Raw genomic sequence first — 72089 nt, forward strand, 5'->3', positions numbered from 1 at the left:
TTGAGTAAACTATTACTACTATTTTATTTGATATTACTAAGAATTGTTTTTTCAAGTGTTTGTTAATTTGATTGTTACATAAATATCCCCTTTTTGTTCTGGTTGTTTTGAAAATAGCTAGTGACCCATGAGCTGTGAACTAATAACAATGTATTGAACACAATTAAGTTAAAAAGTTAGTGTCTTGTACAAAAGTTCCTTTCAATGATGTTAGGAATATATGTTTTTTTATGAATAACAGTTATTAATTGTTTTATAAGGGTTGATTGTGTTTGGGGAAAAATGCTCGTGTATCCTAGGGTATTCACTGTTCAGTTAACTTTGAATGTGGTTCAGCGGAACCTAAGCCTAAGTGTCTAACCTCATTTAGCAATTAGCTCTTATATTTCGGTAACCTTAATTTGAGGTTCAATGAGATTTAGTATGGGATTAACCTTTATACTCTAGTTAGTTAAGTTTTAAATGTAATACGTTCTTCTGCACCAGTTGACATGTGCCAGTTTTTCATAATACTCTATGATGCTATGCCTCACCAAATGTGTACTAAAATCTAGATGCTAAGCTAAGTTAGAAAGAAATATGATTCTGCCTTCTAAGATGTACGTTTCTTCGATAATAGCCACCTCAATAAGAACCACCGAGGCATTGCCTGAGTGGTACATGAGGGGACAGCCTGTTTGTCCTCAATGGGTAGGCGCATGTTCGATTCCAAGGACCACGATCTAATTGGTACTGCCAGCAATTAGCTTCTCGGAGGGGATGTTCCCAACCTTCAACCGTACTGTCAGGGTTGTTGCGATTTGGGTTTCCTCCTAACTCGTGAGTGGGTAACATATGATCGCGTTTCCTCCTAACGCGTGAGTGGGTAACATATGATCGCGAAGGTAGTTAAGCCCCTGTGAGTGATGCCGATACTGCGGTTAGAAAAAAGTGATATATAACCCATGTGGGTACCCTCGGGGCGTCAAAGTACATAATGTTCACAAGTTCTCATGTGATTTGAAGACATCTATACTATCTTTTACTTGATTTTATATCTTGATGTGATTCATAATGTTCACAAGTTCTCATTAGGTTAAAGGTCATTTATAAAACCTCATATTCGATTATATACATTGATGTAAAACAGGTCTTACAAAGTATATTATTTCAACCTACAGAATGATATCATTGTACACAACAAATGAAACACTCTTACCTAGTCCCCTCAGCACATTGGAGGTGGTAACTTCGACCCATCTACAAGAAGTTGGGATGACCCATTTTGTACGTTGAAAAGGCAAAGTATCACATAAGAGTCTAACATTTTTAATATTTAGATCACTTTACGTAATCATGGTAAAAGAAAAGTAAATCAAAATAGTAAGACATTAGTAAAAATATTTAGGTGTGTCCAGATCCTTTATCGTCGTGGCAAAATGTGGGGCAACTACCTTTTATGCCACCACGTGCCATTCCAGTTTGTTTTTTTCTTCAACAGACGTTAATAGGTGGCTTGCCAATTTAATTTGCCACCACTAGTAGCTTCGGTTCCTGTTCCAATCGCAAACCCCTGCTTTTGTTGAACCATTTGCTTGTTCAAGCCACTAAATCGACTTATGCATTTTCGTTGTCTCAGAATAATGTTGTAGAAACAATGACTAATAACTTGTCTGCTGCCACTACAAGTGAGAATGTTAATAATGCACTTGTTAAACACCTCCCTCAAGTTCAAATTCATTAGTCAGAGAGCCATTAGCAAGAATACAAACATATGCTGATTAGAGGCATGTCATTATCCATTTTTTCCATGTTAAGCCAATACATATAAATTCCATAATATCTAGCAAAATGATCTGGTTTACACTATTGAACGCCTTCTCAAAATCGACAATAAGTATGAAACTTTACTTCTCAAAATCGACAATAGTAAAATATGTGAGTGTCAAATATGCAAATATAACAAGTCATGTAAGTACAATAAGTATACGTAAACATGTTGGTAAGAAGCATGTAGGTATAATATGCAGTATAAAATAGATGGTATACTATGTAAGCATAGACAAATAAGTATACTATGTTAGCATAAAAACATGTGATATGTAAGTACGTATAATTTAATTGCTATATAATGTAATACAAACATGTAACCATATAGTGCAATAAAGCATGTGAATATGCTACAATAAGTATAGATATATTATATATCTATAAAACATGTACAGCCAATACGAAAAGTCCCACGAAAAAATAAATAAATAAATAAATAAATAATAATAGACATATATGAAGTGCACACAAGCAAGTAGGCAGGAAATATAATATAAGTATATAAAATAAATAAACAATATGTAGAACCTAGTCATCTATTCTAATTCTACTCCTCCACAAATTCCTATCAGAGGTCATGTCCTCGGTCAATAAGAGCTCCTTCATGTCAAGCTTCAATCTATCCTCCAACCTACGCCTGGGTCTACCCCTTCTCCTTACGCCCCCAACAACGAGGGTCTCGACTCTCCTAACCGGGACTAAAAGTGGACGCCTCAAAACATGTCCAAACCATCTAAGTCGTCCTTCCCTCAGCTTGTTGGCTATGTTCCCAACTTCCAAGTTCTCCCTAAAAACTCCATTTGGTATCATATCTAGCATTGTCTTACCACACGTCCACCTAAGCATCCTCATTTCTGCCAACTCCATCCTTCTCTCCTGGACTTTCGTCATTGGCCAACACTCCGATCCGTACAACATGGCCGGTCTGATTGCCACCTTGAAGAATTTCCCTTTCAATTTAAGGGGTACCTTCTTGTCGCACAACACCCCTTTCGCTGCCCTCCACTTCAACCATCCTACTCGTATACTATGTGTCACGTCCTCATCTATCCTTCCCGATTTGTGAAGCATCGAGCCTAAATATCTAAAGGACTCTTGTGGAGGTAAAATTTGATCCCCAATTCGGACATCCACTATATCCTCTTGTTCCTCTTTGCTCGTCTTGAAATCACATCTAAGGTACTCCGATTTAAGTCTGCTAATACGTAGGCCATTTGATTCTAGGGTGATCCTCCATTGTTCTAGCCTTCTGTTAAGCTCATCCTGGGAATCCGAAACTAATACAATATCGTCCGCAAATATTAGGCACCATGGGATGTTATCTTGTATTCTTTGAGTCAGTTCGTCTAGAATCAAAGCGAAAAGATATGGGCTAAGGGCCGATCCCTGATGTAAACCTACCTCTACTGGGAAAAACTCAGTATTTCCTACTGTCGTACGTACACGAGTCTTCGCCCCCTCATACATATCTTTAATAGTTCTTATATATCTACTTGGGACACCGCTAACATTAAGAGTCTTCCAAATCAGCTCACGCGTGACACAGTCATAAGCCTTTTCCAAGTCTAAGAACACCATGTGTAGGTTCTTTTGTTTTTCCCTATACTTCTCCATAAGGCTTCTAACGATGTGGATCGCCTCCATCGACGAGCGTCCTGGCATGAAACTGAACTGGTTCTCTGAAACCTTTGTCTCACGTCGGAGCCTCGTCTCAATCACTCTCTCCCAAAGCTTTATTGTATGATTAAGTAACTTTATGCCTCTATAATTACTACATATTTGCGCATCTCCCTTATTCTTGTAAATGTGAATAACCTCACTGAGTCTCCATATCATTCAATAAATAATCTTGTTTATTTATTGTTCACTGTAAATTACTATTTTACCCTTCAACTAAATAATTAAAGTATTTTTTTTTGTTGGATTGCAAACAAAAATGAAAAATATTACACAAATCTTGTAGTTATTCAACAAAGAGAGAAGTTACAATCTTGTTCCAATTGCAAAATAAAGCAAACGCGTCTTCGTTTTCATGAGAAGGCAAAATATTTTAAGGAGTACAAAGTACCAAGAAGACATCTTGAATCATCGTCATCATAATACCCTGTACTCCCATTTACATTTACAATGAATCCATTAACTCATCATCGAGTTATAAACCTACTTTTCCAGTTAAATAGCTTTCAAATTCGAACTACCAAAAGAGCATTCAAGGAGTAAGTACTCATGAACAAACCACAAGTTATGAACAAAGAATTTTTTTTATGACGAACAATGAATAATACGTAGATTTGTGGAAGAAAATGAAGAAAAAGTTTTGTTAATGATGAACAAGGAATAATAGATCTATAGAACAAAATGAAACAAAAAGAAAAGGGTAACTGTGGAATTGGGATGGCTGGATGGGAGCACATGGGTTTTGTGAATGTGCCATAGATCCCATGACTCGGTTGGAATTAATGATTGAAGTGTGAGTAAACACACCAAATTTCGACCGAATAATTTGCTGGGTCAACTTAGCCCAATAATTCAAATCTGTTGGGGCAACTCAATTAATAATTCAAAAAATAAACAACCCATAATAATTCTATTAGATAGAACTTTGGTCAATATCATGTAGTACCATACAATTAGGCTAATAGAACGTTAATCTCTAAGACTCGAGGGACTTAGATTGGGGAGTTAACGTTATGAATGAAGAATTGTAATAGAGGAAATTTCTTCCTCATTCCAAATCCAATTAATAGGTTAAAGTTACACACACAAAAATTAAAAAATAACCCCTATGGGCTGGGCCCTTCCCATAAGGCCCTACCGTTGGGGCATAAGCGCCTATTAAATCATTCACTAACATTTTTTAATTATGCTGCTGATTTGTGTGAGGGCGATGGCTTGACCAAGTATTACATATTTCTCTAAGTAAATTTAAAAATAAAAAAATAATAATTTAGTGTATGTGACCCACTGTTGTAAAAAAATCGAGTACTCACCGATTAATCTTCGATTACTCATTTTTAAGAGACTTCTGTTTCAATTACCCAAAATCCGTTTAATTAATCGATCAACGTTAATTGATGGGCTAAAATCAAATTTGGTAATCAAAGTCGATTAAAGGCAAAATGAGTCAACATTTTAACATGAATTTAAACTATAGTGTTTTAAAAACAATGAACAATTTCAGACAATTGTGTTGAACTTTTTTATTTATGTTTATGGTTTTCTTCTACATTTACACATATAATTTTTGAAATTTAGTATTTAAATGTATAAAGTACAATTCGATTAATCCCCGATTAATTCCTGAATTTCTGATTACTCATTTTAAAGTCCCGATCGATTAATAATGATACCGCAACCCGCAGGCGCACCACATATGTATGCGGGCAATCATTATTGTGCGTATGCGTGTTCTTGTGTGCGGTATGCGGCGTGCGACTGCCTTTGTTCCCGGTACGGCAGTTGCTTAGCTGTCAAGTAAATATCTTTTTCATAATTATATCCGTGATTCGGGGGAGTCAGTTATGGATGAGATTATCATGATCTGGGACGGTTCTAGAATTAGGGTTTGCCTATAAATACAAACCCTAATCATCATTCACCACACACGGCACATTACGTAACCATCACATATGATACACATTACGTAAAACAGCATCATTCAGCATCCTTTCAAGGTTAACAGGTTAGTCTTTTGTAAGCTAGTACCTACGACCTTATTTGGGGCCTCTTGATCGACGACCGTTATCGGAGGTGGACTTAATCACTTGGCCACCCCGCCGACATCATCATGTCGGCCAGGGTTATTCACGGTAGCCGGACCGGAGAGCCACGTTCTAAGATCCTTAAACCCCTCTTTATGTATTGAGCATGCATATTAAACCCTACGGTTAAAATATGCATGATCAAGTGGTGCTTTCATTGAGAGTCGAATTAATTCAAGACTGTTTAATTGCTTTTTCTTTTAAGGTTTTGAATTGTATGATTCGTTATTTACAAAATTTTTGAATTTTTTCTTTAACAGTATCATGACTTCCGAGGAATCATCGGAACATACCCAAACAGATGTTCAGAACGCACCGTCTGGTAGTCAACAGACACCGGTTATGACTACGGGGGCGGCTATTCAGGCGGGGTGCACGATGTACCCTCCACCTATATCCGGCGAACCCTTTCAGAGGTACAAGCCGATATATTCAGACGGGGTTACACCGCCAAGAGCAAACTCACCAGTCACAACCACGCGGTTGGACTTTTCGTCAGTGGATCCAAGGGTCATCTTGGCAGGCACTAGCGGTGGAATAACGGGGCCGCATGTGGTTTGCTGCGGACATGTACCTATTTACAGTACCACTGTTTCAATACCTCTGCATACGCAGAGCATTCAGCAGAATTCGTCATTTACACCGTTGCAACCTTGGCAACCACCGCGCCCAGTTTCGCAATTTTTAACTCCTGCGGATGCGCAGGCGTTACTTAATAGTTGGGGGTTTGGTGTCATCCCAGATGCAAACTCTCATTGGGCGCCGATAACAGCACAGCAGCAAAGTTTCGCAGATATCTGCGCCACAGGTTTCGCTTCCTTTACAACCACCTGTGTACTATGCGTCTTCAAGTTATCCCTCTTTTCCAACGCAGCAGCCTTGGTTATATCCGCAGATGCAGGGTCAACCTTGGCAAAATGTTCAAGGGCAGGCAAATCTTGCAAGTCAATTCATGCAGGCCGCACCTCCTGATATGGTTCATTTATTTTCATAACCTGACTTTGTTCAGGAAATGATGAAGCGTTTCTTTGCGAACTTGAAAGGGGATCTGTGACAACCCGGAAATTTCCAACCAAATTTAAACTTTATCTTTATATTATTCCGACAAGATAAGCAAAGTTTGTTAAGTTAAATCTCAAGAATTTTAAATTGTGTTCATACATTCATTATAACCTCGACCAAATTCCGACGATTCATGAACCGTTATATATAAATAAATATGTATATATATGTATATATATATATATATTATAACTTGAGAATATTAATAAAGTATTAAACGTATAATACTTTACATGAACGTATTTGTTTCAATATGTTTATCGATGGAATTAGAAGATAATATCAAATGATTGATTTATCAGATACATTATGATATGATTACGGGTCTATGTTATGAGGTCCACTGTGATTTAAGAAATCTATTCTTTTTGACAACATTCGGAAAATGGTAAAGTGATTTATAAGTAAGAACGTGAAGTGTAAATAATTTAGATGTTGGATATCGACAAGTTATGTAACTCGACATTTTTCATTAAGATGATTTCATACGTTTATTTAACCTTTGAACTTTATTCCATGCTTCACCAACAAACTGTAATTTAAAAACTTGAAACCTATTATGAATATATATGATTCTACTTTTCTAAAACATTTTATGATATAACGATTTCCATTATTTTAACCTTTAAACAAAATGATTCTTAAAAATATATTTGGTTTTGGAAAACAAAATTATTATATTTATTTGATTTAGTTTCAAACGTACAAAAACGCTTTCAGTTTAAAAAGAACTTTATTATTAAAACGTATATAACTTTTATAAATATCTAGAACCACTTTTGACAACTTATTACTTAACCAGTATGATAAAGATAACGATATTTATATTTTATTTTATTAAATATATATAACGATTTAAATTAATATTATATATATTTATACGCGTATTATACGTACATAGTTTTATACTTTTACTATACTTAAACTTTACCTTTACTTTATTTTTACTTTACTTTAACTTTAATAATTCACTTTAATAATTCATACTTTAATAATTCACTTTAATAATTCATACTTTAATAATTCAGTTTAATAATTCATACTTTAATAATTCACTTTAATAATTCATATTTTAATAATTCACTTTAATAATTCATATTTTAATAATTTAAAAATCTATTATAAATAGAATTCAATAGGTTTCATTATTTCATAAGAAACTTGAAAATATTTTTCTCTAAACTCTCTCAATCGATTTACATATATATATTTACTCCGTATTATTTCAAGATATTATTAGTATACATAAAATATTACGTCAGAGTGCTGTCCTAGTGATTTCGAAATTGTTTTTCGAGTGGGATTGGATTAAGGAAATTATGGGTTATAGCTATGGAGGTGATTGGGTATGGTTCATGGGTATGCTCGTGAGATCAATATAGTGTTTATCATCTCCGTTGCGTCTACGTACCTTTCCTGCAATATTGAATTCAATATTGATACGTTCGTGAATCCGAGGCCAACCTTGCACTTGTTCAATGACGTTATATGTATTTTTATTACGAAATACAGTATGGTGAGTTTCATTTACCTTTTTACCCTTTATATTTTTGGGACTGAGAATACATGCGCTTTTATAAATGTTTGACGAAATAGACACAAGTAATTGAAACTACATTCTATGGTTGAATTATCGAAATCGAATATGCCCCTTTTTATTAAAGTCTGATAATCTAAGAATTAGGGAACAGACACCCTAATTGACGCGAATCCTAAAGATAGATCTATTGGGCCTAACAAACCCCATCCAAAGTACCGGATGCTTTAGTACTTCGAAATTATATCATGTCCGAAGGAGGATCCCGGAATGATAGGGGATATTCTTATATGTATCTAGTTAATGTCGGTTACCAGGTGTTCACCATATGAATGATTATTTTTTGTCTCTATGCATGGGACGTATATTTATGAGAACTGGAAATGAAATTCTTGTGGTCTATTAAAATGATAGAAATAAATGATTATGATAAACTAATGAACTCACTAACCTTTTGGTTGACACTTTAAAGCATGTTTATTCTCAGGTGTTAAAGAAATCTTCCGCTGTGCATTTGCTCATTTTAAAGATATTACTTGGAGTCTTTCATAGCATATTTCGAAGAACGTTGCATTCGAGTCATTGAGTTCATCAAAGATTATTATTAAATCAATTTATAGTTGGATAGTGGATATTATGAAATGGTATGCATGCCTGTCAATTTTTGATGTAAAGAAAGATTGTCTTTTAAAAACGAATGCAATGTTTGTAAAATGTATCATATAGAGGTCAAATACCTCGCAATGTAATCAACTATTGTGAATCGTTTATAATGTATATGAACGGGTCCTTTCAGTTGGTATCAGAGCGGTGGTCTTAGCGAACCAGTTCTGCATTAGTGTGTCTAACTGATAAGTCGTTAGGATGCATTAGTGAGTCTGGACTTCGACCGTGTCTGCATGTCAAAAGTTTTGCTTATCATTTCTAGTCGGAAATCATCTGCTTATCATCCATAGGAAATTACCTGCTTATCATTATTAGTCTAGACACATCTTGCTACATTAATTGCATGAGTAGTGTATAGACAAAATTCATATCTTAGCGTATCTGCTAAATCATATCTTATCGTATCTGTTACTTAAACTTTGCCTGACATATCCCGCAAATTCCTCCGTAATCTATGAAATCTTTTGATCTCTATATATAGATATCCTATGTAAATAGAATACCACCCGATAGCCGAAAAATCATTTTATATCGAAAATCCTTTATCCAATCGTACGAAATGGAATTTGTCATCAGTTCAAGTCACTCGGATTCCGAAATGGAATCTCACTCAAGCTCCGAAAGCAGTGTGACCGAAATGGATCAACCAATCAGTCATCACCTATTCTGGATGAATTGGGGATGGGTTCGTAGCCTCCTCAATCATTGGAAACAAGAAGAAGGCGATCCTTTCCATCCACCACATTGCCCTCTTGGTGAAGAACCTGAAGCACTTACCGGCGAACCTGTTCGAGACACCATTTTCTCTCTCATTTCCAGGGTATCTCGTCATGATTATATACTACATCAAATTCTAGATTTTATTTATCCGCTCGTTCCGACCGACAATCATCCTGGAATAATAGAAGAAGTCAACGAACTTCGCGCTCGGGTAGTGGCTTTGGAGAATATGGTGCAGAGATTACAAACACCAGCAGCAGCACCAGCAGCATAACCAGTACCACCATCATCAATGCCAACAGTACCATTACCACCTCCAACCACAACCGCGTTGTAAACCTCAACTTCACAATCTGTCCCACGAGCATCAACGTCATACGCACCATAGATACCATGGAGTACCAACAACAATAACTGACGAAGTATTAATTCATAACTTCATTGGAGAAACATTCCGCAGCGATTATATAATTTCTAAAGTCTTAGAGATTATCTAATCTAGCCCTAACCATAAATCAGTTAAGCGAACCAAAATGATAGAAGGAAGAGTAGAAACCCTGACAAAAATGGTGTGTGATTAACAAGTTAAAATTGTTTTACCAACAGCATCAACAGTACCGTCAACGTCACCAGCATCGTCAGTACAGTCAACACCAGAATCAACAACACCTATAACATCACAAACTCCGTCAGTTCAAGAATCACTGTGGACATCATTACGAATCAATAACGTGTATATTGTATCAACAAGTTATGAAGAATTAACTCATTCCCTCTGAAGAAATTATATATATATATTTTATATATATATATATATATATATATATATATATATATATATATATATATATATATATATATATATATATATATATATATATATATATATATATTTTGAAATAAAAAATAAATCTTTCCGTGCTAAGCTATTGTGTGTGAATCTTAACTACTCGGTTAATTCATATTACAAATATGCAATAATGTACGTCCCTCGCCCGCAACTTAACCATCGTTAACTACAATCTCTGTCTCAATTCAACAAGTTCCAATTCCTAATAAATCAAGTATATATTTGATTTTACACTTCATCATTGATGTAACCGAAACTTTTCAGATAACATCATTCGTACTTTGCGAATTTCACAAGAATTTAACGAAAACCAACATCACATCTCAACAAATAACGAAGTATTGATTCATAATTTCAATATTATTGAAGAAATACTTATGTAACCTCTAAAGCCTTCAAGGAATTATTCAATTCTAGTTCCAACCGTAAATCGAATGAGTTTAATTTAGTATTAACTCATTAAAATCTATGTTACATCTGAGGAGAATATATACATATATATTTTCATAAAGACTGTAATAAAATTCTTATGTACAAAATATTAATTGTGAAAATTTTTTAACGGGTAGGTAATACCCGAGAGAGATATATAAATTCACAATTAATATGTTACATTCTTCGAATCAGATTAAGCAAATTATCAATTATACTTTCTACTTTCACAATAATATACATTCTTTCATAGAAATCAAAACAACCATACTCATTCAAACCCAATTACATATTCTGATTTTAAAATCTCAGAATTCAATTCGAGATATAACCGGTACCATCACTTTTAGATTCCTACATCTTTCAAAGCTATACTTTGACTTCAAAAGTGTTTTAGAACATCAAATGTATACAAACGATTACAATCTGTGTTCAAACCCTTCGAAAATCTCTGAAGACACTTCAAATAATGAGCAATCGAGATGATGATCCAACCACATATTACCCACAATTATGTACTTAAAAAACTCTCGAAAACAAAGTCATAATTCAACACATATCTGTGTCAGATCTTTTGGCATTTATTAGCCAAAATAACCTTGCAATTCCTTTGCAAAGTAGCAAATTATATCACAGCTCTAGCAAGACAACTTTGATTTTTTCATTCGGAGTAGCCTTATCATAATTTTGATATATGTGATTACCCTTTTGTTACCGGAGAACCTTTCATATTCCACCACATTAGCAATAAACTTACCAACAACTTCACTGATCTTGGGCATTCCGAAGAATCTTTATATTTATCGAAACCTCATCATTTACTCATCTGCCTCTTGTAACGAGAATTGCCATACGAATCATTGGGAATTAGCAATCAGTATTTTGAAATCTCACAGCATGTTGACGCCAACAGTTATACATAACGTCTATTTCCAAGGCTTACATACTTCGAATGTGAAGTTTCTGAAAAACACTCTGAACCGCGAACTAGTTCTCGAAATGCTGATGAAGCAATAAAAACTGTAAACAACCTTAGCAGTAAAAAGTTTGATGATAAAGATTAGTGTATTAACAAAGCTCAGAAATAGAGAAGTTTTGGAACTGGAAAACGGATTGAGCAAAGTATGAAGGAGGCTGTGGACAAATCACAAAGACTGAACCTGCCTTCAAAGAATCCAAATGATTCAGTGTCTGCTGAAGTCATTAACGAATACCTTGCTCCTGACACTAAACCCTTACAGACAATATTCTTCATCATCCTCTGATATTAGAAATTCTAAGATATCATCGTATCTTTCATTATAAATATCCTCCATATTTCTGAAGATATTTCCATAACTATTCTTATCTGGAATCATTTATCTCTTTGCGCTATCTGTATTACATCAAAAAGGAAACTGTTTAGTTCCTATACTCTGTAAACCTTTGAGTTTAAAATATGAATGTTTTTGAAGTAGTGTTGGAAACTGAAGCATGAGTTAGTATAATATAATGACACTTGATCAACGTAATTATATTACAATAATTCATGCTGAGTATCTAAATGGAACGTGATGATTCACAGATCATAACATCATCATGTGCCATGTTATACGACTATTGTATTCTATTTAACCTCTAAAATATCAAGAAAATATTTCTTGATGATTCGGCCTTTTACAAGGTATTCTAGTAATTTGACAAGTCAAGATCGTGCCATCACAATTTCCTTTCTAGAACATTAACAATGTTCATTCCGAAATTCATATCTGTGAATTCTGGACCATTACAAGCGGTGCTTAATCGCAAGAAGAAGAAACGAAAGGACAAAACTCCGAAATAGAAATTGGGGTATAAATTGCAGCAAATAAAAGAGAGCATTAACTGTGGATGACAATGATTATAAAAGATAGAAACAGAGACTTTGAAATATAAGGGAAGATAGAAAGCCCAACGACAAACCAAAAATTATAAACCATATATATATCGATGCATATAGCAATATAAAGACACGGGAGAACTAGAAACACTATAAACCCAAGAGTATAGTAGAAGTAAATAGATTCTTCCGGCGGTAGATGAAAAAGAAGAATGACCGATATGAAAGTTATAAGTATATCGAGAATCAGAACTGGATGGAGCATATTGATGAATACTTTAAAATATGAGTTGAGGGGGAAAGAATATAAGGTGATGAAACATGACTAGGAACTTAGAAATCAACAGATTTAACACACACAATGACGGAATAAGTAAATCAAACCCTCTAGTGAATAGGTTAAGCTTTTTGGGATTAATTTAGTCATACCACAACTAAATCAAGTGTGATTAGATCAACACCTAGAGCTATTATTCACCACCTGGGTGATTTGGGTTGAGAGAGAATCGGAGGAGCTCACCAGATCTGAGTGTGTGTAACAAATGAGAGGCTTAACCTAAAATGAAGAACATAAGACTTTATATACCCCTGCTGTTGACTCACCCGTACGATTCATCCATCACACATACGAGTTGGCTTCATCAGCCATACGGGTGATCACTCACTCGTGTCTTCTCATTTAGGTTGTAATTGTGACTTAGCTCAGCATCAACCGTGCGTATGAGCCTGTCAGCCGTATGAGTGAGGCTTCACGACGTCTGACTAAGTCTAACATAGTCAAACATCCAAATCTCGTTCCTGCAGTTGCTGTAACCACATACAAACACGGATAGGATAATAACGAACGATCATGGTAGCCTGTAAACTGATATACCTGCAATGGACGTGGGTAGATGTCTAGGGACTTGCGTAAAATGCATCAACAGAAGGTGTGAGTTGTAAGAAAATGAAGGAGGTGAATTTATAAGAAAATCTCCGACAGAAGAATTAAAATGGACGATTGCATTTAAAGCGGATCCTAATTCCTTTTGTTACCGGAGAATCAAATCTTATTACAAAGATTTTCTTCAAATCCCTTGAAATCTGGAAATCAATCATATCTACGTCAAATGATAAGATGAATCTACACTTACTCATTTCACTCTTCTATGTTAGCTTCATTCGTACTCTTCATATAAATGGATTGTTTATCCAAATTATTCGCTGATGATAAAACTCTAATTTTCAGCCCGTATGCATCATGAAAACATACTTATTATCATTCGCGACCTTTCCACTCAAATTTCGGGACGAAATTTCTTTAACGGGTAGGTACTGTGACAACCCGGAAATTTTCAACCAAATTTAAACTTTATCTTTATATTATTCCGACAAGATAAGCAAAGTTTGTTAAGTTAAATCTCAAGAATTTTAAATTGTGTTCATACATTCATTATAACCTCGACCAAATTCCGACGATTCATGAACCGTTATATATAAATAAATATGTATATATATGTATATATATATATATATTATAACTTGAGAATATTAATAAAGTATTAAACGTATAATACTTTACATGAACGTATTTGTTTCAATATGTTTATCGATGGAATTAGAAGATAATATCAAATGATTGATTTATCAGATACATTATGATATGATTACGGGTCTATGTTATGAGGTCCACTGTGATTTAAGAAATCTATTCTTTTTGACAACATTCGGAAAATGGTAAAGTGATTTATAAGTAAGAACGTGAAGTGTAAATAACTTAGATGTTGGATATCGACAAGTTATGTAACTCGACATTTTTCATTAAGATGATTTCATACGTTTATTTAACCTTTGAACTTTATTCCATGCTTCACCAACAAACTGTAATTTAAAAACTTGAAACCTATTATGAATATATATGATTCTACTTTTCTAAAACATTTTATGATATAACGATTTCCATTATTTTAACCTTTAAACAAAATGATTCTTAAAAATATATTTGGTTTTGGAAAACAAAATTATTATATTTATTTGATTTAGTTTCAAACGTACAAAAACGCTTTCAGTTTAAAAAGAACTTTATTATTAAAACGTATATAACTTTTATAAATATCTAGAACCACTTTTGACAACTCATTACTTAACCAGTATGATAAAGATAACGATATTTATATTTTATTTTATTAAATATATATAACGATTTAAATTAATATTATATATATTTATACGCGTATTATACGTACATAGTTTTATACTTTTACTATACTTAAACTTTACCTTTACTTTATTTTTACTTTACTTTAACTTTAATAATTCACTTTAATAATTCATACTTTAATAATTCACTTTAATAATTCATAATTTAATAATTCAGTTTAATAATTCATACTTTAATAATTCACTTTAATAATTCATATTTTAATAATTCACTTTAATAATTCATACTTTAATAATTTAAAAATCTATTATAAATAGAATTCAATAGGTTTCATTATTTCATAAGAAACTTGAAAATATTTTTCTCTAAACTCTCTCAATCGATTTATGTGATGACCCGAAAATTTTTGACTTATTTAAACCAATTCTCTATACGGTTTATTATTTTAACACGCTAAACAAAGTCTGTTAGATTGAGTCTCAAAATTTTAGAACTGTTACATATATACAATTACCTTTGACTACTCTCGACGATTCATGAACAATTATATGTATGTATATATATATATATGTACAAGTAAAAACGACTTTCCTACAGTAAAAATTACTTTGCTACAGTAAAACACAATTTGCTACAGTAAAACACTATTTGCTACAGTGAAACCGTATTTTGCTACAGTGCTACAGTGAAAACGAGTTTGCTACAGTGATTTGCTACAGTAAAACGCTATTTTGCTACAGTAAAACACTATTTGCTACAGTAAACACTATTTGCTACAGTAAACACTATTTGATGTCGACGAACTAGCAAACAGAAACAGAAAAGGCGGCCATGCGATCGCATGGCAAAAACACTGAAAACTCATGCGATCGCATGAGCTACAGTAAATCGAAAAGTAATATAAATACGCAGTTCGTTCGACGAATGTTTTTCACATTTCTCTTAATATTTATATTTATATTATAATTATAATTTTAAATTTAAGTTTAATAATAATAAGGTATATACGAGGGTGTTTTTAATTCGGGTTTCAAACCGCTTTAAGCCAAGGAAATATTAGGTATTATTCGGGGTATTGTTCTTGAATTCAAGGCCAACCATACAGTCATCTACCATCATTACGTCTACACAATTTGCCTACAATATTGAATCGCAATATTGAACTGTGAGTTATAGTCTCCCTTTTTAAATGCTTTAAATATTTTTGGGCTGAGAATACATGCAATTTATTTTAAACGCAATAAGACACAAGTACATACAAAATTCTACACTGAGTTAAACCGAAAATCCCTTAGCTTTGGTAACTAGTAGCTGCCAGTACATAGGATATGGACTGGTGGGCGCGAATAATTGTATATGGATCCATAGGGCTTGACATCCCCGTCCGAGCTAGAGCGCTAGCCTTTTAACGGACGTATGTTATTTGAGTTTAAGACACGTTGGTTTGCGTGTATTAAAACGAATGGGGTAATTATCACTATAGCGTTAAGTTTAGTTACCAGGGTGCTCTGTTACGTAGAATCTATTGATAAACTTTTGATGAAATCTTGTGGTCTATCTTTATACATGTTTATGACTCGAGCAATTAAACCTATAACTCACCAACATTCGTGTTGACTTTTTAGCATGTTTTATTCTCAGGTCCTTAGAATGCTTCCGCTGTGATGTGCTTGTTGCCTGCATGGAGTCTCTCATGCTTTGTACAAAGTTTATTGCATTCAAAATAAAACTGCGTTGTGTAATAAATAACTGGACTGTGATGTCAACCTGTAAATTAAAGACTTATGTATTTCGGGGTTTTGCTTATACCTAAGCACTCGCCCACATGTTTATAACTTTCTATGTTTAGAAAGTCACTTATTTTAATGAATGCAATATTTTATCAAAACGTATCATATAGAGGTCAAAACCTCACTGTGGAATCAATGATTAACGTGCCGCGTCAATAGCGATTTTGACGGGTCGTTATAGTTGGTATCCGAGCTTGAGGTCATAGGGAACCAGAAGTTACATTAGTGTGTTTAACTGGTAATTGTTAGGATGCATTAGTGAGTCTGGACTATGACCATATCTGTTTTTACTGATTTTTGCTTATTATTTGGTCAAAAACATTATATGTGATATATTTATATGCTAACGTAATTGTTGTTTCAATTATGTGATAGATGACTTCTTCTAATCCTATCATTTTGTACGACTCGGAATCGGACACTGAATCTATTCTATCCACAACTGAAAAGGGCGTTCCAATACCTATTAAAGAAGAAATTGTGTTAGCCGGGGAATCTCAACTCCCGGTAAACCCAGAGGAGGTTCCAGCTCCACCCAGCTTTAGTTTTCCGGAGCCACAGTATCGTTGGCATGGACCCATGATCCCTGGAGTAAACGAGGATCGTCCATTTCTAAACAAATTTGGACATTGGTCCAGATATACCGCCGACGGGCGGGTTGTGCCGATTACGCCTGGCAGATTTCGGTTCATGACCACCGGTACATATTCTTGCAGTTCGTCATCATATTCTCCTACACATGACTCAGACAGTTCGTCATCAGACGAGATCAGTAAGGAGGAGGATTTCGCTAATGAAATAAAAGAGATCACTAGGGAGAAATTCCAACTTGCTATAGATAATAAAAACAACCACAATAATAAAATGCCCTTAATTATTAAAAAAGAACAGGACCATTCGATCCGTAACCACCCTTATTGTATTAAACCCACTGAGGAAACGGGTACCTCAAAACCCCAACTAAAAATAAAATACACTGCCAGAATGTCTGTCGGACCATGTGCACACAAACAATTGGCAGAGAGAACCAAATGGGAAGAAGTTTCTGATAGTTCTGAATGAACGACCTCGCAACCATAAATCTTCCATGCGCTATTTTATTGCTTATGTGTGCTACTCTATCTTGTTATGTAAAATAAGCATATGTAAAATATCAGTATTGTATGGTATTGTATTATTTTGGTTTATTAATAATAAATGCATGGAATGATTATTTGTATTATTACTACTTCTTATTATTATTATTACATAATAATGTAGTAACTCGCTATAATTTTTCATAGTGGAATATTATTAGGATTTTAGTAGTTAATTCCTTGTACTAGCTATTATGTATGAACTTAACAGGTAGGTAATACCCTAGAAATAATTATAAAATGCTAATAAGAAGAAAAGGCTTTTATAATAATCGGTTCATATTATTAATATGCTACGATTAACTATTGACAACTCATTTTACCTATAATATTCTATATGATTAAATTATATCTGTTGTGTTTATTGAAGAAACATGTCTCAAATGTCGGATGCTGAGTTTGAGCAACTAGTCGAGAAACGTGTGAATGAAAGAATTGCTGCAGCCGAGGCAGCAAAAGCAACAGCCGAAGCAGCAGCCAAAGCAGCAGCCGTAAACACAAACTCACGAAACGGATGCTCATACAAAACTTTTCAAGGATGCAAACCACAGACGTTTAGTGGAACTGAGGGACCAGTCGGTCTAACCCGATGGTTTGAAAAGATGGAGTCCGTTTTCAAAATCAGTAATTGTGCGAATGGAGACAAGTCAAAGTATGCTTCGTGCACGTTGCAAGATGGTGCACTTACTTGGTGGAACAATTATGCTAAAGCAGAAGGAATAGATACGGCATATGATATCTCTTGGGAAGAACTGAAAAAGATGCTAATCGAGGAGTACTGTCCTCGAAACGAGATCAGAAAAATGGAATCTGAGTTACGTAATCTGAAGGTTATCGGCGCGAATCTCAATAATTATGAAAAGCGTTTCATGGAACTAGCCTTGTTGTGTCCCGAATTGGTGCCAAACGAGAAACGAAAGATAGAAATGTATATTGACGGTTTATCGATCAATATCAAAGGAAATGTTACATCGTCCAAACCAAATACGATGCAGGAAGCCATGACAATGGCACACCAACTCATGGACCAGATCACAGAGAGTTCGATTAAGGCACCAATTACCGAAGTCAAGACAACTGAAGGAAAGAGGAAATGGGAAGACTATAAGGGCAAAAGTACTCACCTGAAGAAACAAGAAACTTTTAAAGGTAAACAAGATGGGGCAACTGCAAGTCCAAACTATAAGGGACCCCATCCGTTCTGCAAAAGATGTTACACACATCATGCAGGTTATTGTCAAGTGGTCTGTGATAAGTGCAACAAGAAAGGACATGTGGCGAAAGATTGTTATGCCACCGTTTCTGAAGTAAAGACAAAACTGACCGATGTCAAGAAATGTTTTGGATGCGGGAAGTCTGGTCACTTTATAAATCAATGCCCTGATAAGGAGAAGAACAAAGAACCCGCACGTGGGAGGGCATTTAATGTTAGTACCAGTGAAGCACGTGAGGATCCTAATCTTGTCACGGGTACGTTTACCGTTAATAATCAACTAGCTTCTATTATGTTTGATACGGGTGCTGATAGAAGTTATATGTGTAAAGACTTTAGTTCTAAACTAAAATGTGCATCATTACCTCTAGACGATAAATATACTATAGAATTAGCTAATGGTAAACTGATAAAAGCCGATAAAATTTGCCATGGTTGCGAAATGAATCTCGCTGGTGAAACCTTCAAAATTGATTTGATACCCGTAGAATTAGGAAGTTTTGATGTAATCGTTGGCATGGACTGGATGTCCAAAACAAGAGCGGAAGTTGTTTGCGCTGAGAAAGCAATCCGCATCCCTCGTAAGGATGAAACGTCATTAATGATTTATGGGGAGAAGAACAACTCAAAACTGAACTTTATCAGCTGTATGAAGGCCCAGAAACTTATAAGAAAAGGTTGTTATGCTATTCTGGCACACGTAAAGAAGATCGATACTGAAGAAAGAAGCATTAATGACATGCCGGTTGTAAGAGAATATCCCGGAGTATTTCCAGAAGAATTACCGGGGCTACCTCCACATAGATGTGTAGAATTCCATATTGATCTCATACCAGGAGCTGCACCTGTAGCCCGATCTCCATATAGACTTGCACCTTCAGAAATGCAAGAATTACAAGACCAGTTGCAAGAATTATCTGACCGTGGATTTATTCGTCCCAGTTTTTCACCTTGGGGTGCTCCTATTCTGTTCGTCAAGAAGAAGGATGGATCTATGAGAATGTGCATAGATTACCGAGAATTAAACAAATTAACGATCAAGAATCGGTACCCATTACCGAGGATTGATGATTTGTTTGATCAATTGCAAGGATCAAGTGTTTATTCTAAGATTGATCTACGCTCCGGATATCATCAGCTGAGAGTAAAGGAAGAAGATATTCCTAAAACAGCGTTCAGAACCCGTTACGGTCACTATGAGTTTCTAGTCATGCCTTTTGGATTAACTAATGCTCCAGCAGTATTCATGGATCTAATGAATCGCATCTGTAGACCGTATTTAGACAAATTTGTCATTGTTTTTATCAACGACATATTGATTTACTCGAAGAACAAGGAAGAACATGAGCAACACTTAAGACTGGTACTAGAGATACTCAAGAAAGAAGAATTGTACGCAAAATTTTCGAAGTGTGATTTCTGGTTACAAGAAGTACAATTTTTGGGCCATGTTGTCAGTAAACATGGAATTAAAGTTGACCCCGCCAAGATCGAAGCCATTAGTAAATGGGAAATCCCGAAGACTCCAACACAAATTCGCCAATTCTTAGGTCTTGCTGGTTACTACCGAAGATTCATTCAAGATTTCTCTAGAATCGCCAAACCCTTAACTGCATTGACTCAAAAGGGAAAGAAGTATGATTGGTCCACAGAACAGGAATCCTCATTCCAGTTATTAAAGAAGAAGTTAACGTCTGCACCCATTTTGTCATTACCGGAAGGAAATGATGATTTCGTGATCTATTGTGATGCTTCACGCCAAGGTTTAGGATGTGTATTAATGCAACGCACAAAAGTCATCGCATATGCCTCACGACAACTAAAAATTCATGAAAAGAACTATACGACGCATGATTTAGAACTTGGAGCAGTAGTTTTTGCACTCAAAATATGGAGACACTATCTATATGGCACCAAGTGTATAGTGTACACTGACCATAAGAGTCTTCAGCATATTTTTGATCAAAAACAACTCAATATGAGGCAACGTCGCTGGGTAGAGTTGTTAAACGATTACGATTGTGAAATCCGTTACCACCCCGGAAAGGCTAATGTTGTAGCTGATGCCTTAAGTCGAAAAGAAAGAGTAAAACCTCTTAGGGTTCGAGCTTTGAATATTACAATTCGTACTGATCTCACAAAGCAAATTCAAGCAGCACAGTTAGAAGCTTTAAAAGAAGAAAACGAAAAAGGCGAAATGAGCAAAGGGTTAGAAAAACAACTTGAAGTAAAAGCCGATGGAACCCTGTATTTTGCTGGTAGGATATGGGTACCAAAACATGGTAACCTAAGGCAACTAGTACTGGATGAAGCACACAAAACGAGGTACTCAATTCACCCAGGAAATGGAAAAATGTACCACGATCTCAAGAAGTTTTATTGGTGGCCTAATATGAAAACAGAAATTGCTACTTATGTAAGCAAATGTTTAACGTGTGCAAAGGTCAAAGCTGAGCACCAAAAGCCGTCAGGATTACTGCAACAACCAGAAATTCCGCAGTGGAAATGGGAAAGAATAACCATGGATTTCATTACGAAATTGCCAAGGACTGCAAGTAGTCATGATACTATTTGGGTGATAGTTGATCGTCTAACTAAATCAGCTCACTTCCTACCAATAAAGGAGACAGACAGTATGGAGAAATTAGCACGCCTATATTTGAAGGAAGTAGTTTCCAGGCATGGTGTACCCATCTCTATCATATCTGATCGTGACACCCGATTCACATCACGTTTTTGGCAATCATTACAAAAAGCATTGGGAACTCGATTAGATATGAGCACCGCTTATCACCCACAGACAGATGGCCAAAGTGAAAGAACAATACAAACATTGGAAGACATGTTACGGGCATGCGTGATTGACTTTGGAACCAGTTGGGATCGACACTTACCGTTGGCAAAATTTTCATACAATAACAGCTATCATACGAGCATCAACGCAGCGCCATTTGAAGCACTTTACGGTAGAAAGTGCAGATCTCCTATCTGTTGGAGTGAAGTAGGAGAAAGACAACTTACTGGACCAGAAATTATTCACGAAACCACCGAAAAGATCATTCAAATACAACAGCGATTGAAAACGGCCATGAGTCGCCAAAAGAGTTATGCTGATGTAAGAAGAAAACCGCTAGAATTTCAAGTGGGCGACAAAGTCATGTTAAAAGTGTCACCCTGGAAAGGCGTTGTACGATTCGGTAAACGAGGAAAGCTAAGTCCTAGGTACGTAGGACCCTTTGAAATCACCGAAAGAATTGGAGCAGTTGCTTATCGATTAAGGCTACCACAAGAACTTAGTAGTGTTCACGACACATTTCACGTGTCAAATTTGAAGAAATGTTTAGCTGAAGAGGATGTCGTAATTCCTCTTGATGAAATACGAATCAATGATAAACTCCATTTTGTCGAAGAACCTGTTGAAATCATGGACCGTGAGGTCAAACAATTAAAACAAAGCAAAATACCAATAGTTAGAGTTCGTTGGAACGCTAGACGAGGACCTGAGTTTACTTGGGAACGTGAGGATCAAATGAAGCAAAAGTATCCACATTTGTTCACTGATATCGCTCATGAAACAGGTACTACTCAAAATTTCGGGACGAAATTTTCTTTAAGGGGGAGGTACTGTGATGACCCGAAAATTTTTGACTTATTTAAACCAATTCTCTATACGGTTTATTATTTTAACACGCTAAACAAAGTCTGTTAGATTGAGTCTCAAAATTTTAGAACTGTTACATATATACAATTACCTTTGACTACTCTCGACGATTCATGAACAATTATATGTATGTATATATATATATATGTACAAGTAAAAACGACTTTCCTACAGTAAAAATTACTTTGCTACAGTAAAACACAATTTGCTACAGTAAAACACTATTTGCTACAGTGAAACCGTATTTTGCTACAGTGCTACAGTGAAAACGAGTTTGCTACAGTGATTTGCTACAGTAAAACACTATTTGCTACAGTAAAACACTATTTGCTACAGTAAACACTATTTGCTACAGTAAACACTATTTGATGTCGACGAACTAGCAAACAGAAACAGAAAAGGCGGCCATGCGATCGCATGGCAAAAACACTGAAAACTCATGCGATCGCATGAGCTACAGTAAATCGAAAAGTAATATAAATACGCAGTTCGTTCGACGAATGTTTTTCACATTTCTCTTAATATTTATATTTATATTATAATTATAATTTTAAATTTAAGTTTAATAATAATAAGGTATATACGAGGGTGTTTTTAATTCGGGTTTCAAACCGCTTTAAGCTAAGGAAATATTAGGTATTATTCGGGGTATTGTTCTTGAATCCAAGGCCAACCATACAGTCATCTACCATCATTACGTCTACACAATTTGCCTACAATATTGAATCGCAATATTGAACTGTGAGTTATAGTCTCCCTTTTTAAATGCTTTAAATATTTTTGGGCTGAGAATACATGCAATTTATTTTAAACGCAATAAGACACAAGTACATACAAAATTCTACACTGAGTTAAACCGAAAATCCCTTAGCTTTGGTAACTAGTAGCTGCCAGTACATAGGATATGGACTGGTGGGCGCGAATAATTGTATATGGATCCATAGGGCTTGACATCCCCGTCCGAGCTAGAGCGCTAGCCTTTTAACGGACGTATGTTATTTGAGTTTAAGACACGTTGGTTTGCGTGTATTAAAACGAATGGGGTAATTATCACTATAGCGTTAAGTTTAGTTACCAGGGTGCTCTGTTACGTAGAATCTATTGATAAACTTTTGATGAAATCTTGTGGTCTATCTTTATACATGTTTATGACTCGAGCAATTAAACCTATAACTCACCAACATTCGTGTTGACTTTTTAGCATGTTTTATTCTCAGGTCCTTAGAATGCTTCCGCTGTGATGTGCTTGTTGCCTGCATGGAGTCTCTCATGCTTTGTACAAAGTTTATTGCATTCAAAATAAAACTGCGTTGTGTAATAAATAACTGGACTGTGATGTCAACCTGTAAATTAAAGACTTATGTATTTCGGGGTTTTGCTTATACCTAAGCACTCGCCCACATGTTTATAACTTTCTATGTTTAGAAAGTCACTTATTTTAATGAATGCAATATTTTATCAAAACGTATCATATAGAGGTCAAAACCTCACTGTGGAATCAATGATTAACGTGCCGCGTCAATAGCGATTTTGACGGGTCGTTACAATTTACATATATATATTTACTCCGTATTATTTCAAGATATTATTAGTATACATAAAATATTACGTCAGAGTGCTGTCCTAGTGATTTCGAAATTGTTTTTCGAGTGGGATTGGATTAAGGAAATTATGGGTTATAGCTATGGAGGTGATTGGGTATGGTTCATGGGTATGCTCGTGAGATCAATATAGTGTTTATCATCTCCGTTGCGTCTACATACCTTTCCTGCAATATTGAATTCAATATTGATACGTTCGTGAATCCGAGGCCAACCTTGCACTTGTTCAATGACGTTATATGTATTTTTATTACGAAATACAGTATGGTGAGTTTCATTTACCTTTTTACCCTTTATATTTTTGGGACTGAGAATACATGCGCTTTTATAAATGTTTGACGAAATAGACACAAGTAATTGAAACTACATTCTATGGTTGAATTATCGAAATCGAATATGCCCCTTTTTATTAAAGTCTGATAATCTAAGAATTAGGGAACAGACACCCTAATTGACGCGAATCCTAAAGATAGATCTATTGGGCCTAACAAACCCCATCAAAAGTACCGGATGCTTTAGTACTTCGAAATTATATCATGTCCGAAGGAGGATCCCGGAATGATAGGGGATATTCTTATATGTATCTAGTTAATGTCGGTTACCAGGTGTTCACCATATGAATGATTATTTTTTGTCTCTATGCATGGGACGTATATTTATGAGAACTGGAAATGAAATTCTTGTGGTCTATTAAAATGATAGAAATAAATGATTATGATAAACTAATGAACTCACCAACCTTTTGGTTGACACTTTAAAGCATGTTTATTCTCAGGTGTTAAAGAAATCTTCCGCTGTGCATTTGCTCATTTTAAAGATATTACTTGGAGTCTTTCATAGCATATTTCGAAGAACGTTGCATTCGAGTCATTGAGTTCATCAAAGATTATTATTAAATCAATTTATAGTTGGATAGTGGATATTATGAAATGGTATGCATGCCTGTCAATTTTTGATGTAAAGAAAGATTGTCTTTTAAAAACGAATGCAATGTTTGTAAAATGTATCATATAGAGGTCAAATACCTCGCAATGTAATCAACTATTGTGAATCGTTTATAATGTATATGAACGGGTCCTTTCAGTTGGTATCAGAGCGGTGGTCTTAGCGAACCAGTTCTGCATTAGTGTGTCTAACTGATAAGTCGTTAGGATGCATTAGTGAGTCTGGACTTCGACCGTGTCTGCATGTCAAAAGTTTTGCTTATCATTTCTAGTCGGAAATCATCTGCTTATCATCCATAGGAAATTACCTGCTTATCATTATTAGTCTAGACACATCTTGCTACATTAATTGCATGAGTAGTGTATAGACAAAATTCATATCTTAGCGTATCTGCTAAATCATATCTTATCGTATCTGTTACTTAAACTTTGCCTGACATATCCCGCAAATTCCTCCGTAATCTATGAAATCTTTTGATCTCTATATATAGATATCCTATGTAAATAGAATACCACCCGATAGCCGAAAAATCATTTTATATCGAAAATCCTTTATCCAATCGTACGAAATGGAATTTGTCATCAGTTCAAGTCACTCGGATTCCGAAATGGAATCTCACTCAAGCTCCGAAAGCAGTGTGACCGAAATGGATCAACCAATCAGTCATCACCTATTCTGGATGAATTGGGGATGGGTTCGTAGCCTCCTCAATCATTGGAAACAAGAAGAAGGCGATCCTTTCCATCCACCACATTGCCCTCTTGGTGAAGAACCTGAAGCACTTACCGGCGAACCTGTTCGAGACACCATTTTCTCTCTCATTTCCAGGGTATCTCGTCATGATTATATACTACATCAAATTCTAGATTTTATTTATCCGCTCGTTCCGACCGACAATCATCCTGGAATAATAGAAGAAGTCAACGAACTTCGCGCTCGGGTAGTGGCTTTGGAGAATATGGTGCAGAGATTACAAACACCAGCAGCAGCACCAGCAGCATAACCAGTACCACCATCATCAATGCCAACAGTACCATTACCACCTCCAACCACAACCGCGTTGTAAACCTCAACTTCACAATCTGTCCCACGAGCATCAACGTCATACGCACCATAGATACCATGGAGTACCAACAACAATAACTGACGAAGTATTAATTCATAACTTCATTGGAGAAACATTCCGCAGCGATTATATAATCTCTAAAGTCTTAGAGATTATCTAATCTAGCCCTAAAAATAAATCAGTTAAGCGAACCAAAATGATAGAAGGAAGAGTAGAAACCCTGACAAAAATGGTGTGTGATTAACAAGTTAAAATTGTTTTACCAACAGCATCAACAGTACCGTCAACGTCACCAGCATCGTCAGTACAGTCAACACCAGAATCAACAACACCTATAACATCACAAACTCCGTCAGTTCAAGAATCACTGTGGACATCATTGCGAATCAATAACGTGTATATTGTATCAACAAGTTATGAAGAATTAACTCATTCCCTCTGAAGAAATTATATATATATATATATATATATATATATATATATATATATATATATATATATATATATATATATATATATATATATATATATATATATATATATATATATATATTTTGAAATAAAAAATAAATCTTTCCGTGCTAAGCTATTGTGTGTGAATCTTAACTACTCGGTTAATTCATATTACAAATATGCAATAATGTACGTCCCTCGCCCGCAACTTAACCATCGTTAACTACAATCTCTGTCTCAATTCAACAAGTTCCAATTCCTAATAAATCAAGTATATATTTGATTTTACACTTCATCATTGATGTAACCGAAACTTTTCAGATAACATCATTCGTACTTTGCGAATTTCACAAGAATTTAACGAAAACCAACATCACATCTCAACAAATAACGAAGTATTGATTCATAATTTCAATATTATTGAAGAAATACTTATGTAACCTCTAAAGCCTTCAAGGAATTATTCAATTCTAGTTCCAACCGTAAATCGAATGAGTTTAATTTAGTATTAACTCATTAAAATCTATGTTACATCTGAGGAGAATATATACATATATATTTTCATAAAGACTGTAATAAAATTCTTATGTACAAAATATTAATTGTGAAAATTTTTTAACGGGTAGGTAATACCCGAGAGAGATATATAAATTCACAATTAATATGTTACATTCTTCGAATCAGATTAAGCAAATTATCAATTATACTTTCTACTTTCACAATAATATACATTCTTTCATAGAAATCAAAACAACCATACTCATTCAAACCCAATTACATATTCTGATTTTAAAATCTCAGAATTCAATTCGAGATATAACCGGTACCATCACTTTTAGATTCCTACATCTTTCAAAGCTATACTTTGACTTCAAAAGTGTTTTAGAACATCAAATGTATACAAACGATTACAATCTGTGTTCAAACCCTTCGAAAATCTCTGAAGACACTTCAAATAATGAGCAATCGAGATGATGATCCAACCACATATTACCCACAGTTATGTACTTAAAAAACTCTCGAAAACAAAGTCATAATTCAACACATATCTGTGTCAGATCTTTTGGCATTTATTAGCCAAAATAACCTTGCAATTCCTTTGCAAAGTAGCAAATTATATCACAGCTCTAGCAAGACAACTTTGATTTTTTCATTCGGAGTAGCCTTATCATAATTTTGATATATGTGATTACCCTTTTGTTACCGGAGAACCTTTCATATTCCACCACATTAGCAATAAACTTACCAACAACTTCACTGATCTTGGGCATTCCGAAGAATCTTTATATTTATCGAAACCTCATCATTTACTCATCTGCCTCTTGTAACGAGAATTGCCATACGAATCATTGGGAATTAGCAATCAGTATTTTGAAATCTCACAGCATGTTGACGCCAACAGTTATACATAACGTCTATTTCCAAGGCTTACATACTTCGAATGTGAAGTTTCTGAAAAACACTCTGAACCGCGAACTAGTTCTCGAAATGCTGATGAAGCAATAAAAACTGTAAACAACCTTAGCAGTAAAAAGTTTGATGATAAAGATTAGTGTATTAACAAAGCTCAGAAATAGAGAAGTTTTGGAACTGGAAAACGGATTGAGCAAAGTATGAAGGAGGCTGTGGACAAATCACAAAGACTGAACCTGCCTTCAAAGAATCCAAATGATTCAGTGTCTGCTGAAGTCATTAACGAATACCTTGCTCCTGACACTAAACCCTTACAGACAATATTCTTCATCATCCTCTGATATTAGAAATTCTAAGATATCATCGTATCTTTCATTATAAATATCCTCCATATTTCTGAAGATATTTCCATAACTATTCTTATCTGGAATCATTTATCTCTTTGCGCTATCTGTATTACATCAAAAAGGAAACTGTTTAGTTCCTATACTCTGTAAACCTTTGAGTTTAAAATATGAATGTTTTTGAAGTAGTGTTGGAAACTGAAGCATGAGTTAGTATAATATAATGACACTTGATCAACGTGATTATATTACAGTAATTCATGCTGAGTATCTAAATGGAACGTGATGATTCACAGATCATAACATCATCATGTGCCATGTTATACGACTATTGTATTCTATTTAACCTCTAAAATATCAAGAAAATATTTCTTGATGATTCGGCCTTTTACAAGGTATTCTAGTAATTTGACAAGTCAAGATCGTGCCATCACAATTTCCTTTCTAGAACATTAACAATGTTCATTCCGAAATTCATATCTGTGAATTCTGGACCATTACAAGCGGTGCTTAATCGCAAGAAGAAGAAACGAAAGGACAAAACTCCGAAATAGAAATTGGGGTATAAATTGCAGCAAATAAAAGAGAGCATTAACTGTGGATGACAATGATTATAAAAGATAGAAACAGAGACTTTGAAATATAAGGGAAGATAGAAAGCCCAACGACAAACCAAAAATTATAAACCATATATATATCGATGCATATAGCAATATAAAGACACGGGAGAACTAGAAACACTATAAACTCAAGAGTATAGTAGAAGTAAATAGATTCTTCCGGCGGTAGATGAAAAAGAAGAATGACCGATATGAAAGTTATAAGTATATCGAGAATCAGAACTGGATGGAGCATATTGATGAATACTTTAAAATATGAGTTGAGGGGGAAAGAATATAAGGTGATGAAACATGACTAGGAACTTAGAAATCAACAGATTTAACACACACAATGACGGAATAAGTAAATCAAACCCTCTAGTGAATAGGTTAAGCTTTTTGGGATTAATTTAGTCATACCACAACTAAATCAAGTGTGATTAGATCAACACCTAGAGCTATTATTCACCACCTGGGTGATTTGGGTTGAGAGAGAATCGGAGGAGCTCACCAGATCTGAGTGTGTGTAACAAATGAGAGGCTTAACCTAAAATGAAGAACATAAGACTTTATATACCCCTGCTGTTGACTCACCCGTACGATTCATCCATCACACATACGAGTTGGCTTCATCAGCCATACGGGTGATCACTCACTCGTGTCTTCTCATTTAGGTTGTAATTGTGACTTAGCTCAGCATCAACCGTGCGTATGAGCCTGTCAGCCGTATGAGTGAGGCTTCACGACGTCTGACTAAGTCTAACATAGTCAAACATCCAAATCTCGTTCCTGCAGTTGCTGTAACCACATACAAACACGGATAGGATAATAACGAACGATCATGGTAGCCTGTAAACTGATATACCTGCAATGGACGTGGGTAGATGTCTAGGGACTTGCGTAAAATGCATCAACAGAAGGTGTGAGTTGTAAGAAAATGAAGGAGGTGAATTTATAAGAAAATCTCCGACAGAAGAATTAAAATGGACGATCGCATTTAAAGCGGATCCTAATTCCTTTTGTTACCGGAGAATCAAATCTTATTACAAAGATTTTCTTCAAATCCCTTGAAATCTGGAAATCAATCATATCTACGTCAAATGATAAGATGAATCTACACTTACTCATTTCACTCTTCTATGTTAGCTTCATTCGTACTCTTCATATAAATGGATTGTTTATCCAAATTATTCGCTGATGATAAAACTCTAATTTTCAGCCCGTATGCATCATGAAAACATACTTATTATCATTCGCGACCTTTCCACTCAAATTTCGGGACGAAATTTCTTTAACGGGTAGGTACTGTGACAACCCGGAAATTTCCAACCAAATTTAAACTTTATCTTTATATTATTCCGACAAGATAAGCAAAGTTTGTTAAGTTAAATCTCAAGAATTTTAAATTGTGTTCATACATTCATTATAACCTCGACCAAATTCCGACGATTCATGAACCGTTATATATAAATAAATATGTATATATATGTATATATATATATATATTATAACTTGAGAATATTAATAAAGTATTAAACGTATAATACTTTACATGAACGTATTTGTTTCAATATGTTTATCGATGTAATTAGAAGATAATATCAAATGATTGATTTATCAGATACATTATGATATGATTACGGGTCTATGTTATGAGGTCCACTGTGATTTAAGAAATCTATTCTTTTTGACAACATTCGGAAAATGGTAAAGTGATTTATAAGTAAGAACGTGAAGTGTAAATAACTTAGATGTTGGATATCGACAAGTTATGTAACTCGACATTTTTCATTAAGATGATTTCATACGTTTATTTAACCTTTGAACTTTATTCCATGCTTCACCAACAAACTGTAATTTAAAAACTTGAAACCTATTATGAATATATATGATTCTACTTTTCTAAAACATTTTATGATATAACGATTTCCATTATTTTAACCTTTAAACAAAATGATTCTTAAAAATATATTTGGTTTTGGAAAACAAAATTATTATATTTATTTGATTTAGTTTCAAACGTACAAAAACGCTTTCGGTTTAAAAAGAACTTTATTATTAAAACGTATATAACTTTTATAAATATCTAGAACCACTTTTGACAACTCATTACTTAACCAGTATGATAAAGATAACGATATTTATATTTTATTTTATTAAATATATATAACGATTTAAATTAATATTATATATATTTATACGCGTATTATACGTACATAGTTTTATACTTTTACTATACTTAAACTTTACCTTTACTTTATTTTTACTTTACTTTAACTTTAATAATTCACTTTAATAATTCATACTTTAATAATTCACTTTAATAATTCATACTTTAATAATTCAGTTTAATAATTCATACTTTAATAATTCACTTTAATAATTCATATTTTAATAATTCACTTTAATAATTCATACTTTAATAATTTAAAAATCTATTATAAATAGAATTCAATAGGTTTCATTATTTCATAAGAAACTTGAAAATATTTTTCTCTAAACTCTCTCAATCGATTTACATATATATATTTACTCCGTATTATTTCAAGATATTATTAGTATACATAAAATATTACGTCAGAGTGCTGTCCTAGTGATTTCGAAATTGTTTTTCGAGTAGGATTGGATTAAGGAAATTATGGGTTATAGCTATGGAGGTGATTGGGTATGGTTCATGGGTATGCTCGTGAGATCAATATAGTGTTTATCATCTCCGTTGCGTCTACGTACCTTTCCTGCAATATTGAATCTCAATATTGATACGTTCGTGAATCCGAGGCCAACCTTGCACTTGTTCAATGACGTTATATGTATTTTTATTACGAAATACAGTATGGTGAGTTTCATTTACCTTTTTACCCTTTATATTTTTGGGACTGAGAATACATACGCTTTTATAAATGTTTGACGAAATAGACACAAGTAATTGAAACTACATTCTATGGTTGAATTATCGAAATCGAATATGCCCCTTTTTATTAAAGTCCGGTAATCTAAGAATTAGGGAACAGACACCCTAATTGACGCGAATCCTAAAGATAGATCTATTGGGCCTAACAAACCCCATCAAAAGTACCGGATGCTTTAGTACTTCGAAATTATATCATGTCCGAAGGAGGATCCCGGAATGATAGGGGATATTCTTATATGTATCTAGTTAATGTCGGTTACCAGGTGTTCACCATATGAATGATTATTTTTTGTCTCTATGCATGGGACGTATATTTATGAGAACTGGAAATGAAATTCTTGTGGTCTATTAAAATGATAGAAATAAATGATTATGATAAACTAATGAACTCACCAACCTTTTGGTTGACACTTTAAAGCATGTTTATTCTCAGGTGTTAAAGAAATCTTCCGCTGTGCATTTGCTCATTTTAAAGATATTACTTGGAGTCTTTCATAGCATATTTCGAAGAACGTTGCATTCGAGTCATTGAGTTCATCAAAGATTATTATTAAATCAATTTATAGTTGGATAGTGGATATTATGAAATGGTATGCATGCCTGTCAATTTTTGATGTAAAGAAAGATTGTCTTTTAAAAACGAATGCAATGTTTGTAAAATGTATCATATAGAGGTCAAATACCTCGCAATGTAATCAACTATTGTGAATCGTTTATAATGTATATGAACGGGTCCTTTCAGGATCCTGTTAAACCACCCTTCGAGCTACCGACTACCTTTGACAAGTTTCCTCCGCATATAACCGCATATCCGTTTCCATCAGCACCAAAGATACCTAGCACGTTGGGTACTTACAATGGCCTGACCGACCCAGATGATTTTTTACAGTGTTTCGAGGGCGCAATGCGCACTCAGGGCTGGGTGGATCCGGTTGCGTGTTAGATATTTCCTATGACACTACAGGGTATTGCTCGTGAGTGGTTTAATAAATTGCCGGCGGGTAGTATTGCCGGGTTTATGGATCTGCGGACAATGTTTTTACTGCAATATCAGAATTAGAGACCACACAAGCGCACTCACATTGAATGCCATGACATCGTGCAGAAGTCCAAGGAATCTTTGGGCGAATTTCTCACAAGGTATACTAATGAGTGCCTGCGTATACCAGATCTCAAACCAGAGCAACAGATTTCCGGACTCATACATGGTATAAACTCAGAACGTCATCCAACACTGGTAAGGCGTCTGCGCCATACAGTCCCAACAACTTATGCTGAGGCGCTTAATGAATGCCACGACTATATGCGGAGTGGCGAAGATAATGACATCCCAACAGCTAGCTCACGCAACGAGAGGAAGGACGATGATGAGCGTTCGCGCGATCAAAATCGTGGTAACAACTCTCGCGGAAGGTATCCTAGCGGTGGTCTTATCAGGAATGATAAAGGGAAATCAAGTGGCAATTATCGAAACAATAATCAGCGCGGCATCAATAATCAGAACTATGCGCTGCTCAAAAGTTTGTCCAAAACGCCCAAGGAAATTTTGGCAACGGAGCCAGTATGCGCGAACTTCGCGGTTCCAACTCCGCTTACAGAATTTGGCAAGCGGGACAAAACAAAGTATTGTGAATTTCATGACGATTATGGTCACGACACCAATCGGTGTAAAAACTTGATGGAACGGGTTCTGGAAGCGCTTCGCGCGGGCAAATTGGATCATCTAAAACTACCTAAAAAGGATAAGGGAAAGGCCGCATAAGAGGCTTCGAAGTCTATGACTTTCGCGTGGCAGAAAGTTGACAAAGCGAAAAATGCCGACTTAACCATTAACATGGTTGACGCAGAGAAAATCAGCCAGCGGAGAAAGTACAATGATCACCAGGATTGGGAGCTTCTCCCAATCACTTTCCCTCCTGTAATGTCAATTGATACAATTAATGAGCCCATTATCATCAAGTGTCGCATCCCTAATTGCGGAATCCAGATTAAGCGCATGCATGTTGACACTGGCAGCGGTGTCGATATTATGTATGAGCATTGTTATCATTTCCTCCCGGCAGAAGTCAATGCACAGTTACGCCAGCCTGATATTACGCTATCAGGGTTTTTCGGAGAAAACTCGTGGCCGCTAGGCCGGATAGAATTAATGATAGAGCTTGCGGATGACAGGAACTCGCAAATGATCAGACATGAATTGGTCGATTTTTATGTGGTTCGTTCAACTTCACGATATAACGCACTGCTAGGGAGAAACTTCATATGGCGTTTCAACATCATACCATCGGTAGTGCATGGTTTGATTAAGTTTCCCACAGTAGGAGGCATCGCCACAGTTGCGTCACATCAAGCAACCGAGTTGTGTGGCTCTGTCGCGTCTGTAAGCGCTCCTAGCGTAGAAGAGCAACTTGCAAACTGTGCAGTAATAGCAAATCACTTGCATCCGGATAAGCGAATTAAAATAGGCGCAGGCTTGTCAGCCGAAACGAAGGGCAAGTTGCATGGAATATTGTCAGCTAACGCAGATATTTTCGCATGGCGCGAGTCAGACATGACCGGGGTTCCGCGGGATATTGCGGAACATAAGTTAAACGTTAATCCATCATTGACACCCGTTAGGCAAAAGAAGCGGCATATGGCTCTAGACCGCAATGATTGGTTGTGCGCAGAGGTGGACAACCTTGTCAAAGCAAACATTCTGCGGGAAGTGCGTTATCAGACATGGGTTGCAAATCCTGTGTTGGTAAAAAAGGCTGACGGTAACTGGCGAATGTGCGTTGATTTCAAAGACATTAATAAGGCATGTCCTAAGGACAACTACCCTCTCCCGGAGATAGACTGGAAGGTAGAATCACTGTCGGAATTTAGGTACAAGTGTTTTTTGGACGCATACAAGGGTTATCACCAAATCTTAATGGCTGCGGAAGATGAGGACAAGACTGCTTTTCATAAGCCGCAGGGTATTTATTGTTACACGAAGATGCCTTTCGGTTTAAAGAATGCGGGCGCGACCTATCAGCGTGTAATTGACGCATCATTCAAGCACCAAATCGGTAGAAATCTTGAAGCGTACGTCGACGACTTGGTAATTAAAAGTAACACCGAAGAAGACATGCTCGCGGACATCCTGGAAACGTTTGCATCTCTGCGCAGGATCAACATGAAGCTTAACCCGCTTAAATGTAGTTTTGGGGAAGAGGAAGGCAAATTTTTAGGTCATGTGGTGACAGCGCGGGGTATCAAGGCCAATCCCAAAAAGATTGAAGCCATTGATAATTTGCCATCTCCGAAGACAAAGAAAGATGTGCAGAGTCTAACGGGGAAGCTTGCGGCTATCACACGGTTTCTGTCGAAAGCCGCAGAACGACAGTTACCATTCTTCAATACTTTGAAAAATTGTTTGAAGAAAAAAGACTTCTATGGACTCAGGAAGCAGAATCAGCCTTTCAGGAGATGAAAAAGGTGCTTACAGAATTACCAACACTTACTGCGCCAGTATCAGGAGAAACGCTAACGCTGTACCTCGCGGCATCGAAGGAAGCTGTCAGCTCAGTCCTCATCGCGGATCGCGGAAAGGTAATCCATTAATTTACATGCTTTATTTATGTCGTAGAAATTTAACGACTGAGGTTTTTCTCAGACGCAAATGCCGGTCTACTTCGTAAGCAAGACGCTGACATCAAGCGAAGTAAACTACTCACCAATAGAAAAGCCTGTATATGCGCTGGTCCATACGGCGCGGCGTTTGCGCCGATATTTTCAAGCACATCCAATCGTGGTTCTAACTGATCAACCAATCAAACAGGTTGGTAAATGCCTACTTTGCGGCAATGACCGGGGTTACCGCATTGACTAACGCAATCATTTTTCTTTCAGGTGTTATACAAGCCTGAGATTTCTGGCCGAATGGCTAAGTGGGCAGTTGAATTAGGTGAACATGAAATAAATTTTTTTCGCGCAGTGCGGTTAAGGGTCAAATACTTGCTGATTACCTAGCAGAATTACCTGCGGATGTCGAGGCATCAGCAGAACATCGGGATCCACCTGCACAAACTTTGTCACTATGGGAATTGTACACCGATGGTGCGTGCAGCGCATCTGGTGCAGGTGCGGGTGTAATTTTAACAGTCCCAGATGGCGAAGAGCATATATACGCACTGTGAAATGTCCCGTTCTTATTGATTAAAAACGTTCCATATTAATTGATTTCGTTGCGAGGTTTTGACCTCTATATGAGACGTTTTTCAAAGACTGCATTCTTTTTAAAACAAACCATAACCTTTATTTCATCAATAAAGGTTTAAAAAGCTTTACGTAGATTATCAAATAATGATAATCTAAAATATCCTGTTTACACACGACCATTACATAATGGTATACAATACAAATATGTTACAAAAAAATAAGTTTCTTGAATGCAGTTTTTACACAATATCATACAAGCATGGACTCCAAATCTCGTCCTTATTTAAGTATGCGACAGCGGAAGCTCTTAATAATCACCTGAGAATAAACATGCTTAAAACGTCAACAAAAATGTTGGTGAGTTATAGGTTTAACCTATATATATCAAATCGTAACAATAGACCACAAGATTTCATATTTCAATACACATCCCATACATAGAGATAAAAATCATTCATATGGTGAACACTTGATAACCGACATTAACAAGATGCATATATATAAGAATATCCCCATCATTCCGGGACACCCTTCGGATATGATATAAATTTCGAAGTACTAAAGCATCCGGTACTTTGGATGGGGTTTGTTAGGCTCAATAGATCTATCTTTAGGATTCGCGTCAATTAGGGTGTCTGTTCCCTAATTCTTAGATTACCAGACTTAATAAAAAGGGGCATATTCGATTTCGATAATTCAACCATAGAATGTAGTTTCACGTACTTGTGTCTATTTTGTAAATCATTTATAAAACCTGCATGTATTCTCATCCCAAAAATATTAGATTTTAAAAGTGGGACTATAACTCACTTTCACAGACTTTTACTTCGTCGGGAAGTAAGACTTGGCCACTGGTTGATTCACGAACCTATAACAATATATACATATATATCAAAGTATGTTCAAAATATATTTACAACACTTTTAATATATTTTGATGTTTTAAGTTTATTAAGTCAGCTGTCCTCGTTAGTAACCTACAACTAGTTATCCACAGTTAGATTTACAGAAATAAATCGATAAATATTATCTTGAATCAATCCACGACCCAGTGCATACATATCTCAGTATTGATCACAACTCAAACTATATATATTTTGGAATCAACCTCAACCCTGTATAGCTAACTCCAACAGTTACATATAGAGTGTCTATGGTTGTTCCGAAATATATATAGATGTGTCGACATGATAGGTCGAAACATTGTATACGTGTCTATGGTATCTCAAGATTTCATAATATACAATACAAGTTGATTAAATTATGGTTGGAATAGATTTGTTACCAATTTTCACGTAGCTAAAATGAGAAAAATTATCCAATCTTGTTTTACCAATAACTTCTTCATTTTAAATCCGTTTTGAGTGAATCAGATTACTATGGTTTCATATTGAACTCTATTTTATGAATCTAAACATAAAAAGTATAGGTTTATAGTCAGAAAAATAAGTTACAAGTCATTTTTGTAAAGGTAGTCATTTCAGTCGAAAGAACGACGTCTAGATGACCATTTTAGAAAACATACTTCCACTTTGAGTTTAACCATAATTTTTGGATATAGTTTCATGTTAATAATAAAAATCATTTTCCCAGAATAACAACTTTTAAATCAAAGTTTATCATAGTTTTCAATTAACTAACCCAAAACAGCCCGCGGTGTTACTACGACGGCGTAAATCCGATTTTACGGTGTTTTTCGTGTTTCCAGGTTTTAAATCATTAAGTTAGCATATCATATAGATATAGAACATGTGTTTAATTGATTTTAAAAGTCAAGTTAGAAGGATTAACTTCTATTTGCGAACAAGTTTAGAATTAACTAAACTATGTTCTAGTGATTACAAGTTTAAACCTTCGAATAAGATAGCTTTATATGTATGAATAGAATGATGTTATGAACATCATTACTACCTCAAGTTCCTTGGATAAACCTACTGGAAATGAGAAAAATAGATCTAGCTTCAAAGGATCCTTGGATGGCTTGAAAGTTCTTGAAGCAGAATCATGACACGAAAACAATTTCAAGTAAGATTTTCACTCGAAATAAGATTGTTATAGTTATAGAAATTGAATTAAAGTTTGAATATGATTATTACCTTGTATTAGAAAGATAACCTACTGTAAGTAACAAAGGTTTCTTGATCTTGGATGATTACTTGGAATGGATTTAGAAAACTTGGAAGTAAACTTGCAATCTTGGAAGTATTCTTGATTTTATGAAACTAGAACTTTTGGAATTTATGAAGAACACTTAGAACTTGAAGATAGAACTTGAGAGAGATCAATTAGATGAAGAAAATTGAAGAATGAAAGTGTTTGTAGGTGTTTTTGGTCGTTGGTGTATGGATTAGATATAAAGGATATGTAATTTTGTTTTCATGTAAATAAGTCATGAATGATTACTCATATTTTTGTAATTTTATGAGATATTTTATGCTAGTTGCCAAATGATGGTTCCCACATGTGTTAGGTGACTCACATGGGCTGCTAAGAGCTAATCATTGGAGTGTATATACCAATAGTACATACATCTAAAAGCTGTGTATTGTACGAGTACGAATACGGGTGCATACGAGTAGAATTGTTGATGAAACTGAACGAAGATGTAATTGTAAGCATTTTTGTTAAGTAGAAGTATTTTGATAAGTGTCTTGAAGTCTTTCAAAAGTGTATGAATACATATTAAAACACTACATGTATATACATTTTAACTGAGTCGTTAAGTCATCGTTAGTCGTTACATGTAAATGTTGTTTTGAAACCTTTAGGTTAACGATCTTGTTGAATGTTGTTAACCCATTATTTATTATAACAAATGAGATGTTAAATTGTTATATTATCATGATATTATGATATATAATATATCTTAGTATGATATATATACAGTTAAATGTCGTTACAACGATAATCGTTACATATATGTCTCGTTTCAAAATCATTAAGTTAGTAGTCTTATTTTTACATATGTATTTCATTGTTAATACACTTAATAATATATTTACTTATCATTTAACATAATTAACCAATTGTATCAATATCTTAATATGATTCATATGTACCTAGTAAGACGTTGTTATAACGATAATCGTTATATATATCGTTTTCGAGTTTCTTAAATTAATAGTCTCATTTTTATGTATATAACTCATTGTTAAAATACCTAATGAGATACATACTTATAATAAAATCATGTTAACTATATATATAACCATATATATGTCATCGTATAGTTTTTACAAGTTTTAACGTTCGTGAATCACCGGTCAACTTGGGTGGTCAATTGTCTATATGAAACCTATTTCAATTAATCAAGTCTTAACAAGTTTGATTGCTTAACATGTTGGAAACACTTAATCATGTAAATAACAATTTCATTTAATATATATATAAACATGAAAAAGTTCGGGTCACTACTGTAACGACCCGCACTTTTTCGATCATACTATACTTATAAGATTAATATTTACATAAATTAAACCTTGCCAACATGATAAGCAATCCAAATTGTCGAGACTTATATTTCCGAAAAGAGTTTTACACAACGTTTGACCGTCTAGTTTGACCGATGATATCACGAACTATACAATATATGATAATTATACGTTTGTGTATATAAATGTATATATACATATTTAACATGATTAATAAATGTTTTAATATCTCATTTTGTATTAATAACAACAAGTTATATGTGTATTTTGAAACTACTAACTTAAGTTTTCAAAACGATAACTATACGTAACGTTATTTGACATAAATACTTAAGACTTATAATGTTTATACATATATCGTATAAGTAATGTATTTAATCACTTTTAAGAACTTAAATACATAAAATCATATAAGTGTATTCACAAAAGATAGCTATATTTGAATCCTCATTCCATTTTTCACAAAATTTCTATACGTATACCTAGAGTATTTGTACTCGTATCTTACCAAGCTTCTATACGTATTTACTATTGGTATATACACATCAAATCACCACCTAACCAGCCCTTATTCATGCCTTATGTATAAGGTAATTACTTTTGAATCATTGCAAGACTAATTACAAAAATACAAACTAAAATTTTGTCATGTTATCCTTAAAGATCACATTTTTAGGAGTATATATGTATCATCATTTTTGATTCATTTTTACTTCAATCTCTTAACTAAAAACACACACTCTTTCTTACTCTCTAAACTCCATAACAATCCAGCAAAGTTCCATAAAGATCTAGCTTCAAAAACCATACTAAAACACCATAAGAAAACCATACAAAAACACTTCAAGAAAACCCTCCAAGAACACCAACTTACTTCCAATCTTTCATCCACTTCTATCACCCTTTTGATTCTAGCTTCTTACTCCTCTTTTACAGCAAACTTATCCAAGGAACTTGAGGTAGAATCTATGTTCATAACCTTATTCAATTCATATATATATAGCTATCTTATTTTGTGGTACAAAAGTTTAACAACAAGAACATAGTTTGAATGTTTTCAAACTTGTTTGCAAACTAAATAGATCCTTCTAACTTAACTTTTAAAATACTTCAAGACCTGTAATATAACTTATGTATATGCTAATTTAACAAGGTAAAACTTGGTTTTTCAAAGTATAAGTATTTTTAGAAAAATGGTCATTAAATGATTTTGTTGTAACAAAAATGTTTAACTTCATATGTTTCACTAATGTTTCACTTATGCCGTATGATTTTGAATACAAACCAAGGTATTTACAGTTCATAGTCTTAAAGAAGAACTCGATCCAAGAAGATGGCAATTTGAATCAACGAAAACGGATTTGTAACGAAGAAACTATGACCGAAACAAAATTGGTTATCCTAGATCATTTCAACTACGGGATCAATTGGAAAAAAATGATATAAATCACATATTTCTAAGATAACATGATATTTTATATATATGTACTTATAATTCAATTTTATATGGTTCAGGATCACCCGTAAACAACACGAGAAGATTAATCATAAGATCCCATGTTTGTACGCAACACGTCATTTGACAACACCGGTACTTTATGTACGCAACACGTCATTTGACAACACCGGTACCATGGGTCAAGATTAATCTCGACCAATACATATACGATGGGGTTTTATTTATTTCGTTGGGGGTTTTGTTTATTGCGGGTATATTAAACATCTAAAAATGAACCATTAAAAATTGAATTACTAACATCGGAATGCTAACTACGGACTAAGGAAATATTCAAAATATTAAAAGTATAACAAGTATATATATATATAACGTTTGTTTTAAAATGAAAACATATTGATATATTATATATGGATAGGTTCGTGATATCAACCGGAAGACCGAGTCAAAATATATATATCATCAAGACAAGAGTGAGTATATAGTCCCACTTTTAAACTCTAAATATTTCGGGATGAGAATACATGTATTTTATGTTTTACGATATGGACACAAGTAACTGAAAAATATGTTCTACGTTGAGTTGTACCACTGGCATACTTTCCTGTAGCTTGGTAACTAATATTTACAGCGGTATTGTAAACGCGAATCCTGTTGATAGATCTATCGGGCCTGACAACCCCAACCGGACTGGACGACCAGTATTCAACGGTTGCACAGTACTTCGTTTTGTGACTACACTTGGTACGGTGTAGTAAGATTTCATATTAAAGGGAATATGCGACGTGATTAAATGTTAAGTATGGTTACCAAGTGCTCAACCACTTAGAATATTTTTATTGAAATGTTTATATACGAAATCTTGTGGTCTATATATATATATTGCTGCGCACTAAACCTATATCTCACCAACTTTATGTTGACGTTTTTAAACATGTTTATTCTCAGGTGATAATTAAAGCTTCCGCTGCATTATGTTGAATCTAAGCAGGATCATGCGTACTCATATTTGTGTCAAAAATAAAACTGCATATCCGAGGACGTGTGTTGTAAAATATGCTAGAAATCGTGTTGTTATTATCATTTGTAAAGTTTGTAAGTCGAAGATTATCGTTAAACGATAATCATCTTTTTATTGTCTAAAGCTTGTAACAAAAATAATGGTTTGGTTTGTAATGTATAATATATGCAGTTTTCCTTTTTAAAAATGTCGCATATAGAGGTCAATACCTTGCAATGAAATCATACGTTATCTAACACGTTCTTATGGTTAAGGACGGGTTATGACATGTGGTATCAGAGCGGTGGTCTTAGCGAACCAGGTTTGCATTAGTGTGTCTAACTGATAAGTCGTTAGGATACATTAGTAAAGTCTGGACTTTGACCGGGTCTGATTTAAAAAAAAAAAAAAACCATTGCTTATCACTGTTGGTTAAAATTTATGTGTAAATATTATGTAAGTACTAATGGGTTAGTTGTTGTGTGATAGATGTCGGGCTCGAAACTTATTATCACATTCAGCGACTCCGAATCAGAACCTTCAGATTGTGTTTCAGTCATTAACATATCCGATGACGAAAGTGGTATTTTTGGGGAAGACTCACAATTTCCGGATGAACCAACTATTGAAATATCGGAAAGTGAACCCGAGGAGGAAAGTGAACCCGAAGAGGAAAGTGAACCCGAGGAAATTACGAAAGAAAAATACGATCAAGGAAAGAAACGAAAAGCTAGTGAATTAGAAAATCCAAATCCCGAGTTTAATGAGAATGAAGTGGCACCAATTCCACTCAACACTACCACCCCTATCCCCGCTATTCCTATTCGTTCTGTCCCGGCATCCAGTTCTTCAGTCCCACAGCCAAAATATAGGCAGACAGTTAGGATAAGCGTTAAGCAAATCTTTGTGTCTAAACGTCCTAGAAAATAGATCAAACGATGCGCTGCTGTGTCAAACCATGGAACCGAATAATGTTTTGTATAATATTAATAGTGTGGTTTGCTTAATGTTCGATGTAAGATAAGCATATGTAAAATATTGAAGTATGAAATGCAATAATTTTCCATGGTTAAGTATTATTTAGATTGTAGTAATTGATTCTGTACTAAGCTATTAAGTATGAACATTAACGGGTAGGTACTACCCAAGATATAATTATAAAACGCTAATAAGAAGAAAAGGCTTTTATAATAATACCTAGTTCATATTATTAATAAGCTATAATGTACTATAAATACACACTACATCTATAATAATCCATGTGAATAATTATTTTCTTTCATTAGGAAATGGCGCGATTGAATCGAATGACGGAACAAGAACTCGAGGAACTCATCAACCAGCGAGTGAACGACAGAATGTTATGGGTTGAGGCTGCAAGAGCTGCTGCAGTTAATCCAAATCCTCGTGTAGGATGCTCCTACAAGACGTTTCAAGCTTGCAAGCCATCATCATTCAGTGGAACGGAAGGACCTATCGGTTTAACCCGATGGATAGAAAAGATGGAGACGGTGTTCAAAATCAGCGGTTGTGATGAAAAAGACATGACCAAGTTTGCATCGTGCACTTTACAAGATAGTGCACTCACATGGTGGAAGAATTATGTGAAGGCGGTAGGAGGAGATGTAGCTTATGATACTCCATGGGAAGAATTCAAAGCAATGATAATCACCGAGTATTGTCCAAGGAATGAGGTTATTAAGTTAGAAGATGAGTTACGAAGTTTGAAGGTGGTTGGTACTGAAATCACCAACTACAATCAGCGATTCATGGAATTGGTTTTACTATGTCCTGAATTGGTTCCAACCGAAGCACGGAAGATTGAAATGTACAAAGGTGGTTTGCCCAAAAAGGTCAAGGCAAACGTTACAGCATCGAAACCTAAAACAATTCATGAAGCTATAACCATGGCGAACGAGCTAATGGATCAGGTCATTTTGGACAAGAAAGCATTCAATACTGAGGAGAAGGTATTGGGGAACAAGAAAAAGTGGAATGGAGGTTATGATCGAGGTAACCAACAACAACCTTATAAGAAACAAGAAACCACGAAAGGTGCGGGTAGCGGTTCAGGCTTTGGTTACAAAGGACAAAGTCCTTTATGCAACCGTTGCCACAAACATCACTTTGGTTACTGTAGTGTGTTATGCACCAAGTGTAATCGACAAGGTCATCTTGCGGAAGATTGTAAGGCTCTCGTTACAAATGGCAACAAGACTCCTGCCACCAACGCAAATAGAACTGCTTTGGCTACCATTACTTGTTTTGGTTGTGGAAAACAAGGTCACTATAAGAGTCAGTGCCCGAATCAGAATGGCGGACCTGCACGTGGAAGAGCGTTTGTTATTAATGCTAGAGAGGCACGAGAAGACCCGGAGCTTGTTACGGGTACGTTTACCATTAATAACTTATTAGCATCTATTTTATTTGATACTGGCGCCGATAGAAGCTACGTGTGTATAAATTTTTACACTAAATTGAATTGTTCATCATTACCTTTAGATGCTAAGTACTTGATTGAGTTAGCTAATGGTAAACTAATTGAAGCCGATAAAATTTGTCGTGATTGTGAAATAAATTTAGCCGGAGAAACATTTAAAATCGACTTAATACCCGTAGAATTGGGAGGTTTTGATGTAATAGTCGGCATGGACTGGATGTCCAAAATAGGAGCGGAAGTTGTTTGTGCTAAGAAGGCAATTCGTATTCCTGGTAAGGATAAAATACCGGTGATGATTTATGGAGAGAAGGGTAATTCAAAGCTAAAACTCATTAGCTGTTTGAAAGCCAAGAAGTGTTTAGAAAAGGGATGTTACGCTATTTTAGCACATGTTAATAAGGTCGAAAAGAAAGAAAAGTGTATCAACGACGTGCCTGTGGCAAGAGATTTTCCTGAAGTTTTTCCGGAAGAGTTGCCGGGATTACCTCCATTTAGATCGGTAGAATTTCAAATAGATTTAGTACCAGGAGCTGCACCAGTGGGTCGTGCTCCATATAGACTTGCACCGTCCGAATTAAAAGAACTTCAAAGTCAGTTAAAAGAATTATTGGACCGTGGATTCATACGACCAAGTACATCACCGTGGGGAGCTCCAATTTTGTTTGTCAAGAAGAAAGACGGATCTTTCCGAATGTGTATAGATTATCGTGAATTAAATAAGTTAACTATCAAGAATCGGTATCCACTACCGAGAATTGATGACTTATTTGATCAATTGCAAGGATCATGTGTTTATTCGAAAATCGACTTAAGATCGGGCTATCATCAACTACGCGTCAAAGAAGAGGATATTCCGAAAACTGCTTTTCGGACACGTTATGGTCATTATGAATTTTTGGTTATGCCGTTTGGATTGACGAATGCGCCAGCTGTATTCATGGACCTCATGAATCGAGTTTGTAGTCCGTATTTAGATAAGTTTGTTATCGTTTTCATTGATGATATTCTTATCTATTCCAAGAGTGAGCAAGAGCATGAAGAGCATTTAAGGTTGATACTGGAGTTGTTGAGAAAAGAACAACTGTATGCTAAATTTTCTAAGTGTGCTTTCTGGTTGAAAGAAGTGCAATTTCTTGGTCACGTTGTTAATAGCGAAGGAATTCAGGTTGATCCAGCAAAAACTGAAGCTATTGAAAAATGGGAGACTCCTAAGACACCAACGCAGATACGCCAATTTTTGGGTTTAGCCGGTTATTATAGAAGGTTTATTCAAGATTTTTCCCGAATAGCTAAGCCGTTGACAGCATTAACGCAAAAAAGGAAGAAATACGAATGGACCTCGGAGCAGGAGAACGCATTTCAATTACTGAAGAAGAAGTTAACTACGGCGCCTATTTTATCGTTACCTGAAGGGAACGATGATTTTGAAATATATTGTGACGCTTCGCGACAAGGTTTTGGTTGTGTTCTTATGCAACGAAAGAAAGTTATTGCATTTGCATCCCGACAATTGAAGATTCACGAGCGAAATTATACGACGCATGATCTAGAATTGGGAGCAGTCGTGTTTGCATTGAAGATGTGGAGACACTACTTGTATGGGGTTAAATTCACTGTGTTTACTGATCATAAAAGCCTTCAACATATTTTCGATCAAAAACAGCTGAACATGAGGCAACGTAGGTGGGTTGAGTTAATAAATGACTATGATTGTGAAATTCGTTATCATCCCGGAAAGGCGAACGTGGTGGCCGACGCTCTAAGCAGAAAGGAACGAGAACCAATTCGAGTACGAGCGATGAACATAAAAATTCGCATGAATCTCAACTCACAAATCAAAGAAGTTCAACGAGAAGCACTTACTAAAGAAAATATAGGAAATGAAATAATGAAGAAGTATGAGAAGCAACTCGTTATGCGGGAAGATGGAATTCGATATTTTGCAAATCGTATTTGGGTACCGAAGTTGGGTGGATTAAGGAAGTTGATATTGAACGAGGCACATAAGACAAGATATTCGATACATCCTGGAGTTGGAAAGATGTACCAAGATCTTAAGACGCATTATTGGTGGCCTAATTTAAAAACAGACGTTGCAACATATGTTGGGGAGTGTTTAACTTGTTCCAAGGTTAAAGCAGAACACCAGAAGCCGTCAGGGTTACTTCAACAACCAGAAATTCCAGAATGGAAATGGGACGGTATTACCATGGATTTCATCACGAAGTTACCAAAGACTGCCTGGGGATACGACACCATTTGGGTAATTGTTGATCGTCTTACCAAATCTGCACATTTCTTGCCTATAAAGGAAACAGATAGAATGGAGAAATTATTACGATTATATATAAAGGAAATAGTTTCAAGGCATGGAATACCTATTTCCATTATATCCGATCGTGATAGTAGATTTACTTCAAAATTTTGGCAATCACTACAGGAGGCACTAGGAACTCGGTTGGATATGAGTACCGCATATCATCCACAAACCGATGGACAGAGTGAAAGAACGATTCAGACTCTCGAAGACATGCTCAGGGCATGTGTGATCGATTTTGGAAACGGATGGGATAAATATCTACCGTTAGCAGAATTCTCGTATAATAATAGTTATCATGCGAGCATTGGAGCTGCGCCATTCGAAGCATTGTACGGAAGGAAGTGTAGATCTCCTATCTGTTGGAATGAAGTAGGAGATCGACATTTAACTGGTCCCGAGATCATACATGAAACGACCGAGAAAATAGTACAAATCAAGGAGAGATTGAAAACAGCCCGTAGTCGCCAAAAGAGCTACGCCGATGTTCGAAGGAAACCATTAGAGTTTCAGGTCGGGGACATGGTTATGCTAAAGGTGTCACCTTGGAAAGGTGTAATACGTTTCGGCAAAAGGGGTAAACTGAACCCAAGGTACGTAGGCCCGTTCAAGATCATCGAACGCATTGGACCGGTAGCTTATCGACTCGAGTTACCGCAACAACTCGCCGGAGTACATAATACCTTTCACGTCTCAAACCTTAAGAAGTGTCTTGCAAAGGAAGACCTCACCATTCCTCTTGAAGAAATTCATGTCGACGAGAAACTACAATTCGTCGAAGAACCAATCGAAATCATGGACCGTGAAGTTAAACAGCTCAAACAGAGTAATATACCGATTGTTAAGGTTCGTTGGAATGCTAGAAGAGGTCCCGAGTTTACTTGGGAATGCGAGGATCAGATGAAACGAAAGTATCCGCACTTGTTTCTCGATGACGCAAAATAGGTACAATTTTAAAATTTCGGGACGAAATTTATTTAACGGGGAGGTAATGTAACGACCCGCACTTTTTCGATCATACTATACTTATAAGATTAATATTTACATAAATTAAACCTTGCCAACATGATAAGCAATCCAAATTGTCGAGACTTATATTTCCGAAAAGAGTTTTACACAACGTTTGACCGTCTAGTTTGACCGATGATATCACGAACTATACAATATATGATAATTATACGTTTGTGTATATAAATGTATATATACATATTTAACATGATTAATAAATGTTTTAATATCTCATTTTGTATTAATAACAACAAGTTATATGTGTATTTTGAAACTACTAACTTAAGTTTTCAAAACGATAACTATACGTAACGTTATTTGACATAAATACTTAAGACTTATAATGTTTATACATATATCGTATAAGTAATGTATTTAATCACTTTTAAGAACTTAAATACATAAAATCATATAAGTGTATTCACAAAAGATAGCTATATTTGAATCCTCATTCCATTTTTCACAAAATTTCTATACGTATACCTAGAGTATTTGTACTCGTATCTTACCAAGCTTCTATACGTATTTACTATTGGTATATACACATCAAATCACCACCTAACCAGCCCTTATTCATGCCTTATGTATAAGGTAATTACTTTTGAATCATTGCAAGACTAATTACAAAAATACAAACTAAAATTTTGTCATGTTATCCTTAAAGATCACATTTTTAGGAGTATATATGTATCATCATTTTTGATTCATTTTTACTTCAATCTCTTAACTAAAAACACACACTCTTTCTTACTCTCTAAACTCCATAACAATCCAGCAAAGTTCCATAAAGATCTAGCTTCAAAAACCATACTAAAACACCATAAGAAAACCATACAAAAACACTTCAAGAAAACCCTCCAAGAACACCAACTTACTTCCAATCTTTCATCCACTTCTATCACCCTTTTGATTCTAGCTTCTTACTCCTCTTTTACAGCAAACTTATCCAAGGAACTTGAGGTAGAATCTATGTTCATAACCTTATTCAATTCATATATATATAGCTATCTTATTTTGTGGTACAAAAGTTTAACAACAAGAACATAGTTTGAATGTTTTCAAACTTGTTTGCAAACTAAATAGATCCTTCTAACTTAACTTTTAAAATACTTCAAGACCTGTAATATAACTTATGTATATGCTAATTTAACAAGGTAAAACTTGGTTTTTCAAAGTATAAGTATTTTTAGAAAAATGGTCATTAAATGATTTTGTTGTAACAAAAATGTTTAACTTCATATGTTTCACTAATGTTTCACTTATGCCGTATGATTTTGAATACAAACCAAGGTATTTACAGTTCATAGTCTTAAAGAAGAACTCGATCCAAGAAGATGGCAATTTGAATCAACGAAAACGGATTTGTAACGAAGAAACTATGACCGAAACAAAATTGGTTATCCTAGATCATTTCAACTACGGGATCAATTGGAAAAAAATGATATAAATCACATATTTCTAAGATAACATGATATTTTATATATATGTACTTATAATTCAATTTTATATGGTTCAGGATCACCCGTAAACAACACGAGAAGATTAATCATAAGATCCCATGTTTGTACGCAACACGTCATTTGACAACACCGGTACTTTATGTACGCAACACGTCATTTGACAACACCGGTACCATGGGTCAAGATTAATCTCGACCAATACATATACGATGGGGTTTTATTTATTTCGTTGGGGGTTTTGTTTATTGCGGGTATATTAAACATCTAAAAATGAACCATTAAAAATTGAATTACTAACATCGGAATGCTAACTACGGACTAAGGAAATATTCAAAATATTAAAAGTATAACAAGTATATATATATATAACGTTTGTTTTAAAATGAAAACATATTGATATATTATATATGGATAGGTTCGTGATATCAACCGGAAGACCGAGTCAAAATATATATATCATCAAGACAAGAGTGAGTATATAGTCCCACTTTTAAACTCTAAATATTTCGGGATGAGAATACATGTATTTTATGTTTTACGATATGGACACAAGTAACTGAAAAATATGTTCTACGTTGAGTTGTACCACTGGCATACTTCCCTGTAGCTTGGTAACTAATATTTACAGCGGTATTGTAAACGCGAATCCTGTTGATAGATCTATCGGGCCTGACAACCCCAACCGGACTGGACGACCAGTATTCAACGGTTGCACAGTACTTCGTTTTGTGACTACACTTGGTACGGTGTAGTAAGATTTCATATTAAAGGGAATATGCGACGTGATTAAATGTTAAGTATGGTTACCAAGTGCTCAACCACTTAGAATATTTTTATTGAAATGTTTATATACGAAATCTTGTGGTCTATATATATATATTGCTGCGCACTAAACCTATATCTCACCAACTTTATGTTGACGTTTTTAAACATGTTTATTCTCAGGTGATAATTAAAGCTTCCGCTGCATTATGTTGAATCTAAGCAGGATCATGCGTACTCATATTTGTGTCAAAAATAAAACTGCATATCCGAGGACGTGTGTTGTAAAATATGCTAGAAATCGTGTTGTTATTATCATTTGTAAAGTTTGTAAGTCGAAGATTATCGTTAAACGATAATCATCTTTTTATTGTCTAAAGCTTGTAACAAAAATAATGGTTTGGTTTGTAATGTATAATATATGCAGTTTTCCTTTTTAAAAATGTCGCATATAGAGGTCAATACCTTGCAATGAAATCATACGTTATCTAACACGTTCTTATGGTTAAGGACGGGTTATGACAACTACAGTACCTACCCGTTAAATAAATTTCGTCCCGAAATTTTAAGCAGTTGGAGGTGTTGACGTATCTTCTGGAAAAAAATGCGGGTATTTCTTCTTCATCTGATCTTCACGCTCCCAGGTGAACTCGGGTCCTCTACGAGCATTCCATCGAACCTTAACAATCGGTATCTTGTTTTGTTTAAGTCTCTTAACCTCACGATCCATTATTTCGACGGGTTCTTCAATGAATTGAAGTTTTTCTTTGATTTGGATTTCGTCCAACGGAATAGTGAGATCTTCTTTAGCAAAACATTTCTTCAAATTTGAGACGTGGAAAATGTTATGTACAGCCGCGAGTTGTTGAGGTAGCTCCAGTTGGTAAGCTACTGGTCCGACACGATCTATAATCTTGAATGGTCCAATGTACCTTGGATTTAGTTTCCCCCGTTTACCAAATCGAACAACGCCTTTCCAAGGTGAAACCTTAAGCATGACCATTTCTTCAATTTCAAACTCTATATCTTTTCTTTTACTGTCCGCGTAGCTCTTTTGTCGACTCTGGGCGGTTTTCAATCTTTGTTGAATTTGGATGATTTTCTCGGTAGTTTCTTGTATTATCTCCGGACCCGTAATCTGTCTATCCCACACTTCACTCCTACAAATCGGAGACCGGCACTTTCTACCATAAAGTGCTTCAAACGGCACCATCTCAATGCTTGAATGGTAGCTGTTGTTGTAGGAAAATTCTGCTAACGGTAGATGTCGATCCCAACTGTTTCCGAAATCAATAACACAAGCTCGTAGCATGTCTTCAAGCGTTTGTATCGTCCTTTCGCTATGCCCATCAGTTTGTGGATGATAGGCAGTACTCATGTCTAGACGAGTTCCCAATGCTTGCTGTAATGTCTGCCAGAATCTTGAAATAAATCTGCCATCCCTATCAGAGATAATAGAGATTGGTATTCCATGTCTGGAGACGACTTCCTTCAAATACAGTCGTGCTGACTTCTCCATCTTGTCATCTTCTCTTATTGGCAGGAAGTGTGCTGACTTGGTGAGACGATCAACTATTACCCAAATAGTATCATAACCACTTGCAGTCCTTGGCAATTTAGTAATGAAAGCTATGGTAATGTTTTCCCATTTCCATTCCGGGATTTCAGGTTGTTGTAGTAGACCTGATGGTTTCTGATGTTCAGCTTTGACCTTAGAACACGTCAAACATTCTCCTACATATTTAGCAATATCGGCTTTCATACCTGGCCACCAAAAATGTTTCTTATGATCCTTGTACATCTTCCCCGTTCCAGGATGTATTGAGTATCTGGTTTTATGAGCTTCTCTAAGTACCATTTCTCTCATATCTCCAAATTTTGATACCCAAATTCTTTCAGCCCTATGCCGGGTTCCGTCTTCCCGAATATTAAGATGCTTCTCCGATCCTTTGGGTATTTCATCCTTTAAATTTCTCTCTTTTAAAACTCCTTGTTGCGCCTCCTTTATTTGAGTAGTAAGGTTAGTGTGAATCATTATATTCATAGATTTTACTCGAATGGGTTCTCTGTCCTTTCTGCTCATGGCGTCAGCTACCACATTTGCCTTCCCCGGGTGGTAACGAATCTCAAAGTCGTAATCATTCAACAATTCAATCCACCTACGCTGCCTCATATTCAGTTGTTTCTGATTAAATATGTGTTGAAGACTTTTGTGGTCAGTATATATAATACTTTTGACCCCATATAAGTAGTGCCTCCAAGTCTTTAATGCAAAAACAACCGCGCCTAATTCCAAATCATGCGTCGTATAATTTTGCTCGTGAATCTTCAATTGTCTAGACGCATAAGCAATCACCTTCGTTCGTTGCATTAATACACAACCGAGACCTTGCTTTGATGCGTCACAATAAATCACAAAATCATCATTCCCTTCAGGCAATGACAATATAGGTGCCGTAGTTAGCTTTTTCTTCAATAATTGAAACGCCTTCTCTTGTTCATCCTTCCATTCAAATTTCTTCCCTTTGTGCGTTAATGCAGTCAAGGGTTTTGTTATTTTGGAGAAATCTTGGATGAATCTTCTGTAGTAACCAGCCAATCCTAAAAATTGACGTATATGCTTCGGAGTTTTTGGGGTTTCCCACTTTTCAACAGTTTCGATCTTTGCCGGGTCCACCTGGATACCTTCTTTGTTCACTATGTGACCGAGGAATTGAACTTCTTCCAACCAAAATGCACACTTTGAAAACTTAGCGTACAGTTTTTCTTTCCTCAATACTTCTAGCACTTTTCTCAAATGTTCTTCGTGCTCTTGATCATTCTTTGAGTAAATAAGTATGTCATCGATGAAAACAATGACAAACTTGTCAAGATATGGCCTACACACTCGGTTCATAAGGTCCATGAACACAGCTGGTGCGTTAGTCAATCCAAACGGCATAACCATAAACTCGTAATGACCATAACGCGTCCTAAAAGCTGTTTTTGGAATATCATCCTCCTTTACTCGCATTTGATGATATCCAGAACGTAAATTGATCTTCGAATAAACCGACGAGCCTTGTAGTTGATCAAATAAGTCGTCAATTCTCGGCAGTAGATAACGGTTTTTGATGGTAAGTTTGTTCAACTCTCTGTAGTCAATACACAACCTAAATGTACCATCCTTCTTCTTGACAAACAAAACAGGAGCTCCCCATGGTGATGTGCTTGGTCGAATGAAACCACGTTCTAATAGTTCTTGCATTTGGCTTTGCAGTTCTTTCATCTCGCTGGGTGCGAGTCTATAAGGAGCACGAGCTATTGGTGCAGCTCCTGGTACAAGATCTATTTGAAATTCAATAGATCGATGTGGAGGTTGTCCCCGTAATTCTTTCCGAAATACATCGGGAAATTCTTTTGCGACGGGAACATCATTGATGCTCTTTTCTTCAGTTTGTACTTTCTCGACGTGTGCTAGAACAGCATAGCAACCTTTTCTTATTAGTTTTTGTGCCTTCAAATTACTAATAAGATGTAGCTTCATGTTGCCCTTTTCTCCGTACACCATTAAGGGTTCTCCTTCTTCTCGTACAATGCGAATTGCATTTTTATAACATACGATCTCTGCTTTCACCTTCTTCAGCCAGTCCATGCCAACTATTACATCAAAACTCCCTAACTCTACTGGTATCAAATTAATCTTAAATATTTCGCTACCCAGTTTAATTTCTCGATTCCGGCATATATTATCTGCTGAAATTAATTTACCGTTTGCTAATTCGAGTAAAAATTTACTATCCAACGGCGTCAATGGACAACTTAATTTAGCACAAAAATCTCTACTCATATAGCTTCTATCCGCACCCGAATCAAATAAAACGTAAGCAGATTTATTGTCAATAAGAAACGTACCCGTAACAAGCTCCGGGTCTTCCTGTGCCTCTGCCGCATTAATATTGAAAACTCTTCCGCGGCCTTGTCCATTTGTGTTCTCCTGGTTTGGGCAATTTCTAATAATGTGGCCCGGTTTTCCACATTTATAACAAACTACATTGGCATAACTTGCTCCGACACTACTTGCTCCGCCATTACTCGTTCCGACACCATTTGTTCCTTTCGTTCTATTAATCCCTGGTCCGTAGACCTCACACTTCCCCGCGCTATGACCATTTTTTTTACACTTGTTGCAAAATTTGGTGCAGAACCCCGAGTGATACTTTTCACACCTTTGGCATAGCTGCTTCTGATTGTTGTTGTTGTTGCGGTTGTTATTGTTGTTGGGATGATTGTTGTAGTTGCTGTTGTTGTTGTTGGGTCGTTTGTTGTAGTTGCGATTGATGTTGCGATTGTTGGGATAATTGTTGCGATTATTATTGTAATTGCTGTTGTTGTTATATTGGTGATTCTTATCACCGTTTTCCTCCCACTTTCTTTTGACTTGCTTCACATTGGCCTCTTCAGCCGTCTGTTCTTTAATTCTTTCCTCAATCTGGTTCACTAGTTTGTGAGCCATTCTACATGCTTGTTTTATGGAGGCGGGCTCGTGTGAACTTATATCTTCTTGGATTCTTTCCGGTAATCCTTTCACAAACGCGTCGATCTTCTCTTCCTCATCTTCGAACGCTCCCGGACACAATAGGCACAATTCTGTGAATAGTCTTTCATACGTGGTAATATCAAATCATTGGGTTCGTAACTCTCTAAGTTCTGTCTTGAGCTTATTGACCTCGGTTCTGGGACGGTACTTCTCGTTCATCAAGTGCTTGAATGCTGACCACGGTAGTGCGTACGCATCATCTTGTCCCACTTGCTCTAGATAGGTATTCCACCATGTTTACGCAGAACCTGTGAAGGTATGCGTAGCGTACTTCACTTTGTCCTCTTCAGTACACTTACTTATGGTAAACACCGATTCGACCTTCTCGGTCCACCGTTTCAATCCGATCGGTCCTTCGGTTCCATCAAATTCCAAAGGTTTGCAGGCAGTGAATTCTTTGTAGGTGCATCCTACACGATTTCCTGCACTGCTAGATCCAAGGTTATTGTTGGTATGTAGCGCAGCCTGTACTGCGGCTATGTTTGAAGCTAGAAAGGTACGGAATTCCTCTTCATTCATATTCACGGTGTGTCGAGTAGTCGGTGCCATTTCCTTCAAAATAGTCAAATGGAACAAGTTAATCATACAGAATATTAAGAGTAGTTAATAGTATTTCGTAGCATAATATGAACTCATTTATAAAAGCTTTTTCTTCATATTAGCGTTTTATAAGTTTAAATTCGGGTAGTACCTACCCGTTAAGTTCATACTTAGTAGCTAATATACAATTCAACTACTACAATTCTATATGAAAAACTGATTATAATAATATTTCGCGTTCAAACTTTTATACAATATTTTACAAACTTACAATACCGCTTATTTTACATAAAGCATGAAATATAGCACACAATAACTTTGATACAAGATAGTTGTGAAGATAATTCTAGCTAGTACACAAGTCGTTCAGCAAAGGCAATAAAGACACCTAATTCATACGTCCAGAAACAAGTCATGCATTCTGGTTTTACTAGGACTACTTCCCATCCTTGGTCTTGTGGAACATAACCGTTATGGCCATTGATAAGACATCGTGTTGTAACGTCGTCAAAGGGACGAGGGTTACGTAATGTCCAACAGTCCCGTAACAATCTAAAAACCTCATTTCTTACCCCAATTACCGACTCCGTTACTTGTGGGAACGTTTTGTTTAATAGTTGTAGCCCGATGTTCTTGTTCTCACTTTGGTGAGAAGCGAACATTACTAACCCGTAAGCATAGCATGCTTCTTTATGTTGCATGTTAGTCGCTTTTTCTAAATCATGAAGTCCTATATTCGGATACATTGAGTCAAAATAATTTCTTAACCCGTTGCGTAAAATAGCATTTGGGTTCCCCGCAATATATGCGTCAAAGTAAACACATCGTAACTTATGGATTTCCCAATGTGATATCCCCCATCTTTCGAACGAAAGCCTTTTATAAACCAAGGCATTCTTGGAACGTTCTTCGAATGTCTTACAAACTGATTTCGCCGTAAATAGTTGTGCCGAAGAATTCTGACCGACTCTAGACAAGATTTCATCAATCATGTCTCCGGGTAGGTCTCTTAAAATATTGGGTTGTCTATCCATTTTGTGTTTTTAAACTGTAAAATAGACAAGAGTTAGATTCATAAAAAAAATTACTTATTAATACAAGCAATTTTTACATATATCATAAAGTATAAGCACACTATATTACATATATTACACCACACGAATACAACTATCTTATTCCGACTCGCTCGTTTCTTCTTCTTCGGTTTTGGTTCGTTTTGCCAAGTTTCTAGGGATATATGATGTTCCCCTAATACGAGCAGTCGTTTTCCACAACGGTTTAGAAAAACCTGGTGGTTTAGAGGTTCCCGGGTCATTGTTACAACTTAAGGGCTTCGGGGGTTGACGATACATATAAAGTTCATCGGGGTTGGAATTAGATTTCTCTATTTTTATGCCTTTTCCCTTATTATTTTCTTTTGCCTTTTTAAATTCAGTTGGGGTAATTTCTATAACATCATCGGAATTCTCGTCGGAATCCGATTCATCGGAGAATTGGTAATCCTCCCAATATTTTGCTTCCTTGGCGGAAACACCATTGACCATAATTAACCTTGGTCGGTTGGTTGAGGATTTTCTTTTACTTAACCGTTTTATTATTTCCCCCACCGGTTCTATTTCCTCCTCCGGTTCCTCCTCTTCCGGTTCTGATTCTTCTTCCGGTTCTGATTCTTCTTCCGGTTCTTCTTCGGGAACTTGTGAATCAGTCCAATATATATTCGACTCTTCGTTATTATTAGGTGAGTCAATGAGATTTGTTCTAGAGGTAGACATCTATCACATAATATCAAACGCGTTAAGAGATTAATATATCACATAATATTCACATGTTAAAAATATATAGTTTCCAACAAAATTTGTTAAGCAATCATTTTTCAAGTAAACACGGTCGAAGTCCAGACTCACTAATGCATTCTAACAAACTCGATAAGTCACACTAATGCAAAATTCTGGTTCTCTAAGACCAACGCTCGGATACCAACTGAAATGTCCCGTTCTTATTGATTAAAAACGTTCCATATTAATTGATTTCGTTGCGAGGTTTTGACCTCTATATGAGACGTTTTTCAAAGACTGCATTCTTTTTAAAACAAACCATAACCTTTATTTCATCAATAAAGGTTTAAAAAGCTTTACGTAGATTATCAAATAATGATAATCTAAAATATCCTGTTTACACACGACCATTACATAATGGTATACAACACAAATATGTTACAACAAAATAAGTTTCTTGAATGCAGTTTTTACACAATATCATACAAGCATGGACTCCAAATCTCGTCCTTATTTAAGTATGCGACAGCGGAAGCTCTTAATAATCACCTGAGAATAAACATGCTTAAAACGTCAGCAAAAATGTTGGTGAGTTATAGGTTTAACCTATATATATCAAATCGTAACAATAGACCACAAGATTTCATATTTCAATACACATCCTATACATAGAGATAAAAATCATTCATATGGTGTGATGACCCGGAAATTTTCGAACAAATTTAAACTTTAATCTTTATATTATTCCGACACGATAAGCAAAGTTTGTTAAGTTGAATCTCAAAAATTTTAAACTATGTTCATACATTCATTTAACCTCGACCAAATTCTAATGATTCACGAACCATTATATGAACGGACATGATTATATATGTATATGTGTATATATTATAACTTGAAAACGTTAACAAAGTATTAGACGTATAATACTTTACACGAACGTATTTGTTTCGATATAGGTTTAATATAATTATCAACGGAATTAAAAGATAATATCAAACGATTGATTTATCAGATACATTGTATGATCGTGAGTCTCTATTGAGAGGTCCACTTTGATGTAGGAAACCTTTTCTTTTTAACGATATTCGAAATAAATGGTAAAGTGAACAAATATGTCAATTAACGATTACTGGACAAAGGTTAGTAGAGATTAACTTTCAACACAATGATTGTCTCGTGTCTCTTGATAAAGTTAATTATTTAGTTTTCTTAATATTGAAAACTTTTTACGACATAGATGAAACCTTTTAAAGAATGATTTTGAATATAACTAATTCTGGAAAACTAAATTATATTTATTCGATTTAGGTCAAATATATGAAAGCGTTCTTCGAAATAATAGATTTTTAATTATTATAACGCTTCGATAAAAAGATGTGAATGTAATTAGTTTTAGAGAACTATAGTTATTCGATTTAGTATGGGCACGTTTTTCGATATAATAGAATTTGATTGTTAAAATGTTTTTATGGATTTTCAATGATATGAAAATGAAAATAAAGATAAAATAAAGATTTCTAATGAGCACTAAAATACTACAACATTTCATCTCAAGATTTGAAGATAAAATGATGGAAATCACTAAACCTGTGCACTTGCACGAGAAAAATCATAACTAAATCATACTGACTCGAAAAAGGGTGATTCCGGTGTCCAGACGTCCGTAACTCAAAAATCTACAACTTTCGTGAAGACACCATACGCGGACAGCGTACCTATCTACGCGAAACGCGTAATGTTTGTTGACATAAAAAGTTTGTTGACATAAAAAGTGATGGCGGCTTACCTTTTTATTATTATTATATTATATATTATATTATTATATTATTATTTTACATATATATATATATATATATGAACGAAGTACTTATTAGGAACTAAAAAAAAACACTCACACACTCACATAAATAAATCACTCTGTATATTTTCTAGCTTAAAATTTTAAATTAGTAGTATGGTACTGTAACAAGTGATACATGGGTATTTTAATTTGGGTTACAAACCGATTATAACTAAGGAAACTATGGGTTATTGCCAAGGAGGTTATGGGTAATATTCGGGGATATATTTATGAATCAAACCTAGTGTTTATCATCTCCGTTACGTCTACGTACTTTCCTACAATATTGAATCTCAATATTGATATGTTGAGATCTACGATTATTTGATAATCCGAGTTTCGGTCACATTACGATGAACAACTTTATTTGCTGCTAAGGTGAGTTTCATATGATCCCTTTTACTCTTTACATTTTTGGGCTGAGAATACATGCAAATACTTTATTAACTGATTTACAATATTTATATGCGTGAGTTTCATATGATCCCTTTTACTCTTTACATTTTTGGGCTGAGAATACATGCAAATACTTTATTAACTGATTTACAATATTTATATGCGTGAGTTTCATATGATCCCTTTTACTCAATATATTTTTGGGCTGAGAATACATACGACTGTTTATAAATACTGAAAATACTAGATTTATATGCGTGAGTTTCATTTGCTCCCTTTTTAAATGCTTTTGCAATATATATTTTTGGGCTGAGAATACATGCACTTTATTTTAAACGCAAAGGACACAAGTACATACTAAATTCTACACCGAGTTTGAACCGAAAATCCCTTAGCTTTGGTAACTAGTAACTGCCGGTTATAAGAACTGGTGGGCGCGAGTAGTTATATATGGATCCATAGGGCTTGATATCCCCGTCCGAGCTAGAGCGCTAGCCTTTTAACGGACGTATGCTATTTGAGAAGCGTACACGTTGGTTTGCGTGTATTATTAAGATGATTATACAAAGGGTATAAAATATATATACGTTAAGTTTAGTTACCATGGTGCTCAATTTCGTAGAATATTTTGATAAACGTTTCTGGATGAAACAACTGAAAACTTGTGATTCACCTTTACATACAGATTATACGAAACAATAAAACTATGAACTCACCAACCTTTGTGTTGACACTTGTTAGCATGTTTATTCTCAGGTTTACTAGAAGTCTTCCGCTGTTGCTTATATGTTAGACAAGTTATGTGCATGGAGTCTTACATGACATACTTTTCAAGGAAACGTTGCATTCACCAAATCATCACCATGTATCTTATTTTGACTGCATTGTCAACGGAAGTACTATTGTAAACTATTATTTACGGTGATTGTCTATATGTAGAAATCATCATATGTCGAAAACCTTTGATTTAAATATTCATTTATGGTGTGCCTTTTCAAAAGAATGCAATGTTTACAAAGTGTATCATATAGAGGTCAAATACCTCGCAATGAAATCAATGAATGACGTATTGTCCATATGGATTTGGAGCGATCGTCACAGTTGGTATCAGAGCGTTAGTCCTAGCGAACCAGGTCTTGCATGAATGTGTCTAACTGATAGTTGTTAAGATGCATTAGTAAGTCTGGACTTCGACCGTGTCTGCATGTTAAAAGTTTTGCTTATCATTTCTTGTCGGAAATTACATGCTTATCATTCTTAAGTCTAGACACGTTTTCCTGCATTTATTGCATAAATAGTGTATAGACAAAAATTCATATCTTAGCGTATCTGTTACTGTAAACTTTTCCTGATATCTTCCGAAAATTTCTCCGTGATTTATGGAATTTGGTATTATATATACATATGTAAATTATGTAATGAAGAATACCAAACTAAATTCTATAATCTAATTCATATCAAAAATCATCTCCCTAATTATACAAGATGGATCCCTATCTAGTTCAAATTCCTTAAACTCTGACAGCTATTCCGATATAGATATTCACCTGAATTCTAAAGATAGTGTAACCGGAATGGATCAACCAATTAGCCATCATCTATTCTGGATGAATTGGGGATGGGTTCGTAGTCTACTTAATCATTGGAGGCAAGAAGAAGGTGATCCCTTCCATCCACCACATTGTCCTCTTGGCGAAGAACCTGAAGCACTTACCGGCGAACCTGTTCGAGACACTATTTTCTCTCTCATTTCCAGAGTATCTCGTCACGAAAATATACTATCTCAAATTCTGGATCTTATTCATCCGCTCGTACGAACCGCCAATCATCCCGGTGTAGTAGAAGAAGTCAACGAGCTTCGTGCTCAGGTAGTGGCTTTGGAGAATATGGTGCAAAGGTTACAAGCACCAGCAGCATCGCCGGCATCAACAGTACCACCGACAACAACACCAACAGTACCATTACCACCACCAACAACATCCGCATCGCAAACCTCAACTTCACAATCTGTCCCACGAGCATCAACGTCATACGCACCATAGTTACCAAGAAATACCAGCAACAATAAACGATGAAGTATTAACTCATTTCCCCTGAAGAAATTTTATGTATATTTAATATATATGAATTTTGAAATAAAAATAAATCTTTTCGTACTAAGCTATTACGTGTGAATCTTAACTGATAGGTACTACTCGGTTAGTTCATATTACTAATATGCAATGACGTACATCCTTTCTTAACAACTTAACCATTGTTAACTACAATCTCTGTTTCAACCCAATGAATTCCATTTCATAATAAACCAAGTGTATTAATCAATTACATAATTGATTTTACATTTTCATTTTCGATGTACTCAAAACTTTCCAGAAAACATCATCTGTGTCTTGTAAGGTTCACAAGAATTTCACGAGCATTAACATCCTTCACCAATGAATATCAATAAGAATAAATAATGAAGTATTGATTTCATTAGCGAAATACTCCGCAAAGATTAAGTAATCTTTAATATTTTAGAGATTATTCATTTCTAATTCCAGCCAAAAATCAAATGAGCTTAATATGATATTAACTCATTAAATCTGTATTACATCTGAAGAAAATATACATACATATATTTTCATAAAAACGGTAATAAAAATTCTTTTGTACAAAGTATTAATTGTGAAATCTTTAACGGGTAGGTAATACTCGGGAAATATATAAGTTCACAATTAATATGTTATACTGTACATTCTTCAACTTTGATTCAAAAATTATTAACTATGCTCACAGCGATATACAATCGTTTCCATACAAATTCAATTACATATTCTGATATTGACGGATCAGAATCCAAGCCAAGATTTAATGGGTGACATCATTCTTAGATCTCTACATCTTTTAAAGCTATACTTTGACTTCAAAAAAAAATGTGAAAGATCCTTTAGCATTGTTATTACCGAAAATAATCTTGCAATCCCTTTTCAAAGTATCCAGTCTTACCACACTTCCAACCAGTCAACTTCAACTTTTCAGATTAAGCCTTATTGTAATCTTGATATATACGTTCTTGTTACTGGGGAACCTTTTATGTTCCACCACATTAGCATCAAATTTACCAACAACTTCATTGATCCTTGACCTTCCGAAAAATCCTTATACTCATTGAAACCCTATCATGTACTCATCTACATCTTCTAACGGTAATTGCCATACCAACTACCAGGAATTAGTAATCAGTATTTCGAATTTCGCAGCAATTCTACGCCAATAGTTATATATAAACATATAATGTCTATCTCCTAGACTTACATACTTCGAATGTGAAGTTTCTGAAAAACACCCCAAACTGTGAAACTAGTCCTCCGAATTTTGGAAAAATGCTGATGAAGCAGCAAAAACTGTAAACGACGTTAACAGTCAAAAGTTTAATGATAAAGAATAGTATGGTGGTAAAGCTGAAAAAAAAGAGAAGGTTTGGAACTGGAAAACGGATTGAGCAAACCATGAAAGAGGCTGTGGACAAATCACAAGGACAAAATCTACCTTCAAAGGATCCAAATGATTCAGTGTCTGCTAAAATCGTTAGCAAACACCTTACTCCTCATTCTAAACCTTCACAGACAGATTTTCCGCATCATCCTCTGATATTAAAAATTCTAAGATATCATCGTATATTTCATTATAAATATCCTCGATATTTCTGGAGATATCTTCATAACTATTCTTATCTGAAATCATTCATCTCTTCACGCTATCTTTATTACATCATAAAAGAAACTATTTTAGTTTCTAAATTCTGAAACCTTCAAGTTTAAAATATGAATGTTTTGAAGTATTGTTGGGAACTGAAACATGAATTAGTATAATATAATGACACTTGATCAACGTGATTATATTACAGTAAGTCATGCTAAGTTTCTAATGGAACGTGATAAAGGTTCACAGATCCCACCCTCATCATGAACCATGTTACATAACTCTTTCATTCTATATAATCTCTAAATATATCAAGAAAATATATTTCTTGATGATTCGGTCTTTTCCGGATATTATGGTAATTTGATAAATCAAGATCGTGCCATTACAATTCCCTTCTTAGAACATTAACTATGTTCATTTCAAAATCCATACCTACTAATTCTGGACCATTATCCGCTTGACTTAAGGTCGGGAAGAGAAATCGAAAGCATGAAGCTCTGAAATATAATGGAAAATATAAAGCCCGATAACAACCCCGAAATTTACAAACCGTGTATATCGATGCGTATAGCAATATAAAGACACGGGAGAACGAAAAATACTACAACTCCAAGGTAATAGTAGAAGAAAATAACTTCCTCTGGTGGGAGATGAAAAAGAAGAATGAAGGATACGATAGCCAGGAAAATATCAATAATCAGAACTGGATTAAGCATTTTCACAATCTATTGGGATGTTTGAATAAGGAAGAAGATTATAGGAGTGGTGAAAATAAATGAAACGAAAGAGGTCAATTTATAGCGAAATATCAGACATAGCAATCGAGGCAGATTACGCATTTAATCAAGACAAAATTGCTGAAATAGTCCCTGTGGTTTGTACCAAAATGCTGGTTTAGTCCCTGTGCTTTTTTTTTGACGGATTTGGTCCCGGTGGTTGGTAAAAGTTGCTGATTTAGTCCCTCTGACCGACGGCCGTCAAAAAATGCCGTTAACTCTGGTCATGTGCCAGACATGTGAGGGTATTTTCGTTAGTTTCTTTCCTTTATTTACAATATTGCTGAAATGGTCCCTGTGGTTTGTAACAAAGTTGCTGAATTGGTCCCTGTGATTTGTACCAAATCACAAATTCCCTAATTAACACAAATTCATGATCTGTACATTTCAGCTATATTCATAAATATATATAAATAATACTCTGTAATATTGTTCCTATAAACACTAATATAAATTAAACGCCACCAAATTCATCAAAATCACTAATAAAAAGACTGTTAGTATTTGACATTTTATTCTTCATTGGAACCCCTTTATAATCGACATATTCACACACAAATACATAGAGAACCTGTTAAACTTTTTTGCTTCTAAAATGAAATCAAATTAATAATAAACCCATTTAATTTCAAACCCATTTTCAATTAAGATCTGCAATCGGGCATCAGATCTGAAATCAAAGATCGATTGTTGCTACAAATCTGAAAAGCGATAACATCTACAAACCGATTAGATCTACAAATTTGAAACTCGATTGTTGCAGCTCTCGTCGGAGAAAATGAACGTTCGCCGGAGATGGTGACGGTTGGGAAGTTTGCTTTTGACAATTGGGCAATTCAATATCCAACTCTCTTTCTGCTGCTACTAGTCTTCTGTTTCTACTTGATTTGTAAGTATCACGTGGTACTGTTATGTACATGTAGATGTATATTAGTTATGTACATGTAGATGTATATTACTCATAGTTGCAAAATATTATTTTAATTTGTGTTAGCTTTTCGTTTTGTATAGAGCAACTTCCTTGAATAGGATTTGCATATTAATGAGCTAAGGATGAAGATGAGAGGAAAAGGAGGGCGGTGGTGGAAGTGAATTTAATTAATTTATGTTTGATGTTGATTAGGATTTGATTATTTGATTTTAATAAGTTCTTGTAATGTTTAATGGAAATAAATTTGGTGTTCTTGAGAGTTTTAATTTTCCAGATCTGTTGGTTATTTTCCAGATTTGTTGGTGCCGGCGGTTTTCGATTGAAGGTATCAACTCAGTAATTTGCAATTGAATGTGAAAATGGTGGATTTGAGTATAATTTAGAGTTTATAGTTTGTATATTTATTGATTCAATGTTTTGGTGGGTTTGATTTTACCATGTTATTTAAAGTGTTTGAATAAGATGAAAAAAATTAGGGTTTGTTCATAATTATTAAGGATAAAGATGAAGGTGAGGAAGAAAAAAAAATTTGGGGATAAAGATTTCAACAATTTTATTACAAAACACGGGGACCAATTCAGCAACATTTATTACAAACCACAGGGACCATTTCAGCAATATTGTAAATAAAGGAAAGAAACTGACGAAAATACCCTCACATGTCTGGCACATGACCAGAGTTAACGGCATTTTTTGATGGCCGTAGGTCAGAGGGACTAAATCAGCAACTTTTACCAACCACCGGGACCAAATCCATAAAAAAAAAAGCACAAGGACTAAACCAGCGTTTTGGTACGAACCACAGGGACTATTTCAGCAATTTTGTCTTTAATCAAAGGAAATCTTAATTTCCTTAAATTCCGAAGAATCAAATCTTATTATGAAGATTTTCTATTCCTTAAATTTCGGAAATCAATCGTTACTACGTCAAGAGATAAGACGCATCTCTATTCTCTATTTCACTTTATTACAATAACTTCCCTCATACGCTTCGAGTAATTGGATTGTTTTATCCATATTATTCAACGGTGATAAAACTTTATTTATCGACTCATATTCGTCATAAAATCATTTTTATTGTTAGCCATGATGACCTCACTCAAATTTCGGGACGAAATTTCTTTAACGGGTAGGTACTGTGATGACCCGGAAATTTTCGAACAAATTTAAACTTTAATCTTTATATTATTCCGACACGATAAGCAAAGTTTGTTAAGTTGAATCTCAAAAATTTTAAACTATGTTCATACATTCATTTAACCTCGACCAAATTCCAATGATTCACGAACCATTATATGAACGGACATGATTATATATGTATATGTGTATATATTATAACTTGAAAACGTTAACAAAGTATTAGACGTATAATACTTTACACGAACGTATTTGTTTCGATATAGGTTTAATATAATTATCAACGGAATTAAAAGATAATATCAAACGATTGATTTATCAGATACATTGTATGATCGTGAGTCTCTATTGAGAGGTCCACTTTGATGTAGGAAACCTTTTCTTTTTAACGATATTCGAAATAAATGGTAAAGTGAACAAATATGTCAATTAACGATTACTGGACAAAGGTTAGTAGAGATTAACTTTCAACACAATGATTGTCTCGTGTCTCTTGATAAAGTTAATTATTTAGTTTTCTTAATATTGAAAACTTTTTACGACATAGATGAAACCTTTTAAAGAATGATTTTGAATATAACTAATTCTGGAAAACTAAATTATATTTATTTGATTTAGGTCAAATATATGAAAGCGTTCTTCGAAATAATAGATTTTTAATTATTATAACGCTTCGATAAAAAGATGTGAATGTAATTAGTTTTAGAGAACTATAGTTATTCGATTTAGTATGGGCACGTTTTTCGATATAATAGAATTTGATTGTTGAAATGTTTTTATGGATTTTCAATGATATGAAAATGAAAATAAAGATAAAATAAAGATTTCTAATGAGCACTAAAATACTACAACATTTCATCTCAAGATTTGAAGATAAAATGATGGAAATCACTAAACCTGTGCACTTGCACGAGAAAAATCATAACTAAATCATACTGACTCGAAAAAGGGTGATTCCGGTGTCCAGACGTCCGTAACTCAAAAATCTACAACTTTCGTGAAGACACCATACGCGGACAGCGTACCTATCTACGCGAAACGCGTAATGTTTGTTGACATAAAAAGTTTGTCGACATAAAAAGTGATGGCGGCTTACCTTTTTATTATTATTATATTATATATTATATTATTATATTATTATATTATTATTTTACATATATATATATATGAACGAAGTACTTATTAGGAACTAAAAAAAAACACTCACACACTCACATAAATAAATCACTCTGTATATTTTCTAGCTTAAAATTTTAAATTAGTAGTATGGTACTGTAACAAGTGATACATGGGTATTTTAATTTGGGTTACAAACCGATTATAACTAAGGAAACTATGGGTTATTGCCAAGGAGGTTATGGGTAATATTCGGGGATATATTTATGAATCAAACCTAGTGTTTATCATCTCCGTTACGTCTACGTACTTTCCTACAATATTGAATCTCAATATTGATATGTTGAGATCTACGATTATTTGATAATCCGAGTTTCGGTCACATTACGATGAACAACTTTATTTGCTGCTAAGGTGAGTTTCATATGATCCCTTTTACTCTTTACATTTTTGGGCTGAGAATACATGCAAATACTTTATTAACTGATTTACAATATTTATATGCGTGAGTTTCATATGATCCCTTTTACTCTTTACATTTTTGGGCTGAGAATACATGCAAATACTTTATTAACTGATTTACAATATTTATATGCGTGAGTTTCATATGATCCCTTTTACTCAATATATTTTTGGGCTGAGAATACATGCGACTGTTTATAAATACTGAAAATACTAGATTTATATGCGTGAGTTTCATTTGCTCCCTTTTTAAATGCTTTTGCAATATATATTTTTGGGCTGAGAATACATGCACTTTATTTTAAACGCAAAGGACACAAGTACATACTAAATTCTACACCGAGTTTGAACCGAAAATCCCTTAGCTTTGGTAACTAGTAACTGCCGGTTATAAGAACTGGTGGGCGCGAGTAGTTATATATGGATCCATAGGGCTTGATATCCCCGTCCAAGCTAGAGCGCTAGCCTTTTAACGGACGTATGCTATTTGAGAAGCGTACACGTTGGTTTGCGTGTATTATTAAGATGATTATACAAAGGGTATAAAATATATATACGTTAAGTTTAGTTACCATGGTGCTCAATTTCGTAGAATATTTTGATAAACGTTTCTGGATGAAACAACTGAAAACTTGTGATTCACCTTTACATACAGATTATACGAAACAATAAAACTATGAACTCACCAACCTTTGTGTTGACACTTGTTAGCATGTTTATTCTCAGGTTTACTAGAAGTCTTCCGCTGTTGCTTATATGTTAGACAAGTTATGTGCATGGAGTCTTACATGACATACTTTTCAAGGAAACGTTGCATTCACCAAATCATCACCATGTATCTTATTTTGACTGCATTGTCAACGGAAGTACTATTGTAAACTATTATTTACGGTGATTGTCTATATGTAGAAATCATCATATGTCGAAAACCTTTGATTTAAATATTCATTTATGGTGTGCCTTTTCAAAAGAATGCAATGTTTACAAAGTGTATCATATAGAGGTTAAATACCTCGCAATGAAATCAATGAATGACGTATTGTCCATATGGATTTGGAGCGATCGTCACATATGGTGAACACCTGGTAACCGACATTAACAAGATGCATATATATAAGAATATCCCCATCATTCCGGGACACCCTTCGGATATGATATAAATTTCGAAGTACTTGATGTTATGCGAGGTGTATATAAAATAGTTATTAATTTTAGCAGAAAACACTATTAAATACGATACAATTTTACACAAGATATTTATTTATTTATAGAATGGATATACTTAAACCTTGCTACAACACTTATAGGCAGTGTACCTAATCGTACAGTAGTGTAGTTTTTTGTAAGTCCGGTTCGTTCTACAGGGAAATCTTTAAACAAAGCTCAACGCTATATTAGTTTACTTTTATAAAAATACAAATATATATATAAGTAATATTATTATTATAAAGGGGGGTTTTTACCGTTTAATGACCGGTTTGTCGATTTTAAGATTTTAGTCGCAGTTAAAACCTAATGTAAAATATAAAATAAATACAAGACTTAAATTAAAGCGTAAAGTAAATAACGATAATGAAATTGCGAATAATAAAAATGCGATAAAATAAAATTGCGATAATTAAAAAGTACGATAATTAAAAGTGCGATTAAATAACAATAAATAAAAGTGCGATAATTAGAAGTGCAATTAAATATAAAATAAAGGAAATTAAATATGAAATAAAAGAATTATGCTTATTTAAACTTCCGTAATCATGATGTTTGACGTGTTGATTTTAGTTTTATGTCCATGGGTTAATTGTCCTTTGTCCTGGATTATTTAATATGTCCGTCTGGTTTTTGTCCATAACAGTCCATCAGTCATAAATATAAAGTGCGAGTGTCCTCGTCAAATTATTATTATACCCGAAGTTAAATATTCCAACTAATTGGGGATTCGAATTGTAACAAGGTTTTAATACTTTGTTTAATGAATACACCAGGTTATCAACTGCGTGTAAACCAAGGTTTTACTACTTTGTTAGCAATTACACCAATTACTCTTGAATGTAATTTCACCCCTGTTTTAATTATTCTAGTGGCTATTAATCCATTCCCGTGTCCGGTTAAATGAACGATTATTCGTACATATAAATACCCCGCCCATCGTGTCCGATCGAGTGTATATGGTAATTTATAGGGACGCCCAATTGTAAATCTTTATATTAACATTAACAAACTTTCATTTAGTTAAACAAATATAAAGCCCATTAATAGCCCATAGTCTAATTTCCACAAGTGTCGTTCTTTTGTCCAAACCCCAATTATGGTACAAAGCCCAATTACCCAATTTTAGTAATTAGCCCAACATCATGATTACTTCGTTTTAAATAAGCATAATAATAACTTAGCTACGAGACATTAATGTAAAAAGGTTGAACATAACTTACAATGATTAAAAATAGCGTAGCGTTACACGGACAGAATTTCGACTTACACCCTTACAACATTCGCTAACATACCCTTATTATTAGAATTAAAATTAAAATTAAAATATAAATTATATATATATATATATAAATTTTACGTATGATAAGAGAAGAAAAAGATATGAATTGTGATCAGAATTCGGTTTGCTTTATAGCCAGAGTCGATTTTTGGGGCTCCGCGACTCGCGGTGAAAACCTCTTCAAACTCCGCGAGTCGCGGAGAATGTATTTACAGCTCACACCCTTGGAGTCTTTCTCTGCCGACGGTTTATAATATATATATATAATATATATATAATTAATATAATTAATTATATATTATATTATATTTATATACATAGTTAACTTGTAATTTTTAGTCCGTTGCGTCGAGCGTTAAGAGTTGACTCTGGTCCCGGTTCCGGATTTTCGAACGTCCTTGCGTACAATTTTATATTTTGTATTTTGCGTTTTGAATCTTGTACTCTTGTAATTTCGAGACGTTTCTTATCAATAATTGGAACCTCTTTGATTGTCTTTTGTACTTTTGAGCTTTTTGGTCGTTTGCGTCTTCAATTCGTCGAATCTGTCTTTTGTCTTCACCTTTTATTATTTAAACGAATATCACTTGTAAATAGAACAATTGCAACTAAAAGCTTGTCTTTCTTGAGGAATAATGCTATGAAATATATGTTCGTTTTTAGCATTATCAAATATTCCCACACTTGAGCGTTGCTTGTCCTCAAGCAATATTGTCTCGAAATACTAGAATCACTTCTTTATTCTTCACACTTTGTACATCAGTGATTTCTATACGGCGGTATAAACAATGGTAGTAACGATATGGTTTACAGTCCCACATGACTATAAAAATTTAGATCCATTAAGCAAATTGGATCTTTATGAAAACATTTGATCTTTTGAAAATTAAATCTAGTTTTTACCCTAGATAAGTTTTCCGGGATAACCCTTTACCGGTGTTTGCAAAATATTTTTGTGGGTTTGGTGGGTTTCAGATTTGAAAATTTTAGCTCAAAACTTGCGGTTTTGTGTCACCCACTTGCTAACCTTGTATTTGGAAAGCAACACGTCCAGTTTACTTGTCCCGTATATTACCTTTCGGTAAACTACCGTCCGGTTGTAAAGGAAAGCGTTGAACAAGCAACTGTTAAGGCAATGTCCCCTGACATGCTTTTAATTATGGTCTATAACGTGTCGGACGCAATTACTATCCTTGGTAGGAGCAATAGTAAAGCTCACCCTTATAATTTTTCGATCTGGCACAAGGTCCTGTCTTTGACCATGCTATGCAACCACCGTTCTTACGGTTGACACCCGTTTTAGTTCAGGTGACCTAATGAATTCCAGGTGAATTCCTAGGATTTTACGTTCAATGGTAATGAACGCATTGAAAATAGGGTTTTCAGAAAACAAATCGGTTTGTAATTTTGATCAAAATATTTTCTCGTTCAAGCTCGAGTTTAGATATCATTGAATTCCATGAGTTTGAATTCTCAATCTTTAAGGTCAATCTCTAGGATTGAGTAATATCAGTCTTAAAAGCTGATTTTTAATCTTTAAGGAGATTATCCTTTCTGGGGATCTGATTCATTAGTCTTATCAAGCTAATTTGCACGGTGCCCCCCCATTGTACGAGATAAATCCTTCTCATGGTTAGGATAAATCTGACCACATGGCGACCCTGTTTAATGCTGAGGTCCGTGGATTTCCTGCTGATTTTAGTGACGACTTTTCTAGATTTTTCGTCAACCTACAGCTGGTCTGAACGACAACTTCATGACCTAAATCAAGAAGCGCGTTTCTTTTTCGGAAGACTTTACTTCCTTTTAGTGATGGAATTGATTCATCGTGTAGATCCATCTCTTCTTTTCTTTCATTGGGTAAAAACAGTTTAGTTTAGTCCAAAGCAAAAGTATTTTCAGTTATTTGTTACAGATATATGTGACATATGTTAAGATAACTTGGTAAATTTTCCCACACTTGGCTTTTATTTTCCTTTTTATCGTCCTCTATTCCATTTTAAATGAATTTTAACATTTTAGTTTGTTTCTTAATTTATGTCCTTTCCGAGGTAACAATAATTTCGGTGTTAAAACCTAGTTTTATCGTTCATAAATAAACATGGTTTTGAATTCATTTAATTGAAAATTTTGAAAAATTTTACTAGAATTGGGTAGTCAGTATATAAGACTAGGGCTGTTCTTTTTTTATCAGAGAGCACTAGATTCTAATACAACTACTGCTTTACTAGTATTTTTAATGGTAACCAAGTGTATAAAGTAAAAATTTTTAAAATCCGAAAGAATTTAACCCCTTCCCACACTTAAGATCTTGCAATGCCCTCATTTGCAAG

The sequence above is a fragment of the Rutidosis leptorrhynchoides genome, chromosome 2 (genome assembly GCF_046630445.1).
Source record: "Rutidosis leptorrhynchoides isolate AG116_Rl617_1_P2 chromosome 2, CSIRO_AGI_Rlap_v1, whole genome shotgun sequence".
In the NCBI taxonomy this organism is placed as follows: domain Eukaryota; kingdom Viridiplantae; phylum Streptophyta; class Magnoliopsida; order Asterales; family Asteraceae; genus Rutidosis; species Rutidosis leptorrhynchoides.